General features: G+C 43.5%; 1 long non-coding RNA gene across 1 annotated transcript; it reads left to right on the forward strand.

Annotated features, from left to right (window-relative positions):
* Positions 1-12,680: 12,680 nt before the first annotated feature.
* On the forward strand, positions 12,681-40,679 carry LOC130282084 (uncharacterized). The gene is made up of 3 exons (XR_008846239.1): positions 12,681-12,702; positions 13,899-14,063; positions 40,548-40,679. It is a non-coding gene; the product is annotated as an uncharacterized LOC130282084 (long non-coding RNA).
* Positions 40,680-72,089: the final 31,410 nt, after the last annotated feature.

Genomic DNA, 72,089 nt, shown 5'->3' on the forward strand with positions numbered 1-72,089 from the left:
GTACATGCTGGGAGTTGTAGTTTTGAAACAGCTGGAGGTTTGCCCCCCCATGTGAACGTACAAGGTACATTCACACGGGCAGGCTTACAGTAAGTTTTCTGCTTCAAGTATGAGCTGCCGCAAATTTTTCACCGCAGTGCAAACTCCTAGCAGGGAACTCACTGTAAACTTCCGCCAGTGTGAATGTACTCCAAAAACACTACACTACACTACACTAACACATAATAAAGGGTAAAACACAACATATACACCCCCTTACACTGTCCCCCCGCCAATAAAAATCAAAAACGTATTGTACGGCAGTGTTTCCGAAACGGAGCCTCCAGCTGTTGCAAAACAACAACTCCCAGCATTTCTGGACAGCCACTGACTGTCCAGGCATGCTGGGAGTTTAGCAACAGCTGGAGGCACCCTGTTTGGGAATCACTGGCGTAGAATACCCCTAATTTAGTCCTCAAATGGCGCTCTCTCACTTCGGAGCCCTGTCGTATTTCAAGGAAACAGTTTAGGGCCACATATGGGGTATCTCCGTACTTGGGAGAAATTACACTACAAATTTTGGGGGGCTTTTTCTCCTATTACCCCTTATGAAAAGGAAAAGTTGGGGGTCTACACCAGCCTGTTAGTGTAAAAAAAATATATTTTTACACTAACATGCTGGTGTTGCCCTTTACGTTTTATTTTCACAAGAGGTAAAAGGAAAAAAAGACCCCTAAAATTTGTAACGCAATTTCTCCAGAGTACGGAAATACCCTATATGTGGGGCATAAAATGATCTGCGGGCGCATAACAAGGCTCAAGAGTGAGATCGCACTATGTACATTTGAAGCCTAAATTGGTGACTTGCACAGGGGTGGCTAATTTTACAGCGGTTCTGACATAAACGCAAAAAAATAAATACCGACATGTGACCCCATTTTGGAAACTACACCCCTCACGGAATGTAACAAGGGGTATAGTGAGCCTTAACACCCCACAGGTGTTTGACAAATTTTCGTTAAAGTTGGATGAGAAAATTAAAAAAATTATTTTTTTTCACTAAAATGCTGGTGTTACCCTAAATTTTTCATTTTCACAAGGGAAAATTGGAAAAAATCCCCCCAAAATTTGTAACCCCATTTCTTCTGAGTAAGAAAATACCCCAAATGTGGATGTAAAGTGCTCGGTGGGCGAACTACAATGCTCAGAAGAGAGGGAGCGCCATTGGGATTTTGAAGAGAAAATGTGTCCACGTGTGTTTACAAAGCCCCCATAGTGCCAGAACAATGGACCCCCCAACATGTGACCCCATTTTGGAAACTACACCCCTCACGTAATGTAATAAGGGATGCAGTGAGCATTTAAACCCCACAGGTGTTTGACAGATTTTTGGAACAGTGGTCCGTGAAAATGAAAAATTTAATTTTTCATTTGCTCAGCCCACTGTTCCAAAGATCTGTCAAATGCCAGTGGGGTGTAAATACTCACTGCACCCCTTATTAAATTTTGTGAGGGGTGTAGTTTCCAAAAAGGGGTCACATGTGGGGGGGGTCCACTGTTCTGGCACCACGGGGGGCTTTGTAAACGCACAGGGCCCCTGACTACCATTCCAAACAAATTCACTCTTCAAAAGCTCAATGGCGCTCCTCCTCTTCTGAGCATTGTAGTTCGCCCGTAGTGCACTTCAGGTCAACTTATGGGGTACCTCCATACTCAGAAGAGATGGGGTTACAAATTTTGGGGGGTATTTTCTGCTATTATCCCTTGCAAAAATGTGAAATTTGGGGGGAAACACACATTTTAGTGACATTTTTTATTTTTCTTTACATATGCAAAAGTCGTGAAACCTCTGTGGGGTATTAAGGGCTGATGAAATGGCAATGGGGGGGGGGGGGTCGGGTACGATTTCTAAAGGCTGAGACAAAATGTTTGCAGGAGCAGGCGGGATTGGGTACACATGTTGTGGGAGTAGGCTGTAATGGCCAGAAATCCAACAGGAGTTGGCGGAAATAAGAAAACAGTCCCATGCAAGACTCTAGTCTGAAGTTTTTTTTTTCTATCTTCACCCACCATCTCATGACTCTTCTTTTTTTCCGTTTTGTCCATTTGTTACATGTATATTATGGTTTAGTCGAATTTATTTTCTTATCACTTGTTTTTTTCTTTTTAGTCTGCTTAAGAAGGTGCACAAAATCTGGCTTAATGCCCAATACTGGTTGTACATTTTTAGGTGTCATTTTTCTCTTCAAAAATAATTGCAGCAGATGTGTTGTGTTTGTGCTTAAAAAAAAAAAAAGTGAATCACATTCGATACAATTATATGTGAAGAAAAGTGAAAAGAAAAGTGACACAGATAAAATGTACAACCTGTACAACCAGAATTGGAAACTGAGGCAGCTTTTGTGAACCTTCTTAAAGGGGTACTACGCCCCTAGACATCTTATCCCCTGTCCAAAGGATATGGCATAAGATGTCTGATTGCGGGTTCCTGCCGCTGGGGTTCTTGGCTGCGGCATCCAGACATCCGGTGCACGGAGCGAACGTTGCTCCATGCCGGATGACTGGCGATGCGGGGCAGAGGCTCGTGATGTCACGGTCGCGCCCCACTCGTGACATCACGGCCATGCCTCCTCAATGCAAGTCTATGGGAGGGGGCGTGATGGTCATATTTAGGGGGCATGGCTGTGATGTCACGAGCCTCCAGTCCTGCACCCGATGCTCTAAGCGAATGCCGGGTGCAGCAGGGAGATCAAGGGGGTCCCTAGTGGCAGGACCCCTGCAATCAGACATCTTATCCCCTATCCTTTGGATAGGAGATAAGATGTCTAGAGGCGGAGTACCCCTTTAATTATTCAAAAATAAAACAAGTTGTGAGAAAAGGTGAGGTCTGCCTTTAAAAAGTGGTCCATGAATGCCATAAAGAAAAAAAAAATCTTGTGAAACGAGGCAACCATATCCTTAGTGTGTGGTACACAGTGATGCTCCTCTGCCCAGTGGTCTCTAGTAGTGAACGCTGTGCTATTTCAAAACCAGTAAAGCACCAGCCTTTGGCAGATAGAAAACATCATAAGCATTTTTATAAGAAAACTAAATGAGACTGACGATTATAGACAAAAGTATTTATAAATTTGATACAAAAAGAAATAAAGTCCGAGTGGCACCACTAGGAATCTTAGACAGGAATGCCTAATTAACAGTCGGAACTGAAAAGGATACAATAGGCGGGTATTCAGACCTGGGGCGCTCAGAGGCGACTGCCGGCAATTTCACGCAAAATAGCGCCTCTGAGCGCCCCACGCCAAGCTTACCTGCCAGTCGGATGTCGTCCTCTTGAGATGAGCTGAACACACAGTACCTGGGCGGTGAGTGCAGGATTGTCTTTGTAATAGTATTTATAAATTCATTTCATCTATGGCAGACAAGACACTACTATATAGGGCTATTAGGGGAGAATTATCAAAACATATACAGACCAGTTGCTTATAGCAATCAATCAATCAATCAGATCACTTCTTTTATTTTTTAGAGGCCTTTTCAAAAATGAAAGATGAAATCTGATTGGTTGCTATGAGCTTCTGGCCAACTTTTCCTCTGCACAAATTTTAATAAATCTCCCCATTGTGCTCTCCCAAAACTTCTTAAAGGGGTATTCCCATCACAATGAATTGACATGAGTAGCCAGCAAATCCAAAAATAATAAACTTACTAATTTTGTTGTTTCCTTTAAATTCTCTGTTCTGCTGATATTTACCACTTGTCCTGTTCATTGATGATTGCTCGTTACTTAGGGTTACAGCCGCCACTGCGATCTTGCGGTAATGGCTGCACTTGTGCAGTACCCCATCTTTGTTCTGTTGCAGAATTCCCGGATTCTCGGTAGCGTGCATTTGCAATTCCCAACCATGGCCACCTCTCTACAGCCTGTAGGTTTGAATGTGGACAAGCCCAGGAGCTGTCAGAAGAGCTATGGAGCTTGCTATGTGTTCTGTGTAATCGGTTCAAGAAAGACGCAGGTAACAGTTCCGACCTCAGACAAGTGCACTGTTTATTTTAGCGTCTGGGGGAGGACAGATAGTGATTGCTATGATCTGCTGTCCCTCAGTAGGTAAAAAAAAAAACAATGCACTTGCTCGAAGTCTGAACTGTTATCTGCATCTTCTACACTGCCAACACAGGAGGATACATAGCAATCTCTAGAGCTCCCAACAGTTCCTGGGCTTACTAGTGCATATGCTCTGGAGCAGTAACTTTGCACTTCCACTGCTGATCTATACAAGCTGTAGATCAGCGTTGGGAACACACCTGTTCAAGCAAGCAAACATGTCAATTATCCACCAAAGTCCCGCCTTGAATTCGGCCAGGCGAGAAAAACGCAGCACCTGGAACAATATAAATGGGGCAATTGGGCAGCTGCACCATACTGTATACTCTATATTGACTTAAATATTGGGACAGTACAATACATGTAGGACATCCCCATCTAAATCCATATGGCTTAACATGGAGTTGCAGCATGCTGCTGTACAGCCATGGAAACCCGTGCCATAAAGCTCCGGCTGCACAGTTTTTGTGCTGATATTAATACCAGAATAGGTTTTTAACTTTGTAGTTGTTGAGTCAGCAGAATGCTGGTGACTTTTATGACCACTAGGCACAAAGTGGAGACCACATAAAGTTAGAGAACAGGGTCACCAAGGGATGAGTTGCTGTGGTTCCTAAACACTTCCACTTGTCAGGTATACCACTTACAGGTAATGGTAGAGGGAGGAAATTTCAGGAACTGACTTGTTGCGATGGAGGCATCCTATTACAGTACCTCGAATTCAATGACCCATTCTTTCACAGTAGATTGTAAAGGTAGACTGCCATTGCCATAGGTGTATAAAATAAAGCACCTACCTATGCAGACACTTGAATTCAATGATTAAGAGGTGTTTCTAAACACTTCTTGTTAATAGTGTGTAGTCTAAGGATCAGAGAGGATGGTGAATATGGAGACTATGCTCTTTGATCCAAGTTGAGATGGTTTGTTTATCAATAATCTGAAAGGACTTTTCCAAATAGAGTTCACACAAAGCTCATTCTTCCAAGACTCAGTAAGAAACGGCAGACTGTATGGGTCTTCAGAAGCCTACTGCAGTGCCAAAAATACGATGGGGAGGTGCCCTGGAGCCAAATAGGGCCTCTCTCGTGAGGGTTTCAAAAGTGCTGTAGCTGACCATAGACACCCCTCGCCCCCCAAGTCTGTGAATAATTTTAGATGCCCTGTTTGGATGATCTGAGTAAGTAATGGGCTGGCAGAGCTATTAAGGTCCTGCTGTTTTAGGGCTTTCAGACCTAAAGGGAAATTAATTTCCAAGAATAAGGGTCATAGGACCCAGAAGCCCCAATTTTACTTATTAATCCCCTGTTTGTAAAATAAATGGACATTCTAAACATTTTTAAACAACTTCTCCCTGTTTGATAGACCATGTGACTTTTCTTTTCTTCTTGTAGATTACTCTTTCTGTTTCATATTGGATGTGATACTTCAACCACCTTATTTCTGTTCTTCTCCTTACTGATCAGGGTATTATTTTCTACCTCTACCTTTTCTTCTTTTGCTTTTGGGTTCTCAGGTACCATTACTATGTAATTTCTTCTTTACCCAATAGGGACTGAGTAGAGAGAAAACGATTAGCAGATTTGGTTTTCGGTTTTTCTGTCCACTGTCTCTAACATCATGGCCTGTCTCCTATCATATCCCAAAACTGAGGTAAGATTTCCTATTCCAGCACATTGGGGGAGATTTATCAAAACCTGTGCAAAGGAAAAGTTGCCCAGTTGCCCATAGTAACCAATGAGATCACTTCTTAAATTTTTGCAGAGGCCTTGTTAAAAATGAAAGAAGCGATCTGATTGGTTGCTATGGGCAACTTTTCCTCTGGACAGGTTTTGATAAATCTTCCCCATTGTGTGCAAATAAACCACCTTACTTGATTTGTGCCACATTTAACAAAAATGTTATACAGTTTTAGGCTCTCTCTTCCCCACAGTGTCTGCAAAGGTAGCGTGTTCTTGGCAAGATGGGTTTTGGCTTTGCTTTCCCTATTCCGTGAATTTTGTTTTGTTCTGTTTATTTTTCTAGATGCCATTTTGTTGACGCTTACACTATTTATTGTATTATATACTTGGTATATTTAGTATTCTCATACTATTTCTCCTTTATTTTCAGCAACTGTAAAATTAAGGCCTGGGACAGGCGGAAATGTCTTTTATGTCGAAATGACAACACATTACTTGTTGACAAACCATGTTCCTTCTTTTAATGTTGAAAATAAACTGTCATTTATCCTAAATATATTGGAGAGTAGTAGCCAGGCTCATCTTTCTGTCTAAAAGATTCTTTTATGCATTCTCCCTGTGCCAGGCACTGTACTGGTTGTTCATTTTCTTTACCAATCTCCAAAATGCAGCTCCTCCCTACATCTATCTTATCTCTACCACCTTACATATGCTTTACCTTCTGCAAGTGGTCTTAGACCAACTTCCTCCATAATCCAAACCTCCCACTCATGTCTCCAAAAATGTCTTGAAATGCTTACTTCTCTGCAATATAATACAACAAACAATCCAATTAACTCCATGAAATGATTAACCCCTTAAGGACGCAGCCCATTTTCACCTCTAGGACGCAGCCCTTTTTTGCACATCTGACCACTGTCAATTTAAACATTAATAACTCTGGAATGCTTTTACTTATCATTCTGATTCCGCGTTTTTTCGTGACATATTCTACTTTAACATAGTGGTACATTTTTGGAGTAACTTGCATCCTTTCTTGGTGAAAAATCCCCAAATTTGATGAAAAAATTGAAAATTTTGCATTTTTCTAACTTTGAAGCTCCCTGCTTGTAAGGAAAATGGATATTCAAAATAATTTTTTTTTTTGGATTCACATATACAATATGTCTACTTTATGATTGCATCATAAAATTGACGTGTTTTTACGTTTGAAAGACATCAGAGGGCTTCAAAGTTCAGCAGCAATTTTACAATTTTTCACAAAATTTTCAAACTCGCTATTTTTCATGGACCAGTTCAGGTTTGAAGTGGATTTGAAGGGTTTTCATATTAGAAATACCCCATAAATGACCCCATTATAAAAACTGCACCTTCCAAAGTATTCAAAATGACATTCAGTAAGTGTTTTAACCCTTTAGGTGTTTCACAGGAAAAGCAGCAAAGTGAAGGAGAAAATTCAAAATCTAAATTTTTTACACTTGCATGTTCTTGTAGACCCAATTTTTGAATTTTTACAAGGGGTAAAATGATAAAATTATACTTGAATTTGTAGCCCAATTTCTCTCGAGTAAGCACATAACTCATATGTCTATGTAAATTGTTCGGCGGGTGCAGTAGAGGGCTCAGAAGCGAAGGAGCGACAAGGGGATTTTGGAGAGAACGTTTTTCTGAAATGGTTTTTGGGGGGCATGTTGCATTTATGGTGCCAAAACAGCAAAAAAAAACACATGGCATACCATTTTGGAAACTAGACCCCTTGAGGAACGTAACAAGGGATAAAGTGAACCTTAATACCCCACAGGTGTTTCACGACTTTTGCATATGTAAAAAAAATATTTTTTTTTACCAAAAATGCTTGGTTTAGCAAAAATTTTACATTTAAAAAAAAGGTAATAGCAGAAAAAACAAAACAAAATTTGAAGCCCAATTTCTCCCGATTCAGAAAACACCCCATATGGGGATGAAAAGTGCTCTGCTGGCGCACTACAGGTCTCAGAAGAGAAGGAATCACATTTGGCTTTTTGGAAGCAAATTTTGCTCTGGGGGCATGCCGCATTTAGGAAGCCCCTATGGTGCCAGGACAGCAAAAAAAAAAAAACAAAACACATGGCATACAATTTTGGAAACTAGACCCCTTGGGGAATGTAACAAGGGGTAAAGTGAACCTTAATACCCCACAGGTGTTTCACGACTTTTGCATATGTAAAAAAAAAAAATTTTTTACACTAAAATGCTTGTTTTCCCCCAAATTTTACATTTTTACAAGGGATAATAGCAGAAAATACCCCCCAAAATTTGTAACCCCATCTCTTCTGAGTATGGAAATACCCCATAAGTGGACGTGAAGTGCACTGGGGGGCGAACTACAATGCTCAGAAGAGAAGGAGCATCATTGAGCTTTTGGAGAGAGAATTTGGCCATGTGCATTTACAAAGCCCCCTTGGTGCCAAAACAGTGGAACCCCCCACATGTGACCCCATTTTTAAAACTACACCCCTCACAGAATGTAATAAAGGGTGCAGTGAGAATTTACACCCCACTGGCATTTGACGGATCTTTGGAACAGTGGGCTGTGCAAATTAAAAATGTTATTTTTCATTTTCACAGACCCCTGTTTCAAAGATCTGTCAGACACCTGTGGGGTGTAAATGCTCACTATACCCCTTGTTACATTCCGTGAGGGGTGTAGTTTCCAAAATGGGGTCACATGTGGGTATTTATTGTTTTGCGCTTATGTCAGAACCGCTGTAAAATCGGCCACTCCTGTGCAAATCACCAATTTAGACCTCAAATGTACATGGTGCACTCTCCCTTCTGATCCTTGTTGTGCGCCCGCAGAGCACTTTGCGCCCACATATGGGGTATCTGCGTACTCAGGAGAAATTGCGTTACAAATTTTGGGGGCTTTTTTTCTTTTACCGCTTATGAAATTTAAAAGTATGGGGCAACACCAGTATGTTAGTGTACAAAAATGTTTTTTTTTTACACTAACATGCTGGTGTAGACCCCAACTTTACCTTTTCATAAGAGGTAAAAGGAGAAAAAGCCCCCCAAAATGTGTTAGGCAATTTCTCCCGAGTACGGTGATACCCCATATGTGACCCTTAACTGTTGCCTTGAAATATGGCCTAAATTAGTGACTTGCATAGGGGTGGACATAGGGGTATTCTAAGCCAGTGATTCCCAAACAGGGTGCCTCCAGCTGTTGCAAAACTCCCAGCATGCTTGGACAGTCAATGGCTGTCCGAAAATGCTGGGAATTTTTGTTTTGCAACAGCTGGAGGCTCCGTTTGGAAACACTGCCGTAGGATACGTTTTTCATTTTTATTGGGGGGGGGAAGGAGGGGGCAGTGTAAGGGGGTGTATATGTAGTGTTCTACTCTTTATTTTGTGTTAGTGTAGTGTAGTGTAGTGTAGTGTTTTTAGGCTACATTCACACTGACGGCGGATTACACTGAGTCTCCCGCTAGGAGTTGAAGCGGGGAACTCACTGTAATCTGCCGCCAGTGTGAATATAACCTGTACATTCACATGGGAGGGGGCAAAACTACAACTCCCAGCATGCACTAACAGAACGTGCATGCTGGGCGTTGTAGTTTTGCAACAGCTGGAGGCACACTGGTTGGAAAATACTGAGTTAGGTAATAGAAGCTATTACCTAACTCGGTATTTCCCAACCAGTGTGCCTCCAGCTGTTGCAGAACTACAACTCTCAGCATGTACTGATTGCCATGACAATATTATAGTAATTGTTGGCTGTCCGGGCATGCTGGGAGTTGTAGTTTTGCAACATCTGGAGGTCCGCAGATTGAAGACCACTGCATAGGAGGTAATACTCACGTGTCCCCGCCACTCCGGACCCGTCACCGCTGTCCCTGATGTCGCTCCATCGCTGTCGCCGTGTCCCCGTCGCTCCGGAACGTCTCTGCTACCGGCCGGGTATCCTCGCTCTCCGTCGCCGTCATCACGTCGTTACGCACGCCGACGCACGTACGCGACGAAGTGATGACGAGGAAGGAGAGCGCCGGCCATACAGGGGATCCCTGAACGGAGAAGACACCGAGGAGGCAGGTAAGGTCCCTCCCGGTGTCCTGTAAGCACTAACCCGGCTATTCAGTCGGGCTGTTCGGGACCGCCGCAGTGAAATCGCGGCGGTCCCGAACAGCCCGACTGAACAGCCGGGTTAGTGTCACTTTCCCTTCAGACACGGCGGTCAGCTTCTGAAGGGTTAATACAGGGCATCCCCGCGATCGGTGATATCCTGTATTAGCCGCGGGTCCCGGCCGTTGATGGCCGCAGGGACCACCGCAATAGGGGTGTATTCGCCGTATAAGACGCACCAACTTTTTCCCCCCAGTTTTGGGGAAGAAAAAGTGCGTCTTATACGGCGAAAAATACGGTAAGTATTTCAGCCCCTCATAGGTCTATACTTTAAAAGACATCATGATGTTACACAGTGCATATAAGTATATAGTAAAGGTCCTCAACCCACCAATCTTCATTCATTTTAACCCTTTTTCAAATATACAATTTAATAGCATTCAAACCTTTTTATGGTCATATTAGATCTTTTCTACTGCATATGCAAGCAAACATCTCGACATGAATTATTCATGCACCATTTCTGTATTATTATGATTATATTTTTTTTATAAGCGAAGCCCATGGCATAAAAAGAGATGGTATCCCTTGCTTGTCTTAACTCTCAATTTGAAGGTTAACAGCGAACCAACAAGATTTCACTCTGCAGTGAACGTATTATGGAGTCACTATCAGACCTACTGTGCTGCTTGAGATTATTTCTAATAGTCTGCAACCGCAGTGCAGATTGCGAGTCTGCCATGGTTCACATCTGGGGGAGACTGAAGGCATCAACGGCAAGAGCTAAAAAGCCTGCTCATATGTCAGACATATTCTGCAGTCAGTATGTTATGGGGTGTTCCACAATGTATAGAGGTGTATTAAAGGGGTACTCTAGCGAAATACTTTTTTTTTTTTTTTTTTTAAATCGACTGGTGCCAGAAAGTTAAACAGATTTGTAAATTACTTCTATTAAAAAATCTTAATCCTTCCAGTACTTATTAGCTGCTGAATACTACAGAAGAAATAATTTTCTTTTTGGAACACAGAGCTCTCTGCTGACATCACGAGCACAGTGCTCTCTGCTGACATCTCCATTTTAAGAACTGTCCAGAGCAGGAGAAAATCCCCATAGAAAACATATGCTGCTCTGGACAGTTCCTAAAATGGACAGAGATGTCAGCAGAGAGCACTGTGCTCGTGATTCAGCAGAGAGCTCTGTGTTCCAAAAAGAAAAGAATTTCCTCTGTAGTATTCAGCAGCTGATAAGTACTAGAATGATTAAGATTTTTTAATAGATGTCATTTACAAATCTGTTTAACTTTCTGGCACCAGTTGATTTAAAAAAAAAAAAAAGTTTTCCACCGGAGTACCCCTTGAAGTGTTTGTGTGGATTGTACCTTTTTTCTTTTAGATTTGAAATGGCTTCAATTGAACATATGAACAGGCTTTGTTGAAGTAGTAACTTGTTTTATGTCAAGAGGGCAAGGTTTGGAAAGCAAAAAATGTAGTGCAAGCACATGCAAGCTATGAATCTGCAAACCTGGTTCAGATGAAGGACCCCAGGAACAGAAATCGAACAGTTCTGCCTGTAGGTCTTAATATTAAATTAATGTACTAACATGCTTAATGTTATACAACTACCCGCACTCTGATCTAACTTTCTAACATTTTCTAAGAAAGTACCGTATTTTTCGCCGTATAAGACGCACTTTTTCTTCTCCAAAACTGGGGGGGAAAAGTTGGTGCGTCTTATACGGCGAATACACACCTATCGCTGCGGTCCCTGCGGCCATCAACGGCCGGGACCCGCGGCTAATACAGGACATCACAGATCGCGGTGATGTCCTGTATTAATCCTTCAGACGCGGCGATCAAAGCTGACCGCCGCGTCTGAAGGGAAAGTGACACTAACCCGTCTGTTCAGTCGGGCTGTTCGGGACCGCCGCGATTTCACCGCGGCGGTCCCGAACAGCCCGACTGAATAGCCGGGTTAGTGCTTACAGGACACCGGGAGGGACCTTACCTGCCTCCTCGGTGTCTTCTCCGTTCAGGGATCCCCTGTATGCCGGCGCTCTCCTTCCTCGTCATCACTTCGTCGCGTACGTGCGTCGGCGTGCGTAACGACATGATGGTGGCGACGGAGAGCGAGGATACCCGGCCGGCAGCAGAGACGTTCCAGAGCGACGGGGACACGGCGACAGCGATGGAGCGACATCCAGGGCAGCGGTGACGGGTCCGGAGCGGCGGGGACACGTGAGTATTACCTCCTCCTGCAGTGGTCTTCAATCTGCGGACCTCCAGATGTTGCAAAACTACAACTCCCAGGATGCCTGGACAGCCAACGGCTGTCCGGGCATACTGGGAGTTGTAGTTTTGCAACATCTGGAGGTCCGCAGGTTGAAGACCACTATTGGGTTCAAAATCTTTATTTTTTAAGATTTTACCCCTAAAAATTGGGTGCGTCTTATACGCCAGTGCGTCCTATAGGACGAAAAATACGGTAATATTGTTTTCTGTAACTTTAATAAATAATGCATGCCTGTTTGCACTTTTACTATAAAATATATATATTTATGTTATTACTAGAAATGATACATTACAGTAATAGTAATCATTTACATATTACTGCATATTTACATACTGTATGTAGTGTATTCATATGTAAAATTCTCGCTATAGCTGGTGTGGGGAGATTTATCAAAACCTGTCCAGAGGAAAAGTTGCCCAGTTGCCCATAGCAACCAATCAGCTCGCTTCTTTCATTTTTCAGAGGCCTGAAAGAAGCAATCTGATTGGTTGCTCTGGGCAACTCTGGACAGGTTTGAATAAATCTCCTTTCACTGAGATCACCTATAGGTATAGGCTTACTGGATCTATATCCAGAACTGGGTCAGGCTGGGCTTACACACCTTTTAATTGAAAACAAAATACACCCGTAAAATAGGTATAAAAACAAACGTATTTGTTTTGTCCTATAGAAGTCTATAACCGACTCGCTCCTACATTTCGTTCCTAGAAGTCTATGTAGGAACACATGAAACAAATCCAGTCAGCTATTAACAAAGCGAATAGAGTCTGACCGGCGACCAATATCATTTAAAGGGGTTATTCAGAAATAGAAGAATTTCCTGCAAAAACAGCACCACATCTGTCCTCAGGTTGTATCTGATATTACAACCGGTCTCCATTCACTTCAATTAAGTTGCAATATCACACACAACCTTAAGACAGGTGTGGTGCTATTTTTGGAAGGAATTAGTTTTATTCTTCTATTCCTCTATTACCCCTTTAAGAAGTTTTTTGACTTGTAAACCTCATGTAGGAAATATAAATACATATTCAATTGTAATATTTATTTGCAAGCATTCCAAGAATTCTACGGATTATAGTAAGTGGGCCAGGGCTGGGTTTAGGTTACTATAGGGCCAATCCTATCCTTTTTTCATGGAGCATTGTTAGTTTTTCTGTCTTTAAGGGTGCGTTCACACGCTCTCTGTTTTTGCGGGTTTTCCGCAGCGTATTTGAAAGGGGCGGGCTCTTCTGGGCTGTCCATAGCAGATTGTCCGCAGCGGAATTTACGCTGCGGAAAATCCGCCGCAAGCCCCATTGAAGTCAGTAGGGACTGTGGCGGATTTTCCGCAGCGTAAATTTCGCCGCGGACAATCTGCTATGGACAGCCAAGAAGAGCCCGCCCCTTTCAAATACGCTGCGGAAAACCCGCAAAAACAGAGAGCGTGTGAACGCACCCTAAAGGTTTATTCCTGGAATGTTTATTTCACTCTGCTACAGAGACTGTAAAGTTAGTGCAGTTCATAATATAGTTTCTGTACTTGTGTTTTTTAAAGTGGTCTCGCAAGGATTCTGTGATTTTTGCCCCAAAGTTTATTTTGAACAGCATATACAATCATCTCAGATTTTCCCAGGTTGCAGTGCGGCCCCAGACATTACATAACTAGTCAGGTGATGACAGAGAGCCTGTCCTGCTTCAATGGGTGGAGCGACTGCTGGGTGGGAGGAAGATTATTCTGCAATGAATGGTATTTTTGCAACAGCTGGAGGCACCTCAGTTAGAAAACACAGTTTTGAAGAAGGACTCCAACAGGAAATAGCCAGTTCCCAAAATGATAGCCACAGCTTTATGGTAATCTCACAACACAGCCATTTAGCCCCAAGACAAGCACAGATTTTTCCTAAGCATGTCCACTACTGTCGTGCAGGTAAGTACTAAAATCACCTTATGGTGGGTAACCCCTTTAACAAAACAACAATACCAACAATTTTGTCCATGTCTGTAGTTTCTAAATAGAATGCTTGTTATTAAAAGTGCTTAATTGAACACTGGCATTTATTTCATATTAGCCGTCAGAGAAATGCCATGCATGCATACATCCACATAGAATAATCAATATAATATTACATCTGTGTTTAGATAAAGCTGAATTTATTTTTCACCATTACACTTACATTTATGTAAACAATTTATTCTTATGGTTTACAGCACAGTTGTATATGTATTGCAGGTCCACTTTAGGTGAGTAAAATATTTCAGTAATTCATAAGGACCCTTATGATGAATTGCAGCTAAAAACGGCTTTGGAGCCATCATCTTACTGACCACTTAATAGTAGATTTATTCCACGGCACTAACTGAGGATATTGCTCACAGCATTGTTATCAGATTACAAACAAGGCAGAACATGTGTAATGTGTAACAAGCTGAACTGGAACTATTTTTCAACCATTGTTCAATGCTCTGTAATGAATGTAAATGATGATAGCGAGTAAGTGTTGATTTAGTGTAGATAAGTCTATTGAGTACACCTACATCCCTTAGCATAAACATCATAGTACAATATTAGTGCCCAATATACACTGAACAACTACTGCATTAGGAATACAATGAAAGGTTGGTACACCTTTCTGGGCCATCATGTTTGCAAACGCCTGGGAACAATTCTGTGATTACTCCATACTCAGCTCAACCCATACCTACTGTAACACCGGCAGCTGGTGCCAGTTCATTGTCTTACCACTGCCTATCCTTGCTCCAATCTCCAACTGTTGCCTTCTGTTTTTGTGCTGTCCACCCTGCAGGCCTACTGTTACGCCAAGCGCTCCGGGTCCCCGCTCCTCCCCGGAGCGCTCGCAGCGTCCTCTCATTCGCAGCGCCCCGGTCGGACCTGCTGACCGGGCACGCTGCGATATTACTCCCAGCCGGAATGCGATTCGCGACGCGGGACGCGCCCGCTCGCGATGCGCATCCCGGCTCCCGTACCTGACCCGTTTCCCGTCTGTGTTGTCCCGGCGCGCGCGGCCCCGCTCCTTAGGGCGCGCGCGCCGGGTCTCTACGATTTAAAGGACCACTGCGCCACTGATTGGCGCAGCAGGCCTAAACAGTATCCTCACCTGTGCACTCCCTACTTATACCTCACTTCCCCTGCACTCCCTCGCCGGATCTTGTTGCCATTGTGCCAGTGAAAGCGTTTCCTTGTGTGTTCCTAGCCTGTGTTCCAGACCTCCTGCCATTGCCCCTGACTACGATCCTTGCTGCCTGCCCTGACCTTCTGCTACGTCCGACCTTGCTCTTGTCTACTCCCTTGTACCGCGCTTATCTCAGCAGTCAGAGAGGTTGAGCCGTTGCCGGTGGATACGACCTGGTTGCTACCGCCGCTGCAAGACCATCCCGCTTTGCGGCGGGCTCTGGTGAATACCAGTAGCAACTTAGAACCGGTCCACCGACACGGTCCACGCCAATCCCTGTCTGGCACAGAGGATCCACCTCCTGCCAGCCGAATCGTGACACCTACACTCTGTATCCCACCCTCCAAGCTGCTGCCATGCTTATTTTGCTGTAGTTCAAGTCCTGGCTTATAAGGGCCACACACTGCCTCTTTAACTTGTTTAACCCCTTAAGGATGCAGGGCTTACCCATACGTCCCTGTTACCGAGTCCTTAAACCCTTAAGGACAAAGCCCATTTGACCGTAAGGACCAGGCCAATTTTATTTTAGTGTTTTCGTTTTTTCCTCCTCACCTTCTAAAATCCATAACTCTTTTATATTTCCATTTACAGACGCATATAAGGGCTTGTTTTTTGTGTGACCAATTGTCATTTGTAATGAAACCTTGCATTATACCAAACAATGTATGGCGAACCCAAAGAATTATTTTTATAGGGAGGAAATTTTAAAGAAAACCAAAATTTTGCACATTTTGGAGTGTTTTGTTTTCACACTGTACACTTTATAGTAAAAATGACATGTGTACTTTATTCTGTAGGTAAAAACAATTAAAATGATACCCATGGCTAGATACTTTTCTATTTTTGTACCGCTTAAAAAAATATCAAACTTTTTGTACAAAATCAGTAATATAAAATCGCCCTATTTTGACCACCTACAATTTTAAAATTTTTCCGTATATGCGTGGTATGAGGGCATTTTGCGCCATCATCTGTACATTTTATCAATACCACATTTGCACATATAAAACTTTTAGATCACTTTTTTTTTTTTTTTTTTTTTTTATAAAATGGGACAAACAAGCAGCATTTTTGGGCTTTTTTTTTAATGTTTATGCCGTTCACCATTACAGGATCATTAACATTATATTTTGATAGTTCGGACATTTACGCATGCAGCGATACCAAATATGTTTATAAAGGTTTTTGTGGGTAAAATGGGAAAAGAGACAATATTTATTGGGGGGAGGGGATTTTTCACTTTTTTAAAAACTTTTTATGTTCCCATAGGGGACTATGAATAGCACTTATCAGGGCATAGCACTTATCAGTATTATCGGCTATCTTCTGCTCTGGTCTGATCGATCTCAGACCAGAACAGAAGACCCGAGGAGACGACCGGAGGCATCTATATCGATCACGGCATCTGAAGGATTAATGGCGGACATCCGTGCAATCACAAATGTCGGCCATTACTGGCGGGATCTGCAGTGTATGATGCAAACAACGCTCCAATGCTCGCGGTCATATGCAGGACGTAAATGTACGTCCTGGTGGTCGTTAAAGGGGTACTCCCCTGGAAAACATTTTTTTAGATCAACTGGTGCCAGAAAGTTAAACAGATTTGTAAATTACTTCTATTTAAAAATATTAATCCTTCCATCCTTCCTGATTTAATACTTATCAGCTCCACAGGAAGTTCTTTTCTTTTTGAATTTCCTTTCTATCTGACCACAGTGCTCTCTGCTGACACCTCTGTCCATTTTAGGAAATGTCCAGAGTAGGGGCAAATCCCCAAAGCAAACCTATCCTCCCCCGGACAGTTCTTAAAATGGACAGAGGTGTCAGCAGAGAGCACTGTGGTAAGACAGAAACAAAATTCAAAAAGAAAAGAACTTCCTCTGTTCATTCAGCTTGCAACCTTTGGCAATGCCTGGGTGGGTCCTGAGAACCCCCCCCCCATGTTGGCGATCGCTGCAAATCGCTGATCAATTCAGATCAGCGATTTGTTGCAATTTCCGTGCTGATTGGGTCTCTGATGACCTGACAGCAGAGAAAATAGGATAGGAGCAAGGTGGCAGGGGTACCACCTCCTCCTATCCCCTTCCATTGGTCGGTCAGGACTGACCGACCAATGGCAATTGGGGGCGGGGGGGGGGGGGTGCTTAAAGTTGAAATCCCCGCTCTGCCCACCCCTGGAAGTTGGCAGCGGGGGTCAGTGTAAAGGAAGACTGGCGATCATGGCGATCAGTGGTAAGTGATCTTCACTGCTGCGTTCTAGGATTTGCCAAACTACAACTCCCAGCATTCCCAGACAGCATCCAACTTTAATGAAAAGTCATCAAACTCCTGTGGGGTGTTAAGGCTCAGTGGACCCCTTGTTACATGCCATGAGGGGTGTAGTTTCCAAAATAGTATGCCATGTGTATTTTTTTTTTTTTGCTGTTCTGGTAACATAGGGGCTTCCTAAATGTGTCAAAAACCATTTCAGAAAAACATACTCTTCAAAATCCCATTGTTGCTCCCTCCCTTCCATCCACATATTAGGCATTTCCTTACTCGAGAGAAATTGGGTTACAAATTTTAGGGTGATTTCTCTCCTTTTACCCCTTGTAAAAAGTCAAAAACTGGGTCTACAATTGTTGTATATGTGAATCAATATATAATTTATTTCGGATGTCCATTTTCCTTATAAGCAGAGAGCTTCAAAGCAAAAAAATTGCAAAATTTTAAAATCGACAAAAATTTGCCACTAGCATAAAATAGAATATGTCACGAAAAAACTAACTCGAAATCAGAATGAAAAGCATCCCAGAGTTATTAATGTTTAAAGTGACAGTGGTGATATGTGCAATTAATGCTCGGGTCCTTAAAGGGGTACTACGGTGGTTAATTTTTTTGACTATATGGCATCTTCTTTGTAAGTTTACTTTTTTTTGCAATATACATGTGTTATATGTTTTGGCAGCATGTATGTGTTTTTCTTACCTGTTTGTTGGGCAGGAAGTTCTGTAGTTCAGAAGGTTTTCTTTTACTGTTGTCTACAGTTCTGAGTCTGTTGTGGACAAGATGTCACAGCTTTTTTTTTTTTTTCTCTGTCTGCATGAGAAAAATAAGCCACGCCCCCTCATCTCATCCAGATGAGTAGACAGCTCCCCACCTCCCCTCCCCCCTGCTCTGTATTCTAAGGATGCAGGTCTGCACAGGAGAAGGAACACAGAGAAGAGAAGTGTTATCTGAAGGGGAGGATGACAGGGTGCACAGGCTGGGGATGTATGGACTGCAGGGGAATAAATCTCATACTGGGAATGATCTCTATGGGGGAGATTTATCAAAACCTGTGCAGAGGAAAACTTGCCAAGTTGCCCATAGCAACCTATCAGATTACTTCTTTCATTTTTCACAGGCCTTCATAAAAATGAAAAAGCAAGCTGATTGGTTGCTATGGGCAACTTGGCAAGTTTTCCTCTGCACAGGTTTTGATAAATCTCCCGCTATATGTGAAGGGGGAGGGGAGGACTCCTGAATGACACATGCTGGGAGTTGTAGTCCCTGTTGTGTGTGTGTATGCTAGTGTTTACAAAACCTGACAGACTTTGGGCATGCTGGGAGTTGTAGATTTGCAACAGCTGGGGGCACACTGGTTGGGAAACACTGTTCTAGCCTATTCAGCATGCACATCATGTTACACCAGTGTTTCCCAACCAGTGTGCCTCCAGCTGTTGCAAAACTACAACTCCTAGCATGCCCAAAGGCTGTCAGGGCATGCTGGTAGTTGTAGTTTTGCAACACCTTGAGGCACCCTGGTTGGAAAACACTGGTGTATGCCCAACAGAGGTGTGGTGAACTACAACCCCCAGGAGACTACAGAGGCAGCATGCTGGTTTTATACCACAGACTAAAGACTCCTGAATGACACATGCTGGGAGTTGTAGTCCCTTTTGTGTGTGTATGCCAGTGTATCCTAACCAGGGCTGATTATATTAGTGTGCTGTGTATAAGGGGGCTGACCCGGGAAAATATTAGGGTGGGTAAAGGGCGGAACAAACAAACAAAAAAAAAAGGAGCCACCCCAAACCAGCAAGGCATGTGGCATGCTGGGATTTGTAGTTTTCAGCACAACAAGAAACAGGAAATAGAAGTCAAGACAGGAAAACAAAGTGGGGGATAAAAAGACAACAAAGAACGGAAATAGAGTAGGCTAAACAACAAGAATAGAAATGAAACAAAACAAATAGGGTAAGTCAAAAACGGAAAAACACGTTGACCACCGGAGTACCCCTTTAAGGTGAAAATGTGTCCTTAAGGGGTTAAAGGGGTACTCTGGTGGAAAACAATTGTTTTCAAGGGCTAGATTTAGATGTTTTCTTCAAACCATTCCTTAGTGATCTGAGCCTGATAACATTTCACTGTCCTGTTGAGAGATGTCACTGTGGTCAGAGAAGACCTCCTGAAGATATGAATGCAGATGGTCACCTAACAGGTCCCTATAGCGTTCACTAGAGATGAGCAAACTTTTCAAAAATTCGATTTGCCGAATTTTCCCGAAAAGTTTGTTTCGATCCGAATTTTTTTGAGGCGAATCTATATTAAAAAAGGCTATTTCTAGCCTTCATACAGCCTCTATAGGGGTATAGAACACTTTGCTGTGTTCTAAAACGCATATGGAGTGTGCTGGGTTAGTGAAATAATACTATTACTCAGAATAACATGCAGATTACCGGCATCACTTTTAGAATCATTGCCGCACAGCAGCACAATGACAGAGCCTGGTGGTGGCATCAGTGTCAGGAGACCATATAGTGACTGAATGACAGCTTGGATGAGGCTGAAGCATGAGGACACTATATAGTGGCTCAATGACACAGAATGGAGGTGTTGGCAGCATGAGGACACCATATAGTGGCTGAATGGCACAGTGTGGAGGTGTTGGCAGCATGAGGATACCATATAGTGGCTCGATGAAACAGAATGGAGGTGTTGGCAGCATGAGGACACCATATAGTGGTTCAATGGCACAGTGTGGAGGTGTTAGCAGCATGAGGACACCATATAGTGGCTGAATGACACAGCTTGGATGAAGCTGAAGCATGAGGACACCATATAGTGACAGAATGACACAGCATGGAGGTGTTGTCAGCATGAGGACACCATATAGTGGCCTAATGACACAGCATGGAGGTGTTGGCAGCATGAGGAGACCATTTAGTGTCTGAATGGCACAGCTTTGAGGTGTTGGCAGCATGAGGACACCATATAGTGGCTGAATGACACAGCTTGGATGAGGCTAAAGCATGAGGACACCATATAGTCCCTCAATGACACAGAATGGAGGTGTTGGCAGCAGGAGGACACCATATAGTGGCTGAATGGCACAGTGTGGAGGTGTTGGCAGCATGAGGACACCATATAGTGGCTGAATGACACAGCTTGGATGAAGCTGAAGCATAAGGACACCATATAGTGGCTTAATGGCACAGTGTGGAGGTGTTGGCAGCATGAGGACACCATATAGTGGCTGAATGACACAGATTGGATGAAGCTGAAGCATGAGGACACCATATAGTGTCTGAATGACACAGAATGGAGGTGTTGGCAGCATGAGGACACCATATAGTGGCTGAATGGCACAGTGTGGAGGTGTTGGCAGCATGAGGACACCATATAGTGGCTGAATGACACAGCTTGGATGAAGCTGAAGCATAAGGACACCATATAGTGGCTGAATGGCACAGAATAGAGGTGTTGGCAGCATGAGGACACCATATAGTGGCTGAATGACACAGCTTGGATGAGGCTGAAGCATGAGGACACCATAAAGTGTCTGAATGACACAGCTTGGATGAAGCTGAAGCATGAGAACACCATATAGTGGCTGAATGGCACAGTGTGGAGGTGTTGGCAGCATGAGGACACCATATAGTGGCTGAATGACACAGCTTGGATGAGGCTGAAGCATGAGGACACCATATAGTGGTTGAATGACACAGAATGGAGGTGTTGGCAGCATGATGACACCATATAGTGGCTGAATGACACAGCTTGGATGAAGCTGAAGCATGAGGACACCAAATAGTGGCTGAATGGCACAGTGTGGAGGTGTTGGCAGCATGAGGACACCATATAGTGGCTAAATGACACAGCTTGGATGAGGCTGAAGCATGAGGACACCATATAGTGGCTGAATGACACAGCTTGGATGAAGCTGAAGCATGAGGACACCATACAGTGGCTGAATGGCAAAGTGGAGGTGTTGGCAGCATGAGGACACCATATAGTGGCTCAATGGCACAGCTTGGATGAGGCTGAAGCATGAGGACAACATATAGTGGCTGAATGACACAAAATGGAGGTGTTGGCAGCATGAGGACACCATATAGTGGCTGAATGGCACAGTGTGGAGGTGTTGGCAGCATGAGGACACCATATAGTGGCTGAATGACAAAGCTTGGATGAGGCTGAAGCATGAGGACACCATATAGTGGCTGAATGGCACAGTGTGGAGGTGTTGGCAGCATGAGGACACCATATAGTGGCTGAATGACACAGCTTGGATGAGGCTGAAGCATGAGGACACCATATAGTGGCTGAATGACACAGAATGGAGATGTTGGCAGCATGAGGACACCATATAGTGGCTGAATGGCACAGTGTGGAGGTGTTGGCAGCATGAGGACACCATATAGTGGCTGAATGACACAGCTTGGATGAGGCTGAAGCATGAGGATACCATATAGTGTCTGGATGACACAGAATGGAGGTGTTGGCAGCATGAGGACACCATATAGTGGCTGAATGGCACAGTGAGGAGGTGTTGGCAGCATGAGGACACCATATAGTGGTGACTGGAACAGCGTGGAGGTGTTCGCAGCATGAGGACACCATATAGTGGCTGAATGACACAGCTTGAATGAGGCTGAAGCATGAGGACACCATATAGTGGCTGAATGGCACAGTGTGGAGGTGTTGGCAGCATGAGGACACCATATAGTGGCTGAATGACAAAGCTTGGATGAGGCTGAAGCATGAGGACACCATATAGTAGCTGAATGGCACAGTGAGGAGGTGTTGGCAGCATGAGGACACCATATAGTGGCAGAATGACACAGCGTGGAGGTGTTGGCAGCATGAGGACACCATATAGTGGCAGAATGACACAGCGTGGAGGTGTTGTCAGCATGAGAACACCATATAGTGGCTGAATGGCACAGCGTGGAGGTGTTGGCAGCATGAGGACACCATATAGTGGCTGAATGACACAGCGTGGACATATTGGCAGCAAGAGGATACCATTTAGTGGCTGAATGGCACAGCGTGGAGTTGGCTGATGCACTAGTACACTACACACCAGGGCTTCACAATCCTCCCCCCCCCAAAAAAACAACACAATATGAGATGTTTTTGACAAAGATTTCTCATAGGTAGCACCCGCTATCCAAAAATTTGAAATTCCCAGACCCAGGCCCCACCTCTGCAGCATCAGTAACCCATATATTGCCTGAATGACACAGCCTGGAGTTGGCTGATGCAAGAGTACACAAAAGGGATTCACAATCCCCCCTCCAAAAAGAACACAATGAGACATTTTTGTCCAAGATTTCTCATTGGTAGCACCCGCTATCCAAAAATTAGAAATTTCCAGAACCAGGCCCCACCCCTGCGGCATCAGTAACCCATATATTGCCTGAATGACACAGCCTGGAGTTGGCTGATGAAAGAGTACACACCAGGGATTCACAATCCCCACCAAAAAACAACACAATTAGAAATTTATGACCAAGATTTCTCATAGGTAGCACCCGCTATCCCAAAAATTTTAAATTCCCAGACCCAGGCCCCACCTCTGCGGCATCAGGAACCCATATATTGCCTTAAGGACACAGCCTGGAGTTGGCTGATGCACCAGTACACACAGGGCTTTACAATCCGCCCCAAAATCAACAAAATTGTATACATTTTGTAAAAAAATGTATACCTTTGTGTAAGAACAAGCGCATATCCAACATTTCAGAAGACTCTATAGTGCAGGACGGTGGACCACCCAAAGACATTCTTCTCAAAAATAATAAACCACACAATGTTTGAAATTATTTAAAAAAAATTATTACATATGTGTGTAAGCGCATCTGTCTCCAAAAGATCAGATCACAAAAGTATTTTTTTTTCGCCAAAAATGATTAAGCAGAGTTAATCCCCCTCCGGATTTTTTTTAAAATTTTCATTAAAAAATCACACGCAACAAGCGTTCCGTTGTGTAACGGTTAGCATTCAGCAAATTTCAATTTTATTACTGATAAAATTATCAGTAAATTTAACAATAACACTACCCAAGAGTGTTTAATTACCCCATACATTGCACCAGGAACAGTCAGGAGTAGGCCTCAGCAGTAGTGTTGCTCGCGAATATTCGCAATTCGAATTTTATTCGCGAATATCGCATATTCGCGAATATTCGCGAATATAGCGCTATATATTCGTAATTACGAATATTAGTTTTTTTTTTTCACAGTACACATCACAGTGATCATCCCTCTCTGCTTCCAGCTTATGTGGTGTAAGAAGGCTCTAATACTACTGTGTGAGACTGGTGTGTGAATTTTCGCATATGCGCATATGCTAATTTTCGCATATGCAAATTTTCGCATATGTTGATTTTTGTATATACAAATTTTCGCATATGTTAATTTTCGCATGCGCGAATATTCGTATATGCGAAAATAAAACAAGACTATTACGAATATGCGAATATTCACGAATATGACGAATATTCGTCCATATATTCGCAAATATTCGCGAATTCGAATATGGCCTATGCCGCTCAACACTACTCAGCAGTACCCAAGAGGCTTTAATAACCCCTTACCTTGCCCCATCAATTGCGAGATCGAGCAATAACAGGTGTGTTATGGCCTCAGATGTCCTGGGCCGCACTAGCGCTCCACTGAACGGATTAGCGTGTCTGTATCTTTCAAGGACTGGTGCGTGTTACATGCTGAAACCAGTTCGTGATAGAAATCTGGGATTGCAATTATTTACCCTTAAAACGAGGAATTAACAGTAAGTGAGGGTCATAAGCTCGCGTTGATTAAGTCCCTGCCCTTTGTACACACCGCCCGTTGCTACAACCGATTGGATTGGTTAGTGAGGTCCTCAGATCGGCCCAGGCGGGGTAGGAGAAGGCCCTGGCAGAGCGCCGAGAATTTAACGATCATTGTTGAAATTTTCATTAAGCATGTATTTAGCTACTGCTAAACATCCAAAAATTTAAGGCCCAAGGCCAGAGGCACCAGGGAGGCAAGTAGTTTGTGAAAGACACAGAATGAGTCTGGAGCAGTCATTCGCAGTACCCAATAGGGTTTCATAATCCCTTACATTTAAAGATCAATGTTTACATTTGCATTAAGCATGTATTTAGCTAATGCTAAACTTCAAAAAATTATAGGCCCAAGGCCTAAGGCACCAGTGAGGCAAGTAGTTTGTGAAAGACACAGAATGAGTCTGTAGCAGTCATTCGCAGTACCCAAGAGGGTTTCATAACCCCTTACATTTAAAGAACAATGTTTACATTTGCATTAAGCATGTATTTAGCTACTGCTAAACTTCAAAAAATTACAGGCCCAAGGCCAGAAGCATCAGTTTCCCCCAGATTAGGAGCATAGTTGTCCCCCAGATTAGGCAGCATAGTTGTCCCCCAGTCAGCGTGGGCTGGTCAGAGCCGTATGTGTACAATCAAAGGGCCGTATGTGTACAATGCTCAGGTCTGCCCCAGAGGGTTTCATAACCAACCATAATAGAGAAAATTTTGTTGTAGGAGCATGGTCACTCTACTCAGACCCATCTGTCATTGGTGGCTGGAAATCCTGGCTGATCCATCCCTGATTCATCTTGACAAACGTCAGTCCCTCCACATTTTTAGTGGACAGACGAGTTCGCCTTGGGGTGACTATGGCCCCGGCCGCACTAAACACCCGCTCTGATGGCACACTACTGGACGAGCAGGACAGCTTTTCCAGGGCAAACTCTGCTAGTTGTGGCCATAAATCAAGTTTGGCTGCCCAGAAGTCCAGCGGATCTTCAATGGTTGTTGGCATGGCCATGTCAAGGTATGCCACCACCTGCTGGTTCAGGTCCTGCTCCATGTCTACCTGCTGCTGATGAGTTGCTTCACTATGCGGGTGAAGAAAGCTACTCATCAGCGACTGTAGACTCAGGCTGCTGCTAATTGAGCTGGTACTGCTCCTCCCACCCCTCCCCTCCCCAGCAGCCATGGCAGTGGAAGGTGAGCGCAGAGGGCCCCCCCCGAGTCAGACCTGCAAGTGGATGGACCATCAGCCAACTGACTACGTAGAATCTCTCTGTAGTAGGTCAGTTTGTCCTCCCTCTCAGTGGGTGTAAAAAAGGCCCCCATTTTGGGACGGTAGCGAGGGTCTAATAAGGTGGAGATCCAGAAGTCATCCCGCTGCCGAATTTTGACAATTCGGGGGTCACTACGCATGCAACTGAGCATGCATCGTGCCATTTGCGCCAGTGACTCGGAGGGACTACCTGCCTCCATCTACACTGCTTACTGCCACGGTGTGTCTGGGTCCTCTGTCTCCTCTGGCTGCTCCTGCTCTTCTTCTCCTGTCAGAAGACTAGAAACACCGGCCCATCCAACCTAAACTATGCTCCGCTCTGCCCCTCATCATCCTCCTCCTCCAGTTCAGCCCCCACAGGGCTCATGTAGCCTTGAGATGTAGGCGCAACGTCTCCATTGCCGGGACCAGCCATGGTTTCAATCATTTGTTGTAGGAAATGTAAGAGTGGAATTACGTAATTCATGGCGTAATCCAGGTGACTCACAAATAATGTGGCTTCCTCAAAGGGCCTCAGCAAACGGCAGGTGTCACGTATGAGCTGCCACTGGTTCACATTGAAGTTACACAGGGGAGTACTCCTATCTGCTTGGATCATCAAGAAATTGGTGATGGCTTTTCTTTGTTCATATAGTCTGTCCAACATATGGAGGGTGGAATTCCAACGTGTGGCAACATCACAAATAAGACTATGTTGTGGGATACCGTTCTGACGCTGCAGCTTAAGGAAGGTGTGCTTGGCGGTGTACGAGTGGCTGAAGTGCATGCACAGTTTCCTTGCCATTTTCAGGATGTTTTGCAAATGGGGGGAAGACTTGAGGAAGTGCTTGACAACCAGATTCAACACGTGTGCCATGCAGGGCGCATGTTTCACACTTCCTTGTCACAGCGCGGACACGATGTTCTTCCCATTATCTGTCACCATGGTTCCCATTTCCAGATTTCGTGGAGTAAGCCATACTCGGATTTCTTTACCAATGAACTTTAGCAGTTCCTCCCCTGTGTGACTCTGTTCGCCAAGGCAAACCATGTGAAGAACAGCTTGACACCGCCGTGCCCTACACACATGGTACGATGAATGGCCACCGAGATTTGGACGTGCAGTGGAGGCCGAGGACATGGTGGAGCATGAGGAGGCGGCGTCCCACAATGTAACAGGACCAACTGCCTGGGAGCGAGAGCGTGGAGGAGGAAGCGGTGTGAACTGTCCAAGTTTCTGTTGTGGCTGTGCAGGAACCACATTTACCCAGTGAGCCGTAAAAGACAAGTATTGTCCCTGCCCGTAGTTACAGCTCCACATGTCGGCGCTGCCGTGCACTTTTGAACACACCGACAGGCTCAAGGACTGGCCCACCTTCTCTTGTACAAACTTATGCAGGGCTAGTACGGCCTTCTTCACAAAGAAATGTCAGCTTGGGACTCTCCACCTCGGCTCGGCACAAGCCATCAATTCTCTGAAAGGTGCAGAGTCCACCACTTGAAAAGGGAGGGACTGCAACACCAGCAACTTGGACAGGAGCACATTCAACTTCTGCGCCGTTGGATGAGTGGGCGCATACTGTTGTCTCTTGGACATGGCTTCGCCGATGGATTGTTGGCGGAATGGCTGACTAAAAGTGGGAGAAGCAGGAGCGACAGAAGGAGGGTTTGACACACAGCTCCCTTCGGCTGAGGTGGTGAAGCCTTGGCTGGATAAAGGAGGGAGCGGATGGCCACTGGGTGATGCAGCAGGCTGGACCACTACATCGGAGCCACGGTTCTCCCAGGCCACTTTATGGTGGCGAAGCATGTGTTGACGCAGGGCCGTGGTGCCGACATTGGGACCCTGGCCACGCTTCACCTTCTGCCGACAGATCTTGCATGTGGCTACGTAAACCTCCTCCGGATGCCTTATGAAAAACTTCCACACCGCCGAGTAGCTGATTTTCCCACCCGCAGTCCGCACTAATTGACTGCTACTGGCGCCGTCTCCAGGAACCCCTGTTCCACTACCTCCCGGAAAGGTAGGCTGCCGCGAAGCAGACGGTCTCCTCCGGGCACGTTTGGCTCCTGAATTTCCACTACTGCCACCACGCTGACTGCCAACCGTGCTACCGCCTTGCTGCCTCAAGGGCAACCTGCAACTCTCTTCTCCTGATGAAGCCCCTTCTGCACCCGGCTCCCAATTGCGATCGGCTTCATCATCCTCAACAGTTGTGTGCACGTCACTGATGTCCTCCTCAGGTTCCCCAACAGTGTCTGCTTCAGGACCCTGAACACTTGCAACACCGCCTCCCACGTCACTCTCCGCATCACTACTTGGCTGCCTAGCGGAGCAAGCGGCGCATGTCTCCTCCCCTTCTTGGCTGTCCAGTAGTTGCTGACTGTCCTCTATTGGATCGTCCTCAGTAAATAGTGGAGCTGTACCCACAGCATAAGATATTTCTTTAGGAGAGGGAACAGCATAGGACAAAGGCAATGGGAGGACACGGACTGCTCCCGGGCTATGCCAACTGAGGTTGTGTCTGAGGAACCCACCGACTGTTGACTGGGGGTGTCAGATGTCACTTGTGATGATGTGGATGAGCGTGTTAACCAATCGACGATGGCAGATGGGTTGCTGGTGGAGACACGACCGCTGGCTGATAACGGGAGCTCAGGCCTCTCGCTGCGACTCCTGCTGCCACTCGCCCCAAGTCTGCTGCCAACTCTGCCTGAAGTATTTAGGCCTCTGACACTCCTCTGTGCACCTCCTGGCACTTCTCTGCCTGACATACTTAGTGCGTTTATGAGGGTATTACAATACGCTACACTACTCTTTAAACAGTATTTGTCTAGAAAAGCAGCAGGTGATTACTTACGGCTGTCCTTGAACAGTATGTAGGCCCTTGACAGATTAACAGCTACTAGATGGTACAATACTTGGATGTACATATGCGGTATGCAGTGATGAGGGCAGTAATATGCCGAACTATTAGCAGAAAAAACTCTGTATTTTTGTAAAACACCAGCCGGTGGATACTATTGTTTGGACTTTGACGGTTTGGAGCACCTTGACAGATTAACAGGTACTAAATGGTACAATACTTGGATGCACCTATGCGGTATGCACTGATGAGGGCAGTAATATGCCTATTAGCAGAAAAAACTCTGTAATTTTGTAAAACACCAGCCGGTGGATACTATTGTTTGGACTTTGACGGTTTGGAGCACCTTGACAGATTAACAGGTACTAAATGGTACAATACTTGGATGTACGTATGCGGTATGCACTGATGAGGGCAGTAATATGCCTAACTATTAGCAGAAAAAAATCTGTATTTTTGTAAAACACCAGCCGGTGGATACTATTGTTTGGACTTTGACGGTATGGAGCACCTTGACAGCTTAACAGGTACTAAATGGTACAATACTTGGATGTACCTATGCGGTATGCACTGATGAGGGCCTATTAGCAGAAAAAACTCTGTATTTTTGTAATACACCAGCCGGTGGATACTATTGTTTGGACTTTGACGGTATGGAGCACCTTGACAGCTTAACAGGTACTAAATGGTACAATACTTGGATATACCTATGCGGTATGCACTGATAAGGGCAGTAATATGCCTAACTATTAGCAGAAAAAAAAATCTGTATTTTTGTAAAACACCAGCCGGTGGATACTATTGTTTGGACTTTGACGGTATGGAGCACCTTGACAGCTTAACAGGTACTAAATGGTACAATACTTGGATATACCTATGCGGTATGCACTGATGAGGGCAGTTATATGCCTATTAGCAGGAAAAACTCTGTATTTTTGTAAAACACCAGCCGGTGGATACTATTGTTTGGACTTTGACGGTATGGAGCACCTTGACAGCTTAACAGATACTAAATGGTACAATACTTGGATGTACCTATGCGGTATGCACTGATGAATGCAGTTATCTATGCGTAACTATACGCAGAAAAAACTGTTTAAAAAAAAAAACAGCCGGTGAATAGTATTTTTGGGACTTGCACAGTATGTAGCCAGCCCCTTGACAGATTAACAAGTACAAAATGGTGCAAATGCACTACAGTCCACTGAACAATCACGTATTTCTGAACAGCAGCAGGACCCAACAGTGCAGCACCACAAAAAAAAATCCAGGGATTAAACCCTAAATTGCACTCTGTCACACAATTCTAAGCAGCAGAAGTTTTGTGGAGCAAATAAAAATAAACACAATTGGGCTGAACAATGAGGAGATAAGATGCTTCAGAAAGTTCAGGCAGCTTGGAGATCTGTATGAGGCAGCTGACAGCTATCTGCCCCTCTCTGCTGCAATGCTCAATAACGTGAATAGGAGTTTTAGCAACCAATGATCCTTCTCAGTGTAACAGCACAGCACTCTGCACTCCTGCCTTTCCCTAATGCTGATGTGAGTAGCAGTTGCAGTGTAACGCTGTGGTATGAGTTATTCACACACACACAGTCCCGTCCTCTCCATCTGAGTGCATAGATGAAATGAAGAGAGGCAAGATGGCCACCGATTATATAGGGGCTGTGACATCACAGGGGTCAGTGAACACTGATAGGCTGCATCTCACATGTGATTCAGGGTCAGCCCACCTACCTTCATTCCCGCCGCTGTTTCCCGCCCTCCCACAATGCCCTGCCTCATGTACTCACATGTGGATCCGCCATCTTAGGTCCCCAATAGCCTGGAACGCTGTAAAATGGAGTTTAATGAAGCGATTTGAATCGTGGTGATATTCATATTCGTTGCGAATCTAATTTTTCATGAAATTCGTAACAAATTCTGGTTCGTCAACTTCAATTCGCTCATCTCTAGCGTTCACCAATCAAGGATTAGGGTATGATGACCAACAGTGCTAAAGCATGCTTGGAAAATGCATCCCAGACTATGACAGTGCCACCACCAGCCTGTTGAACCCTTATGATGCACCCACAGGATATGGTTTCATGCTGTGCACTTCATCAGAAAATGGGACTCGTCACTCCAGATGGCCTTCCATGGCAAGGTCCATGGATTTCTTTCCTTGGCCTATGTGAGGCATCAGTGTCACCCTTGTTTGGCTTTAGCTATTGAACCCCAGTTGACACAAGATATACTGTGTGGTTGTTGTGGAAGTTTGTTTTACTTACCTACTGTTGTATTACTGGATCAGTTGGTCTATGTTTGCATGTCGTTGCTGAAATACCAGATGTGCCACCCGAGTGATCCTGAGAAATCCCATTGAGCCTTTTGTAAACATCACATCCACCATTTTAGTAAAGATGGTCCATTGGAAAAATAATATACAAGCTAAGGTCTTAATTTTTTAGGGCTTAGTTCTGAAAATAGGCATTTCTAGGAGCTAGACAATTACACTACCCATAGTACTTTGTGGCCAATTGCCATATAGCTTTAAACTAGACTATGGAGCAAGGAGGTATGGTCTTTCCTGGATGAAATCTGGTAGCTAAGTACAAAATTGACTGTCATGTAGCATGGACAGACAAAGCTATGGTCCAGACAGGCAGAGTTTGTTCAGTAAGCTGACAACAACCTTCCCTCAGTGAGGATAAGGAGTCTATGAAGATAGTGAACCAGCACTCCAGGAAAAATGTTAGAATTAAACTTTACATTTATTGGATTAAATTGAAAATATCTGGAGACCAACTACACATGATAAAAAAAAAACCTGTGTTAACACTGACACTTTTTGAGCACCTTGAGGACCTTCTACCCCTTATCTGTGACCAGACTTTGTTACCTGACAGAGGAGACAGCCTGGATCATTCCGCTACCATTCCATCCCGCTGCGCCCAGGTACAGCTGTGCTAGGGCTGGGGACGGTGCGCCACATGTGAGGGAGCCGGAGTGAGGAGCGCCATCTTCCCTGCTCCAAGAGGCGCTGCTTTGCTGTGCTCCCGGTCTGCGGGAGCTGATATAAGGATGCCGCTCCTGCCGGCATTCAGTGGAGGGGAACATGCTGCCTTCTGAGACCCGACGCTTTGTAGAAGCAGAGGCCCAGTGCATAGTGGAGTCAAGAGGGACCGTGCAGCCCGCCAGTGCCCCGCAGGTACATGAAATACGGCAACCCTGAGCAAGTCCCCTGAATTGTTCCTCCATTAAACCCTCATTCTGCTTCTGCCCAGTAACAACACCTTGCTGATCCTGGGTGGTCTTTTCTGCCCGGGGGACTGCTGCAGTGGCCAGGTCTCTCGCAGCGGGGATCAGCTGACCCCATCTTAGCTCTTCCCTGGCGGCCATTACAGCCTTCTCCACATGGTGTTCAAACAGCACTATAGCTATACAGGCATACACTGCCACCAACAATTTTCTGGGACCCCACAACCCCAAAGGAAAAGAGAATTCACACAGTACAGGAACTCTGTCTTCATTACTGTAACTCCCTTGTTGCCCTTGACTAAAGACCTAGCTTGTGGATTGAACACAGGTTTACATTACTGAACTCCTGCTCTCCTCTCCAATTACTCCATTGAGGAACTGACCTGCTTTTGTTAACCTCTGCTGCCACCCAGTGGTCTACCCTACTATTATCTGGTGCTCCTTCCACCTAACCTGTCTTTCCCCCCTGGCATACCAGCAGCCTATAGCTGGTGAGTTTACTTGCCATACCTACCATTCTAACGCTTGAAGATGAAGCTCTAATGTAACAGAACTCCCCAAAGGGACAGCTGAATGTCTGCCTTCACTATGCCAGTTTCCTTTTCCCCGCCAAGTCCTGAGTGATGTTCTTCGTACTAATTGAAGCTTCATAATGGTCATAATTGGTCCTGCCAAATCAAAAACCAACTCACCATACCATAAGAAAGGCAGTATTGACACTTTTATGAAACACTCTGGTTCATCTGACTCCAGAAAATCTTTGGAGATGGCTACCTCACAAGAAAAGACGTCAACTCCTAAACTCCGCAGAGATATGACAACTGATCGTGAGAGCGACACTGAAAAATTTGTCCTTAACAACGCATTGCCGCTGTCCTGCACTTTTATGGACAGACTGCTAAGAAATGCTCTGGAACCGGTCTCTAGGGATCTACAAGAACTTAAATCAGACGTCAGACATATTGGCAATAGAGTTGAACAACTGGAATCTACACAATCACATGTGATAGCCTATACTGCGGCTTCTTCTACAGCCCTAGTCTCCTGCCAAACCCACCTCAATTAGGTTATAAACTGGTTAGAAGACCAAGACAATCGTGGCCGGAGGAACGATTTAGGGATCAAAGGTCTACCAGAAAGTGTCTTGCCGGAATCCCTTAATTCCATGTTGAAACTTCTCTTCATCCACATATTGGGGGATACCCTCGAGTTTCAGATTGAACGTGCTCACAAATCTCTTTAGGTGAAACCTAAAGCACAAGATCCTCCACGTGACGTCATCTGCCGACTCCTGAATTCTTCGGTGCAGGATGAGATACTACAGAGGGCAAGAACCATGCCAGATTTGAAATTCGAAGACGCCCGGTTAGCTGTCTTCCAAGACCTTGCCAGGATCACTTTGTCGAAAAGAGGAATGTTACGACCGTTGACAATGCACCTACGTACGAGGAACATCGCCTACTGTTGGCTCTTCCCTTTTGGTATCTCCTTTGTGATGGAGGGCAAGAGATTCACCATCAAAGTACGACAGGACTTGATGCCGGCGCTGGAAGCCCTTCGACAGAGTGACATGGAGGTTCCTGATTGGTAGGCGGTCACATATCTGACAGATCTCCCTACAATCACCCAGCCCACTCCATGGAAAGGTGTAGGTGCGCAAAAGAAAATGAAAGCTCCTTAGATGACTCCCAAGCGCATTGACATGGACTCGGTGTGAGTCATGGACTTTCCCTTGGGCCCCTTGTCTGTTCTGTGTTTCTATCTGCTTACTCCCTCGGGTGACCTGAGCGGTGTGGGCTGGTTGCCTGCCCTTGGATGCTCTCGAACGCCGGCAGTGAAGAGTGGGGAATTGAATGATCACGTGCTACCTGCTTACTGGGGCACGACCCGCAGCCTTCAGACACACCGCTATGATGTATTTTCTGTTAAAAATGACACTTCCTTCCATTTCCTAGTAGTAATTAGTGATGAGCGGCATTGCCCATATTCGAATTTGTGATATATAGCGAATATATAGACGAATATTTGTCCTATATTCGGGAATTTGCGTATTCCTTATATTCGCATATGTGCATATTCGCGTATTTGAGTTAGAAAACAGAGGGGGTTGCTATTGGTTGCTAGTGATGTTGTTGATAACCTCTGACAAGTGTATTTGCATCATTTTAGTTCACCCACAAGTGAAAAGAAGGAATATGCAAATATGCGCATATGCGGAAAAAAGTGAATATTTGTAATTTTGAATATATAGCAAATATATTCGCAATATTCTCAAATTTGCGATATTCGCGATAAAAATTCGAAATGTGAATATTTGTGCCCAACACTACCTCTGGTGGGACCGAACTCATATTAGATGTACCTATGTTTATTCTAACTGCTAGTTAGCATTAGTTTTAGGTACCTTTTTTTAGGTCTCCATCACATAGTCCACATCCCTCACAGGTTTCAGCTCTCTGCCTCCTACTGCTGTCTTTCCTTTTACATCCTCCCTCCCTTACCTGCTTACATGTGTGGTTCCTTGCCTCCAATTCCTTCTCAAACCCCCCCTTCCCCCAACCTGCTTACCCCCTCTGCCACAGACATTTGTAATGCGCTACTACAAGGTGAGTGCTTTCTTAAGCAATCCCTAGAGGCGCGCATTACGGTTATCCCCAAAGAGGGCAAAGACCCGACCCTGTGCGCCAGATACAGACCAATATCTCTCCTAAATGTAGATGTGAAGGTCTGGGCAAAGCTTATAGCAACTAGACTTAGTAAGATTTTGCCAACATTGCTAAAGCCGGACCAGACTGGCTTTGTGAAGGGGAGAGAGGGGAGACATAATACCCTTAGAGTCCTACATGCCATCCAACATGCTCACGATTCTCATACACCAATGATCCTTCTTGGCACTGATGCTGAGAAGGCATTTGATAGCATGGCATGGGGTTTCATGGAACATACCCTTCTTAAATTTAATTTTCCTCCGCAATTTATAAATGCAATTTTCTCCCTATATACCACACCCTACGCTTGCATCAAAATTAATGGCACACTCTCACCCCCTTTTTTAATAAAGAACGGGACGAGACAGGGCTGCCCACTTTCACCGTCTCTGTTCATCCTTACTGTAGAGACACTTCTTCAGGGCTTCAGGCAGGACCCAGGGATCTTGGGTCCAAAAATTGTCTCACATGTACATTTAGTGTTGGCTTTTGCAGATGATGTTCTGTTATTACTTACGGATCCTCGCAAGCCGGGTTCTCCGGCTCTTGTCAGCCTTTGGGGAGGCATCCAACTTTAAGGTGAACTATTCTAAGTCTGAAATCTTTAACATCTCCTTACCTGCTCATGCAGTTCAAGAAATTAAGTCCCTTGCCCCGTTCCTGTCGCCTTCTGTTTCTATATCTCAGCATCAGATTGCCAAGTACATTGTCCATGTCGCACCTCTTCTGCGAAAGTTAAGTGATACACTGCGCTCCTATGACTTGCTATTCTTATTATGGATGGGACATAAAAATCTTTTACAAACTTATGTCCTGCACATGTTTCTCTACACACTGTCCACACTCCCTATCCACCTTCCTAAACCCTATCTCCAGAAGATTAAGCGTCTCTTCTCTGATTTTCTATGGAGGAAAAGGAAGCCACGTCTGGCCTATCCTGTCCTGACCCATAGGAAGCAACATGGTGGCCTAGGTCTACCTGATGTGGAAGCTTATTAAAGAGCAACTCACTTGAAGCGCTGGGTGGAATTGGCCACTGGCAGGGACCTGCTTCAAGACCCAGACCTGGAAATTAGACAATTAGGTGCCCATAATTCCGCTTACTATGGCTCCCTCGGAAGAGGGAAATCTCCGCACTCCGAAACCCACTACTCAAAGGTACCTTATTGGGCAAATGTGGTATTGCTAACCCCAACTCTGACCTGAAGGAAGCTCCCTATAGCTCCAGCCTAACTAATTCCTCAAGCATTATACACTTTAAGGGACCACACTAACCCGTTCTGGTCCTCGGTGTCCTCTGGCACCCTGGCTGAGTTTCTACTGGACAACCCCACACCCAGTGCTGAGGTACTCCAGTTTCTGATGCGATCTCACCCCTCTTCTCCCCTCCATGCCCATGCGGCTAGACAGACGTGCATATCATTTTTGAAAAAGTTTATTGCCGAGTCCCTTTCGTGGCTAGATGAGCTCTACGTCCATGGTACCCAGGGCAAGTTGAAACTATCGCTATTTTATAATCACCTTGTTCAGAGTGGCAATGCTTTGCACCCCATACACCTTCACTCCTGGGAACGGGAATTGGGCATTGGCCTGACAGATGACCTGCGCTGTTCTGTGCTCTGGTGCTCCCATAGCTTCTCTTGTTGTATTAAACTACAAGAAAATCACTTCAAATTGCTTACTAGGTGGTATAAAACTCCAGAAGCCTTATTTAGGTTTGAGCTATCCCACAACAAGATGTGTTGGAGATGTAATGATGCCGTGGGTGCATTTGAGGGCATATAGTGGCCATGTCCTCTTATTCAAACCTTCTGGAAGGAAGTTGAAGACACAATAAATTCAATATGTAAGTGCTCTATTTTCCTCAACATGGCCTCTGTCCCCCTGGCCCTCCCTACCCCCTTGTTCAGACCGTCCGTCAACTCCTTACCTACACATATGCTGGCGGCTGCTAAGCTATTAGTACCACTGATGTGGCGACAGACTACCCCACCCTCTAAGACCCAGTGGATTGAAAAGATTAATCAGATATGCCGTGTTGAAGAAATAACTAGTTGCCATTCTCACACACATGACACATTTGAAGCTGTATGGAAGCCCTGGCTTTCTTATAAACTACAGACCTCCGTTCAATCCGGTAGTATCCCCTGACTCTTACCTGTAACTTCCTATCCTAGAGACGGCAACAATAGCCTTTGCACTTCCCCTCCTCCTCTTTCCTCCCCCCTCCCCCGTTACAAGATATAGTTAGAATCCAGCCCGCTGGGCTCTACATACAAAAAAAAAAAAAAAACATGATCCTCACACATACCCTGGTTTTCTTTTTTATTAGTTATGCTCTATGTACACCTTGTCTTATCACTTCATAAGAGATAGGCCCAGATTCATTATTTAGATTTGTTGTGCGATTAGTTATGATCTATATGATCTTCATTCGATGCTACTTACACATATTATCTGCATTGGTGTGCCTCTATACAATCTATGTGTTACACTGACTCTATATTATGTTAGAGACATTGTCATTGAACTGTTATTGTTAATGACCGTTTTTCACTTATTTCAATTAAAAGAGATTTGCGAAAAAAAATAAGGGTGGGGGTCGGAACAATATTAGGTTGGGGGGTGAAACTGCATCAAATGGACACTTCTCAAGATGTAAAATTCAATAAACCTCACGTGAGAGAGAAGTTTTATTTGGTTTAAAAACTCTCTCAATGGGAAATACAAAATCGAAACACTACCCTGATGATACCGAAGGGAATACCCTCAATATTGGACCTGATACATTACTTGTTGTTAGAGTTTGATACTTTCAATACTGATCCAGCTAAGTACTTTGCATCCTATTAATACAGGGCGTTGCGCATATATTTACAGTCTCCCTCCAGGCTGTAAATAGGGGTGCTGTTACTTCTATGAACTGAAAAGTAAACTGCTGTATTACATTGCTTATATGGGCAATAACTTTGTTTTATTGTTTCGTTATATTACACAATTATTTTTCCCACAGTGACAGTAGTGGTTATCATATAATTTTATTTTTTCTTAAACTGCGATAAATTCAAAATTTTATGTTTACATAGTAAACTGTGTATATTGGCTTTTTATGACTTCTGTATATTTTTTTCAACTCTTTAAATGGTTAGTCAGGTTTCTATAACAAGAAGATGGTGTCTTATGTTGCTATTAAGTGTAGGCCTCGCATTCTGTAATCTGTCTGCTCCAGTCCTTATGAGGTCAGCTTAATTATTGTAGTATAAAAAAAATGTGTTATTTGTGTTCCACTCCATCTCTAACATCTCTGTTTGCAGTCAGTGGATACAAATATTCTTGTATGCACTTAAAGGCTGAATTTCTGTATAATATAGTACTACGATGAAGATACAGCTGTACAATATATGCAATTTTAAAAGGGTACTCCGGTGTTTTATTTTATTTTTTTAAATCAACTGGTGTCAGAAAGTTAAACAGATTTGTAAATGACTTCTATTAAGAAATCTTAATCCTTCCAGTACTTAGTAACTGCTGTATACTACAGAGGAAGTCCTTTTCTTTTTGGATTTCCTTTCTGTCTGAACACAGTGCTCCCTGCTGAAACCTCTATCCATGTCAGGAACTGACCAGAGCAGGCGCAAATCCCTATAGCAAACCTCCCCTGCTCTGGATAGTTCCTGACATGGACAGAAGTGTCAGCAGAGAGCACTGTGGTCAGACTGACTGTGGTCAGACTATTAAAAAATCTTAATCCTTCCAGTACTTAGTAACTGCTGTATACTACAGAGGAAGTCCTTTTCTTTTTGGATTTCCTTTCTGTCTGAACACAGTGCTCCCTGCTGAAACCTCTGTCCATGTCAGGAACTGTCCAGAGCAGGCGCAAATCCCTATAGCAAACCTCCCCTGCTCTGGATAGTTCCTGACATGGACAGATGTGTCAGCAGAGAGCACTGTGCTCAGACTGAAAAAAAATTCAAAAGAAAAGAACTTCCTGTGGCACATACAGCAGCTGATAAGTACTGGAAGGATTAAGATTTTTAAATAGAAGTAATTTACAATCTGTTTAACCTTCTGTTAGCAGTTGATTAAAAAAAAAATAGTTTTCCACTGGAGTACCCCTTTAAGTACTAAGGACATTATCAACATCATTATGGGTGTAACTACAACTGTAGCAGTAAGATCAGCTGCTTCACTTGCATAGGCTGATGGGACGCACTGGCTTCACCCCATAGGGTTATAAGGCCCACTGAAGCAGGGAGTGTGGTTTCCTTTTGTGGGTTTATAAAGCACTGTGGTGGCTTAATGCTGTGCAGCCATGTGGTTCTGCATTGTACAGAAGAGCTGTCTATCATATTACTACATATTGCCATCTATATATCGTCTCCAGGGGTAGCTAGGCCACAACTAATTTCTGGAATTTCTGAGCACTTACAGTTGCATGCATAAAACTGCATTGAAATGGCAGTGGTTCCTCACAGCAAAGTTTTATTTCCCAAGTCCATAAGCGGGGAAGTACCCCAGATCACATCACTTAATGTGGAATAATGACTCAAGAACCAACAGTTACTTTTCTATTCACCCTCATTTGCCCTGATCTGGGTGCCACTTACATTGTTCTCTCCTTGCATGAGTAGGTTAATTCTGGTTCTTTTGTAGTATCCCACTCATATGGCCACTTGTACAGGGTGGGCCATTTATATGGATAGACCTTAATAAAATGGGAATGGTTAGTGATATTAACTTCCTGTTTGTGGTACATTAGTATATGTGAGGGGGGAACTTTTCAAGATGAGTGGTGACCATGGCGGCCATTTTGAAGTTGGCCATTTTGAATCCAACTTTTGTTTTTTCAATAGGAAGAGGGTCATGTGACACATCAAACTTATTGGGAATTTCACAAGAAAAACAATGATGTGCTTGGTTTTAAAATAACTTTATTCTTTCATGAGTTATTTACAAGTTTCTGACCACTTATAAAATGTGTTCAATGTGCTGCCCATTGTGTTGGATTGTCAATGCAACCCTCTTCTCCCACTCTTCACACACTGATAGCAACACCGCAGGAGAAATGCTAGCACAGGCTTCCAGTATCCGTAGTTTCAGGTGCTGCACATCTCGTATCTTCACAGCATAGACAATTGCCTACAGATGACTCCAAAGATAAAAGTCTAAGGGGGTCAGATCAGGAGACCTGATTGGGACACTGATTTACATCCCCCCTTGTCTCCCACCCGCACGTGCCTCACATCTCCCGCCAGCTACCTGCTACAAGACTACAACTCCCAGCATGCCCTCACTGTAAGGGCATGCTGGGAGTTGTAGTCTTGCAACAGGTAGCAGACAGATGGGAAATTTGCAGCGTAGGCGGGGATGTAAATCAGTGCCCCCATCATTAAGTTAGGGTAGCGGGGATAGAATCAGACAGAGCCCAGGCGGCTGCAGAGTGATGCCTGCCCGGGCTCCTGTGTACAGTAGTTATATCATATTTCATATTGAGCCAGTGGAAAATATAAAAATTTCAGGTTTACAGTGGATTACCTAGACTGGATACAATCTTATCTACCTCTCAGCTAAGAGGAGAGTTAGGTTTTTACTGGTTCACTGGATGTTAAATGTATAGATCTTGAAAATAGGATGATATTAAAACACAAAGATTAGAAAATGATATTTAAATAAAATGTATATGACTTTAATTAATAATTTATAAATTAACAGTCTCTAACATGTAATAGCTTTAGGGAGCAGAGTTTTAAAAGTTATAAGACAGAATCAAACAATAAAAAGTGTACCAGACTTTTTTTTTTTTACTTGTCATATTGATATGTTTAAAAGGTTTATCCTCAGAGGTCTGGATGCTAAGATCCACACTCATCAAAATTAATGGAATTTGATTGGCTGAGAGGGGCAAGTCATGCTCAGACGCATAGTCAAGCAGGGAGCAGCAGAGGAACGGAAGTTGCTTGACCGGAGCAGCAGGGATCCAGGACATAAAAAAAATAAAAAATAATTATAATATAAATTTACCTGCCCTGATTTCCTGACATGTCCATCGCAACAGTGCTCAGTCTCACTAAGCAATGCATTCTGCTTTCTAGGTGACAATGACTGGCCTTGGTGGTGACCCAACCCGATTGGCTAAGCATGAATTTCCTGCATCTCAAGATAAAAGCATGAAATACTGCTCAGCATGGACAGGGCACTGTCAGGACAGAAATGCTAAGGGATAAGGGCAGATGAGTATAGCTATTTGTTTACTTTATGCCTGCCAACATTTTTGTGCATGACAACCACTAAAAAGGGATTATCCAGTTAATAAAAACATACCCCCTATCAACAGAATAGGGGATTAGTCTGATCATGGGTGGTCCAACTGCTTGAACAACCCACAATTCTAGAATAAGGTCTGACTTACTTTGCTGATCGCTCTGGCCTCCACCTTGAGAGACATACTAGTCTCTGCAGTGATTAACCAGCTATAAGCCACAGCAACATGCCACCTCAGATGGTAATTGGCTGAATTGCAGGAATCCATCTGATGGTCTGAAAATACCAAGGAGACTGTAGTCTAGCAGAATGCTACATTGTTACATTGCTTATAAAAAATTACCCACTTCACCATTTTCTTTACCTGTCTTGAATGTTGTTTTTTTTAACAGCAATGTCCAACTATAGATATGCTAGCTGAGTACCGGGCGTTGCCCGGTTTTTCCTTCCTAATCCTTGTTGGGGAGGAAAATAAACAAAGGAGGAAGCGTTTGACTTCATATCTTGTCCTCATATATTGTTGTCATATCCCAACCCCACATACCGACCTCCTATCCCGTCCTCCTATCTCGACCTCCTGTCCCGTCCTCCTATCCCGTCCTCCTATCTCGACCTCCTATGCCATCCTCCTATCTAGTCCTCCTATCTCGACCTCCTCTCTCGACCTCCTATACCGTCCTCCTATCCCGATTTCCTTTCCCGTCCTCCTTTCCCGTCCTCCTATCCCGACATCCTATCCCGTCCTCCTTTCCCGACCTCCTTTCCCGTCCTCATATCTTGACCTCCTATCCCGTCCTCCTATCCCAACATCCTATCCAGACCTCCTATCCCGTCCTCTTATCCCGACCTCCTACCCGACTTCCTATCCCGTCCTCATATCCCAACCTCCTATCTCGACCTCCTATCCCGATCTCCTATACCGACCTCCCATCCCGTCCTCATATCCCGACCCGTAACAGGTATTGAAATATCGGAAATTATGTGGGAACATACATTTCCATTGATTTGTATGGGACTTTAAGCAAAAACCCTGACCCTCACAAATGGGGGTAGTTAAGGGTTAAATTAACTATCCTATATTTTAAGTGGACATATAAGTAACATGTGACCAAGTATTATGGAAATATCTCCAGCCGTTTGGAAGTCATGCAGTAACATATCTTTCCCATTGACTTGTATGGGACTTTAAACATAAACCCCGCCCCTGGCAAATGGGGGTGGGTAAGGGTTAAATCACCTATTCTATGTTTGTTGTTGACATATAAGTAACATGTGTGCCAAGTTTCATGTTAATATCTTTAGCCGTTTGAAAGTTTTTGTGGAACATACACACATACATACATACATACATTCATACATACATATACACACACACACACACACACACACACACGTTGAGTTTTATATATATATAGATTAGAGAAACAATGGAAGGTGTCCAGCTTCATAGTAAACTGTTAAAAAGTTCAAGCTTTATTATAATCCATTAAAAAACATGGCGGTGCATGGTAAAAACAACCGCGCCTTGGCGCGGTTATTTTTACCATGCACCACCATGTTTTTTTTATGGATTATAATAAAGCTTGAACTTTTTAATAGTTTGCTGTGAAGCTGGACACCTTCCATTGTTTCTCCAGTATAACATACGGACAGGCGGCCCGCTTCTCCGAGCTCCAGCGCTTCTGAAACCCGGCATCTCCCTCCCTGTGGTAAGTGAGCTGAGTGGCTCTTTTCTCTTGTCTCATTTATATACATATTACTAAAATCATTTTTTATATATATTGTACATAAAGCATGATATGGTTCATAGAGGACAGCAGCCATGGGGAAGTCAAGTTCCTCGCCCGTGCTGTTCCTGAGGCTAACATACTCAGAGGTTAGTTGGTTTCCTTTGATATTGGCCTATTGGGTATCTGAGAAAAGGAATTGGGATCCCTACTTGAGACTTGTAGAAATCTCTCTACAGTGCTGTGAAATATGCTGGCACTATATAAGTAACGTGAAATAAATAAATCGCTTTGGTTTTGCAGTGCCCCATGTGCAGTGTGCAACCATGTAACATTTTCTACCTGATACCTAGTGCTTCCACTAGATGGCACTGTGTAACCATGTGAATAACTATCAACCTGTATATTCTAAGTGCATGTTCTTCAGTGGCTTATGATACAATGTTACCAATATCCTCTTACTACGATACATATCCCTCTTAATAACTTTTCATACCTTCAAATACATTATCATAAATACATTTTCATTCAGGCTGATATGTTTTAATTTGTCCCTTCGGTTTTGTGATCAGGGTGAATGATGTTATAGGATATGGATGTCTATCTGCACAAATCTGACTCCTGCCAACTCTAAAATTCAATCAAATCAGGACTGAATTTCTCACCAATATGTCAGACAGATAATCAAAATGGGAAATTAGGAAGCTAAATATATTCCGGGTTAGTCTAGATTTCTTGTGTTTTAAAGCCATATGAATACCTAAGGAAATGAATATGCCCATATATTATTCATTTGCAAAAGATAAAAAAGAATTTCAATGTGCACATTCACAGGATTTTTTAGGCCACCTATGCAGTAGAAATGTTTTAACATAAATGCACTAAAGAGTGATATTAAGCCGTCCATAGCCATAACGTAGTTGAATAACTGGTTAAATATATATATATATATATATATATATATATATATATATATATATACATACAGTGGGGATGAAAAGGTAAAAATGTGTATTAATGTGCATAAAGAAGCCAAGGAAAGATGGAAAAATCTCCAAAAGGCATCAAATTACAGATTAGAAATTCTTATATGTCAACAAAAGTTAGATTTTATTTCCATCATTTACACTTTCAAAAGAACAAAGAAAAAATGGAGTCTTCAAAAGTTTGGGCACCCAGCAGAGTTAATATCTTGTACTGCTCCCTTTGGTAAGTATCACAGCTTGTAAACGCTTTTTGTAGCCAGCCAAGAGTCTTTCAATTCTTGTTTGAGGTTTCTTTGCTCATTCTTCCTTACAAAAGACTTCCAGTTCTTTGAGATTTCTGGGCTGTCTGTCATACACTGCTCTTTTAAGGTCTATCCATCGATTTTCAATTATGTTGAGGTTAGGATATTGTGAAGGCCATGGCAAAACCTTCAGTTTACACCTCTTGATGTAATCCCCCATGGATTTCGAGGTGTGTTTAGGATCATTATCCATTTGTAGAAGCCATCCTCTCTCTAACTTCAGCTTTTTCACAGATGGCATCAAGTTAGCATCCACAATTTGCAGAAATGCTATTTAATCCATTTTTCCTTCTACTCATGAGATGTTCCCTGTGCCACTGGCTGCAATACAACCCCAAAGCATGTGGTGAGGACGTAGAAGAGGTTTTCTTCTGATGACTCTTCCATGAAGACCATATTTGTACAAGTATCTCTTTATAGTGGAATAGTGTACCACAACTCCAGTGTCTGCCAGATCTTTCTGGAGGGATTGTGCAGTCAAACGTGGGTTTTGAATTGTTTTTCTCACAATCCTGCGAGCTGTTCTGTCTGATATTTTTCTTGGTCTTTCAGATCTTGCTATAACTTCCACTGTTCCTGATGACTGCCATTTCTTAATTACATTCCTAACAGAGGATATTGACATCTGAAAATGTTTTGCTATCTTCTTATAGCCTTCTCCAGCTCTGTGAGCATCAACTATTTTCAGTTTCAGATTTCTAGACAACTGCTTAGAAGAACCCATGGTGCTGATTGTTGGGGCAAGGTCAGATGAGTCTGGGCATTTAAAACCTTTGACATTGACATGACTTGGTCTTCCCAGATGATGATTGAGAACAAACCATGACACTGGCAGGTCTCAGCTTTGCAAAGGGGGCAGTGCGTGCTATAAATTCTTAGCAGATGTAATTTTTTTATTTTCTGTTATTTTGAAAGTGTAAATGATGGAAATAAAATCTAACTTTTGTTGACATATTATAAGAATGTCTAATCTGTAATTTGATGCCTTTTGAAGATTTTTCCATCTTTCCTTGGCTTCTTTATGCACATTAATACACATTTTTACCTGGGGTGCCCAAACTTTTGATCCCCACTGTATGTGTATATATATATAGATATGAAAATGAGTGGAGGCTGTATTCTTCAGTATTTCCTTTGGGTAAAACTATAACATTTGATGGTCTAAAATTCAACTGATTTCTCCTACTGGCAACTGTCACGAACCGGCAGGACTGGTAGTGGATCCTCTAGACCAGAGAGGCGATGGCACGGGCGGTACCAGGGGAACGGAGTCTAAGGGACTACTGGTCTTCACCAGGGCCCGCCGCAAAGCGGGATGGACTTGCTGCGGCAGGTAGCCTGCAGGTCGTTCCCCCAATAGCGGCTCGACCTCTCTGGCAGCTGATATGGCACGCAAGGAATGCTTTATCAGAGGCACAAGGCACAAAGATCCGGCAAGGGCAGGAAGGGGCAGGCAACTTTTATATGGAAGGAGCAGGGGTCATTAGCCAGCGCACCAATCAATGATGAGCTGGCCCTTTAAATTTACTAAAGAGAGAGAGCGGGGCCGCGCACGCCGGGAAGCAGAGAGTGTCGGCGCAGGGAACGAGGCGCCAGGTAAGGTAGACTGGGACGCGGCGCGTGAGCGGGGACCAGCCGCCACAGCAGCCGCGTCCCCGACACAGGGGATCCCGTGCTCCCGGTCAGTGTGTCTGAGCAGGAGGCACCGGGATCCCGAGGAGAGGGGACGAGGAAGCGGGCGCTCCGGTCCGGAGGCGGGGACCGGAGCGCTCGCTGTGACAGCAACATTGGTATGGCTGCCCACATGGCCATCAAATTGTCAATAAAACCAGCTGAAATCTTTGGGATATCCTGACAAAAGACAAAAATCTCATAGCTTGGTTAAAAATGTCCTTCTTTTTCTTTGCAGATGGGGGAATTATGCCTATCTCTTCTCTGTTGAAGGGTTATACCCATTTCATTCCCATCTCTCTTCCTATTCACAGGTGAATAACAAGCTGATTAGTAGGGGTCAGAACGCTGCCCTCCTGTGTACTCTCCTGTGTACTGCTATATACTGTAAACCCCCTTCTAAGCAGTTAACTAGCACTGTTCAGCAGCGCTAGTTAACTCTTTCCTTGCTGGGCCAGGGCATAGCACTCAGGCCAACAATGGGTTCCAGTAAATTAGGGATCTATAAACATTTCTGGTATTCTGTATTGCTAGGTTCACTTGAGCTGAACCTGGCAATGTTCAGAAATTCGGCAAACCACAGTCACCCAAAAGTTCGATGAAGCTAGAAGAAACTGTCTCAGTAAAAAAAAAAAAAAAAAAAAAAAAAAATATATATATATATATATATATATATATATATATATATATATATATAGTCTGAACTATCAAAATGTAATGTTAATTATCCTGTACCTTGATCAGTGTAAATGTAAATAAACAATAAAAAAAAATTCAAAATTGCTGCTTCTTTGTCACATTTTATTAAAAAAAATTTAAAATTAATAAGCGATTAAAAAGTGACATATTAGCATAAGTGTTACCCATACAAACATACATATCACAGCACAAAAGATGAGCCCTCATGCAGCCCCGTATATGGAAAAAATGATAAAGTTAAAGGTGGTCAAAATAGAGTGATTTTAAAGATACTTATTTTGTAAAAAAAAAAGTTTGAGATTTTTTAAAAGCCACACAATAATAGAAGAGTACTATATCTCAGCAAGATTAGTAGGTCTCAGCACCACTATCAAAGGCAGCTGTCTGCTACTCCTTCTAAGTGCAGTCCCAATTGCCACCAGGTACAAAGTGCTTCAACATAAGTAGGTAATAAATCACAAGGCACATAAAGAGGATGAAGAACAGAGCACTAACCGGTAAGTCCTAAAAGGGCACTGTCAGATATAAAAACTTTTTATATGTTGTACATCATGGCAAAACAATAGTTTTTCTAATATACTTCTTTAATAAATGTTTTCACATTTTATTAAAGAAAACTGCCTCCAAAAATCTCACTACTAGGGACACTGTAGTAGAACACTGATGATTCCCACAGCAGCATGAGTGTGTCCAATCGTCATGGACATGAGATGGCTGATTGACAGGGCTGCAGGAGGAACACAGCCTGCAACAACACTGCTGTAACACAGAGTTTTACCAAACGTGTCTCCAGCTGTTGCAAAACTGTAGGCAAACAGCTTAATGCAACACTGCTGCAAAAAAGAGTTATCCAAACACAAGTCCCAGAATTACAGGGCTGCCAAACAGGTCCAGACTGGGGATAAAAAAACAGCCCTGGAAAAAGTTGCATACCAGCCCGACATTGAATCATTTTGCAAGCCCATGGCATATCCTAATTATTTACTTGTTTATAAAAGGGGAAAGCATTTATTTTAAAACACATACGTAAACAGGAATATGAACTTTGCTCTACAATAGCTCTTTTGTAGAACCCACATTGTTCACATAATATCACAGTAAACCAGCTTTTTCCAACCAGGGTGCCTCCAGCTGTTGCAAAACTACAACTCTCAGTATGTCCAGACAGCCTTTGGCTGCCCGGGCATGCTGGGAAATGTTGTTTTGCAACAGCTGGAGGCATCCTGGTTGGGAAACACTACAGTAGACCATTATCCCATGCAATTGGGTCAGAATTAGGAATAATCCAAAAATGGTTACTTAAAACCTAAGGAATGGAAGACACGGTTTTAATCTCTTACTTTATATAAGTTATTCAACACCAAACCAGTAGTTAATAAATAGTGCAACAAAAGAGCAAATAAACCTTTTGAGGAAAAAAGTGCAAAATGTTATACTAAACAATAATTATGGCCGACATTTATCATTGTAGGTGTAAGTGAAGCATTTATCATTGTAGGTGTAAGTGAAGCATTTATCATTGTAGGTGTAAGTGAAGCATTTATCATTGTAGGTGTAAGTGAAGCATTTATCATTGTAGGTGTAAGTGAAGCATTTTTCTACACTTTTTTTGTGTGCTTGTAATGTGTAGAAGCACCAAATGTATTAAATGGTCACAGAGCGTTTGATACATTTTGTGCAGGTCCCATTTTCAGAAATTTCTCTCTTCACATACACCAAAAAGCTAAGCTAAGTCCGGGCTGGTGTAGTTTTAGAGACTTTTCAGTGTCTCTGCGCCATTTGCACCTTTTCACAAAAAGGCGCAGTTGATAAAACCCTTCCATATCATGTGTACTGCCAAAATCAGTGGATTGCAACTCAAAATCAGCAGAAATGTGTAAACCAAAAGGCGCAAAAAAAGCTCAAATAAACCCTGCTTGCGCCTTTTTTGCGCCTTTTGTAGACACAAAAAAAACAGTCTAAAGACAATGAGAAATGTCAGCCAAAATGTTTCAAAAGTTCCAGTAACATTTTTTGACAAAAAAGTGCAAATATGGTGCTGTTTATTCTTTAACAGCTCAAAAAGTGCAAAAAAACTTCCTATGGAATATCAAGTTTTTTAAACTGTATCATGGCAAGCACCTCAACACTTTTCAAAAGAAACACATACTGTAAACATTTCTCAAAAAAAACAAAGAAGTCTCCTTTTATCGGTAAGATCACATTACAAAAATATTGCCATGTACCCAAAAAAGAGAATGGAGTATGGACTCCAGAGCAGCATAGGTTTGCTATGGGGATTTTCTCCTGTTCTGGACAGTTCCTGATACGGACAGAGGTGTCAGTCAAGAACACTGTGGACAGAAAAAAAAAAAAAAAAAGAAATCCAAAAACAAAAGAACTTTCTCTGCAGTATATTGCAGCTAATAAGTAATGGAAGGATAAAGATTTTATTAATAGAAGTAATTTACAAATCTGTTTAACTTTCTGGCACCAGTTGATAAAAAAAAATGTTTTCCAACTGAGTACCCCTTTAAGTGCTGCATCTCTGGACCACCATCTTGTTTCTCCTATCAGAAAGTGATTGAAATCATTCTTCATGACACTTTTCCCGCCATTCATTCATAGGGTTGCCACCCTGCCGGTATTTTTCCGGCACAGCCGGTATTTTCATTCAGATTCCGGGCTGTGCCGGTAAGTTTGGATGAAAAATACCGGCCATGCAATGGCCGGTATTTTTCATTCACTCTCATCACACTAACCTAAAAAAAAACTCCTGTTCTGTTCGGTGCCGGCACCGCTGAGCAGGAGTGCGGGCCGCACGGCCGCACCATGCCTGTCTGACTCTGAGGCTGTCCCTGTCTCCCAGTCACAGTCTAAAACTTTTCCTGTGCAATGCTGTGCGGCCGGATCTGCGGAGGGACGTTGCGGAAGTGACGTCACTCCGCAGACCCGCGCAGCGCAGGACGTCACGTCACTCGCCGAGACTGAGAGGAGACTGGAGAAGTGCTGCGGTAGTAGGTAAGTGTGTCTGTTACTATGTGTGTGTTAGTGTTTGTGTGTCTGTCTGTCAGTGTTTGTGTGTCTGTCGGCCAGTGTGTGTGTGTCAGTGTTTGTGTGTCTGACACTGTCAGCCAGTGTGTGTGTGTCTCTGAATTTTACCCCACCAACCCCAATTCCCCTGTGGCAATTCCCCCCCCCCACCCCAATTCCATGGGGAAGAGGGGGGTAACTTACCATACCTATGGGGAAGAGAGAGGGGGGGGGGTAACTGCCTATACCTATTGGGAAGAGGGGGGGGGGGTAACTGCCTATATTTATAGGGAAGAGGGGGGGAACTGCCTATACCTATGGGGAAGAGGGGGGGGGGAGGTAACTGCCTATACCTATGGGGAAGAGGGGGGGGGGAGGTAACTGCCTATACCTGTGGGGAAGAGAGGGGGGGGGGGTAACTGCCTATACCTATGGGGAAGAGAGGGAGGGGTAACTGCCTATACCTATAGGGAAGAGAGGGGGGGGTAACTGCCTATACCTATGGGGAAGAGAGGGGGGGGGGGGTAACTGCCTATACCTATGGGGAAGAGAGAGGGGGTGGGTAACTGCCTTTACCTATGGGGGGGGGGGGGTAACTGCCTATACCTATGGGGAAGAGGGGGGGGTAACTGCCTATACCTATGGGGAAGATGGGGGGGGGGGTAACTACCTATACCTATGGGGAAGAGGGGGGGGGTAACTGCCCATACCTATGGGGAAGAGGGGGGGGGGGTAACTGCCTATACCTATGGGGAAGAGAGGGGGGGGTAACTGCCTATACCAATGGGGAAGAGGGGGGGGGTAACTGCCTATACCTATGGGGAAGAGAGGGGGGGTAACTGCCTATACCTATGGGGAAGAGAGGGGGGTAACTGCCTATACCTATGGGGAAGAGAGGGGGGGGTAACTGCCTATACCTATGGGGAAGAGAGGGGGGGGTAACTGCCTATACCTATGGGGAAGAGAGGGGGGGTAACTGCCTATACCTATGGGGAAGAGAGGGGGGTTACTGCCTATACCTATGGGGAAGAGAGGGGGGGGTAACTGCCTATACCTATGGGGAAGAGAGGGGGGGGGTAACTGCCTATACCTATGGGGAAGAGAGGGGGGGGGGGTAACTGCCTATACCTATGGGGAAGAGGGGGGGGGTAACTGCCTATACCTATGGGGAAGAGAGGGGGGGGGGGTAACTGCCTATACCTATGGGGAAGAGAGGGGGGGTAACTGCCTATACCTATGGGGAAGAGAGGGGGTGACTCTGCCTATAGGGAACGGGGGGGGGGGGGGGTGTAACTACCTATACTTATTGGGGGGGGGGCTACCTAACTTTATACCTGGATGCCTAACTACTTACCTACATACCAGGCTATCTAACTATGTCCCTGGCCTTCATACATGGCTGCCTAACTACCTAGCTAGCCCCCTACCTACCTGGCTTGTCACCTACCTACATATCTGGCTTCCTGATCTACCTACCTAGTTACCTATTTACCTGGCTACCTACCCTTTTACTGTGCAGGACACCAAGGAGGGCATTATTACAGTTTGTGGGCCTATAGATGGCGGTAGTAGGTAAGTGTGTCTGTTACTATGTGTGTGTTAGTGTTTGTGTGTCTGTCTGTCAGTGTTTGTGTGTCTGTCGGCCAGTGTGTGTGTGTCAGTGTTTGTGTGTCTGACACTGTCAGCCAGTGTGTGTGTGTCTCTGAATTCTACCCCACCAACCCCAATTCCCCTGTGGCAATTCCCCCCCCCACCCCAATTCCATGGGGAAGAGGGGGGTAACTTACCATACCTATGGGGAAGAGAGAGGGGGGGGGGTAACTGCCTATACCTATTGGGAAGAGGGGGGGGGGGTAACTGCCTATATTTATAGGGAAGAGGGGGGGAACTGCCTATACCTATGGGGAAGAGGGGGGGGGGGAGGTAACTGCCTATACCTATGGGGAAGAGGGGGGGGGGGAGGTAACTGCCTATACCTGTGGGGAAGAGAGGGGGGGGGGGTAACTGCCTATACCTATGGGGAAGAGAGGGAGGGGTAACTGCCTATACCTATAGGGAAGAGAGGGGGGGGGTAACTGCCTATACCTATGGGGAAGAGAGGGGGGGGGTAACTGCCTATACCTATGGGGAAGAGAGAGGGGGTGGGTAACTGCCTTTACCTATGGGGGGGGGTAACTGCCTATACCTATGGGGAAGAGGGGGGGGTAACTGCCTATACCTATGGGGAAGATGGGGGGGGGAGTAACTACCTATACCTATGGGGAAGAGGGGGGGGGGGTAACTGCCCATACCTATGGGGAAGAGGGGGGGGGTAACTGCCTATACCTATGGGGAAGAGAGGGGGGGGTAACTGCCTATACCAATGGGGAAGAGGGGGGGGGGTAACTGCCTATACCTATGGGGAAGAGAGGGGGGGGTAACTGCCTATACCTATGGGGAAGAGAGGGGGGTAACTGCCTATACCTATGGGGAAGAGAGGGGGGGGTAACTGCCTATACCTATGGGGAAGAGAGGGGGGGGTAACTGCCTATACCTATGGGGAAGAGAGGGGGGGTAACTGCCTATACCTATGGGGAAGAGAGGGGGGTTACTGCCTATACCTATGGGGAAGAGAGGGGGGGGTAACTGCCTATACCTATGGGGAAGAGAGGGGGGGGGGGTAACTGCCTATACCTATGGGGAAGAGAGGGGGGGGGTAACTGCCTATACCTATGGGGAAGAGGGGGGGGGGTAACTGCCTATACCTATGGGGAAGAGAGGGGGGGGGGGGTAACTGCCTATACCTATGGGGAAGAGAGGGGGGGTAACTGCCTATACCTATGGGGAAGAGAGGGGGTGACTCTGCCTATAGGGAACGGGGGGGGGGGTGTAACTACCTATACTTATTGGGGGGGGGGCTACCTAACTTTATACCTGGATGCCTAACTACTTACCTACATACCAGGCTATCTAACTATGTCCCTGGCCTTCATACATGGCTGCCTAACTACCTAGCTAGCCCCCTACCTACCTGGCTTGTCACCTACCTACATATCTGGCTTCCTGATCTACCTACCTAGTTACCTATTTACCTGGCTACCTACCCTTTTACTGTGCAGGACACCAAGGAGGGCATTATTACGGTTTGTGGGCCTATAGATGGGCAGATTGTGTAGAGGAGGGGAGGGCACTGAGTATATGCAGAGTCTGACATGTTTTTCCTGCAGATGTTAAGAGATCCACATGGCGGTCTTATCCGGACGGAGGGGAAAAGGAAAGAGGACGCCGCTGATCAGAAAAGATGTAATTGTGAGTCCCAAAATGTAACTGTAATCACTTATATGGTATACGCATCCTGTGTACAGCTGATATCTACCGCCATATGGTCCTGTATATAATCACTTATATGGTATACACATCCTGTGTACAGCTGTTATCTACCGCCATATGGTCCTGTATATAATCACTTATATGGTATATACATCCTGTGTACAGCTGATATCTACCGCCATATGGTCCTGTATATAATCACTTATAAGGAATATACATCCTGTGTACAGCTGATATCTACCGCCATATGGTCCTGTATATAATCACTTATACAGATCCTTTATAGTATACTGGTCTGTGTATAGTGGTTTTGTTCAGTACAACATTTTCAGTTTTCCACCTACAGAGCTATATGAGGGCTTTATCGGTATCAATTTGGTTTTGATGATTTTTCATCCTATTTTTTGTTGTTGGTAGTGTGTATACAGAGGAGCTGTTAAAATGTTTGCATTTGCACTATTTGGTGAGGTTGTCAAATGTATTTATATTATATTTATATTTGCTGGGTATCCCCTTAAATTTATTGCCTGTTGTTAAATAAATGTTATTTACAATTGTAAGTTTTATTCTCTAAATGTAATTTTTTTGTGCAATATAGGAAAGTTCCCCCCACATATATATTGTATCCATCCCATCCCCTGTGCAATTTCTTTACCCCCCCCATCCCCCATGCCATTTCTTTACCCCCCCCCATCCCCCATGACATTTCTTAAACCCCTGATCCCTCGTCCTCTGTGCAATCGGCCCCTCCCCTTTTTTTTAGCTCCACCCCCACATAGCCACACCCACGGCCGGTATTTTTCTGAGGGAAAGGTGACAACCCTATTCATTCATCCTGAGGTAGGATTCACGAAAAAAGACAGCACATGAATCTAGCAAGCCAAACAAAGATATTGGCCCAGATTTATCAAACTGCGTGAGAGAAAAAGTGGAGGATTTTCCCACAGTAACCAATCACAGCTCAGCTTTCACTTTACCAGAGCTCATTAGCTGAGCTGTGATTGGTTGTTATGGAAAAAACCCTCCACTTTTTCTCTCACGCAGTTTGATAAATCTAGGCCATTGCCTGCACAGACCTTTGTGACATCCATCATCACCAGATTTAATACATGTGCATAGCACCACACATGGATCTGGCCAGGTGCTTTATTGCTCAGCCATGTGCTGAACCCATTGTACTAGCCCTGCATATTAGAAGCTCCATCCCTGTAGTGGATGTGCAATTAACAACAGTGACCAAACATTCATGGTCCACATTTTTGACATATCGAATTACTATTGAACACTGGTCTGAGACATTTAGGTCCTGTGTTGTATCCAGCTGTATGCAAAACATGCCAGCATCTCGGATTTGTTGGGCAATACTGAAATTACACTGATGATATTGTTCACCGTAGTTTTTGAAATGAGACAAATCCGCTACGGCCTTTGCTACTTGTTGCAATTTCATGATGTTTTTTTTTACTTTTTTTGATGACTTCATCAACAGGATTTTTTTTAGCAATGGATCAAACTTGCTTAGAAGTAGCAAAATCTCTAAAAAATTTCCATGGTTCAACTTTTCATCATCTTAAAGGGGTACTCCGGTGAAAACCTTTTTTTCTTTTAAATCCACTGGTGGCAGAAAGTTAAACATATTTGTAAATTACTTCTATTAAAAAATCTTAATCCCTCCTGTACTTATTAGCTGCTGAATACAACAGAGGAAATTCTTTTCTCTTTGGAATGCTCTCTGATGACATCACGAGCACAGTTCTCTCTGCTGATTTTATAATAATAATAATAATAACGCTTTATTTATTGCTGTCCTTAGTGGGATTTGAACTCAAGTTCCCAGCACTGCAAGGCAGCAGTGCTAACCACTCAGCCACCACGCTGCCCTTAGCTTACATCTGCTATGCATCTGCTATGCATGGTTGCTAAAATGGACAGAGATGTCAGCAGAGAGCACTGTGCTCGTGATGTCATCAGTGTTCCAAAAAGAAAGGAATTTCCTCTGTAGCATTCAGCAGCTAAAAGGTACTGGAAGCATAAAGATTTTTTAATAGAAGTAATTTACTGGTGTGGTGCAGGGCGGCGTCCGTTGCTGCCGTGGCGCTGTGTCTGCGGGCGGGTGCGGCCCATTGACTGGTTTGAGTGGCATTGGGGCCGTTCTGCCAGTGGGTCGCTCCCCCCCCCCCCCCCCCCCCCGTGGGCACCTGTGTCGCGGCGGTGGTGGTCGCCGCCCGGTGCTACGCCATTTTATGCTAGGAACATTAGGGACCCACTCTAAATAGGTGGCCTTGACGTGGCGAGTGGGCTTGTACTTTTTGATCAAAAATGTATACTAACAACCTGTTAGTTTTTGATATTATGCTGAGAAGAAATCAGATCATTATACAACATTGTAGATGTGCGCTATGTCTCTATTCTACCCGAAATTGATACTGTGATTTCTATCCTTTCCTTTTTTTTTTTTTTTTTTTTTTTTTTTGAACATGTGCTGCACTCTTCCCCACCCCCTCAGCCCAACCCTATATAGGTGGTAATTAGCCACACAGGGGCCATTTCACTCCTAGCTGCCTCCCAGTCTGACTGGGAGAGCAAGGTAAGTGAGCCTTTACACCTTGTTCACACTGGTGTGGTGCGGGGCGGCGTCCGTTGCTGCCGTGGCGCTGTGTCTGCGGGCGGGTACGGCCCATTGACTGGTTTGAGTGGCATTGGGGCCGCTCTGCCAGTGGGTCGCTCCCCCCCCCCCCCCCGTGGGCACCTGTGTCGCGGCGGTGGTGGTCGCCGCCCGGTGCTACGCCATTTTATGCTAGGGACATTAGGGACCCACTCTGAATAGGTGGCCTTGACGTGGCGAGTGGGCTTGTACTTTTTGATCAAAAATGTATACTAACAACCTGTTAGTTTTTGATATTATGCTGAGAAGCAATCAGATCATTATACAAGATTGTAGATGTGCGCTATGTCTGTATTCTACCCGAAATTAATTTACAAATATGTTTAACTTTCTGCCACTAGTTGATTTAAAAGAAAAAAGGTTTTCACCGGAGTACCCCTTTAAAGCAGGCATAGGCAACCTTCGGCACTGCAGATGTTTTAGACTACATCTCCCATGATGCTCATACAGCCATAATGCTGCAAAAGCACCATGGGAAATGTAGTCCAAAACATCAGCAGTGCCAAAGGTTGCCTACAGTATGCCTGATCTAAAGTATATGCGGCTTCAGTTGTTGCTCGATAGCTTAGGCTTCTTTTCCCAGTCAGCTTTACTGTTTCAATCACTCTTTCAAGGATGCCACATTTTTGCTTTACTTCCTCTTTTCTGGTTGTTTGTTTCTCAAAGAATCGACTGGATATGTCCATATTCTTTGATCTCATCAATAAAGTTTTACACTATTATTGTGGAGATTGCTTCTTTCGCGCTCTTCAGTTCTCTGACACGTGCTTTTCGTCAGTGCAACCATCAATAAAAGCACTGTTGTTTGTCTTTCTACTGAAAACAAGACACACCATGCAAAAAACAGCACTATTTGGGGTATTTATCAATTTTGCCTGTTGACCGTTTCTTTTTACCTTTTTTTTTTCACTTTGGTTTTCGTGGACATGCACCAAATTTATCATTTGGTACAAGTAGTTCGTAATTTTGGCTCAAATGTTGAAATCAGCTGTTCGCAGCGCCTTTTACACAGAACTTACCACCACAGAGGACGCGTATTTTACCCTGTAGAGCAGCCATTTCGGAGTCCCTCCTGCAGTATATCAGCAAGCGACATGAGTTATTTTCTTTTGTGGGGTGTATAGCCACCATGTGAAATGGATTTTTTTTTTTTGTTACTTTAGTGCAGCGGTCTTCAACCTGCGGACCTCCAGATGTTGCAAAACTACAATTCCCAGCATGCCCGGACAGCCGTTGGCTGTCCGGGCATGCTGGGAGTTGTAGTTTTGCAACATCTGGAGGTCCGCAGGTTGGAGACCACTGCTTTAGTGCTTACCTTTCCTGAACCTGTGTGGCCATGTCCAATGCTGGCTCAACGGAGGGTGAAGGTCCCTCAGAGACAACTATGTCGCAGGATAGTATTGGGCAGCCCTGGAGGCGTCGCTGCTTTCACAAAAAATGTTTTAATGTATTTTGATGCCTTTACATTTTCTGACATTGCTAAGTGTGTTTTCCATGTGCAACATTTCTTGGCGGGGATTTGTGCCAAAAAACGGGATTTGCGCCAAAGATCGATTGGTGCAAATGAGGAATTACTGACTAAAGTTACACAGGACCGTGTGATTTTGAGAAAGTTCTAAAAATGACAGTGGAGAAGATGCGCCAAACTTTGGCGCAAAAAGACACTGCGCCAAAGTATTGTGCCAAAGTTACGTAAAAAAAAAACACATAAATCCTTTGATAAATACCCCCCAAATCCATGTGAATATGTCAACCAGTGATGCCTCTGTCCATCCCGCCTCTCATATAGCTTTTTTTGAGGTAAAAGGAGGTACATCTGGTTGACATGGATGAAACGATAAGAAAGTAGCCACATTTTCTGATTTTGGTCGAATAAACCACATTTTATCATCAACTGTGTCAGGCGTACCCTCATTACTGACCACTACTTCTGGGATTTCTTCCCCTCCTGATGATTTTTCAGCAATTGCTTCTTCAAATTCTTCATCAGTTTCCAGTGCAATAGCAGCTTGGATATATTGGTGAATATCTTTACCTTTATCGATATTTATTTCTGGACTTCCACTGCTTTGCATAGTGCCATGCATCGCTGTCTTCATGTGGAGATGCAGGTGGTAGATCCTGCTTTCTTGCCACTATCTTAACCCTTTAATGACCAAGCCCATTTTCACCTCAAGGACCAGGCCAATTTTATTTTAGCGTTTTCGTTTTTTCCTCCTCTCCTTCTAAAATCCGTAACTCCTTTATATTTCCATCTACAGACCCATATAAGGGCTTGTTTTTTGCGTGACTAATTTTACTTTGTAATGAAACCTCTCATTTTACCATAAAATGTAAGGCGAACCTCAAAAATTTTTTTTTTTAGGGAGGAAATTTTAATGAAAACCAACATTTTGCACATTTTGGAGGGTTTTGTTTTCACACTGTACACTTTACGGTAAAAATGATAGGTGTTCTTTATTCTGTGGGTCAATACGATTAAAATGATACCCATGGCTAGATACTTTTATATTTTTGTACCGCTTAAAAAAAATCAAAAAACTTTGTGTACAAAATCAGTAATCTAAAATCGCCCTATTTTGACCACCTAAAACTTTTTCATTTTTCCATATATAGGGCGGTATGAGGGCTAATTTTATGCGCCGTCATCTGTACTTATTTTAGATAACACATTTGCGTATATAAAACTTTTAGATAATTTTTTATTAATTTTTTTGAATAAAATGTGACAAAAAAGCAGGATTTGTTGACTTTTTAAATTTTTTACGTTTACGCCATTCCGCTTTTTGGGGGTAAAATGGGAAAAACGGACAATTTTCATTTTTATTGGGGGAGGGGATTTTTCACTTTTTTTTTACTTTTTATTTTTACATTTTTCAACTTTTTTTTTAACACTTTTTATGTCCCCATAGGGGACTATCTATAGCAATCGTTTGATTGCTAATACTGTGCAGTGCTATGCATAGGACACAGCACTGCTCAGTATTATCGGTGATCTTCTGCTCTGGTCTGCTCGATCGCAGACCAGAGCAGAAGACCCCGGGAGATGGCTGGAGCTAGGTAAGGGGACCTACGGCTGTCATGCTGGATGATCGGATCCCCGCGGCAGCGCTGCGGGCGATCCGATCATCCAAAGTGCCACAATGCCACAGATCAGGGGCGGACACAGACAACAGAGGGCCCCTGTGCAAAGAATATGCCTGGGCCCCCCACCCCCACCCAGGTAATATGTTTTCTAGGTAAGCAGGTAGTACGCCTGCAAGTAGTAAATTAGGTAAGTAGAACATTCTGTAAGTAGGTAGGCAAGTAGTAAGTTTGCAAGTTATTTAGGAAGGTAGTAAGTTCAGTTGGTAGGAAGGCAAGTAAAAGGTTTGCCGCTAGGTAGGTAGGTTATACGTTTGTTAGGTAGGCAGGAAAAGCATTTGCTAGGCAGGTATATGTTTGGTTGGTAGGTGGGCAGGTATATGTTTGGTTGGTAGGTGGGTGGTGACGTTACATTTGGTAGGTAGGCCCTTAGTCCAGTGTTTTCCAAACAGGCTTTGGCTGTTTGGGCATGCTGGGAGTTGTAGTTTTGCAACAGCTGGAGGCATTAAGGTTGGGAAACACTGGACTAAGGGCCCAACTACCCACCAAAATGCCACCTTCTGCTGCAAAACTCTAACTTCCAGCTTAAGACTGTCCGAGAATGCTGGGAGTTGTAGTTTTGCAACAGTTGGAGAGACAATGTTTCGAAAACACTGCCGTAGTCAGTGTTTCCCAACCCGGGTGCCTCCAGCTGTTGCAAAACTACAACTCCCAGCATGCCCGGACAGTCTTAAGCTGGGAGTTAGAGTTTTTCAACAGCTGGAGGCAACCAGGATGGGAAACACTGGACTAAAGACCTACCTACCAAACCTGAGTGCCTCCAGCTGTTGTAAAACTATAACTCCAAGCATGCCTGGACAGCTAAAGACTGTCCAGGATTCTGCTGGGAGTTGTAGTTTTGTAACAGCTGGAGTCACCCAGGTTGGAAAACAATGGACTAAGGACCTACCTACCAAACCTGAGTGTCTCCAGCTGTTGCAGAACTATAACTCCCAGCAATGCCTGGACAGCTAAAGACTGTCAGGGGAATGCTGGGAGTTGTAGTTTTGCAACAGCTGGAAGTTCCCAGATTGGAAAATACCGACTAAGGCAGTGTTTTCAAAACAGTGTCTCTCCAGGTGGTCCAAAACTACAACTCCCAGCATTCCCGGACAGTCTCTAGCTGTCCAGGCATGCTGGAAGTTATAGTTTTGCAACAGCTGGAGGCACACTGATTTGTAAACACTGGTGTAACCGCCCCCGGACGAAAAATAACAAAAGAAGAGATACACACCATGTCCAACGGGTGACGTCCTATCTTCTCCACAGGCCAGGCATCCGTGAGTGATGTCGTCAAGGCAGGGGTCACGGCCTGCTCTGTATACTGTGTACAGCTCGGAGCGGCGCCGGGGCGGGAGGAAGCCGGGCAGGAACAGTGCCGTCAGTAAAGTTTTTCTTTCTTTTGTTTCTGACGAGGGGGGCTGGCATAAGATGGGGAAGGGGGCCCTGCAGATGCTCGCCATGGAGGTATGTGCGGGGCACGCTACTGTAGTCTGACTGATTGGCTGACTGTATGTAGTCAGTCAATGAGCAGTGCACAGTGTTGGCCCCCAGCGGTCAGTGAGTGACAGACACAGTCACTCACTGGCAAGAAAGAAAAAAGAAAAAAAAAAAAAGCACAGGGCCGGCGGGCCCCCCTAAAGCTCCGGGCCCCTTACAGGAGTAGGGGTTGTACCCCCCTGATGGCGGCCCTGGCCCTGACTGTGAGCAGCAGCGGTGCAGCGCTGCTGCTCAGTGTGTGTTGTGTGAGGGGGCCCTCTGCCCTTTCAAAGGGCAGCGGGCCCCCTCACACGCTAGGGCCCCTGTGCAGCTCAAGCGGCTGCACATATGGTATGGCCGCCCCTGCCGCAGATGCCGTGATCTGTATTGATCACGGCATCGGAGGGGTTAATGGCGGACATCCGCACGATCGTGGATGTCGGCCATTACCGGCGGGTCCCCGGCTGCTGCTAGCAGCCGGAACCTGCCGTTTATGACGCGAACACCCTTCCGATGCTCGCGGTCATCACAGGACGTAAATGTACGTCCTGGTGCGGGAAGTCCCACCAAACCAGGACGTACATTTACGTCCGTGGTCGTTAAGGGGTTAAACAAGCTACTAATATTTTGACAATGGCTTTCATCTTGTTCAAAAAGTTTTTTTTTCTCATTCTTTTTCTGCTCGTCCTTTCTGTTTCCTTTTTCCTTCACCTTTCTTATCCATAGCAATATGGAAATCACTAAAAAAGAGATACTTGCTAAATCAAACGTGTGTTTGAACTCCGCATCATGCTAGTGGACAGGGCAGCCTACCATTTGATTTACCAGGCATCTGTAGTGTTACAAACTTGATATTGTGCCGTCAAGTCTGCAACCTCAAGGAAGTCTGGCAAATCAACTGTCAGGTTCCCATGTAGGCTGTAGTGCTAAGAGCTTGTGTAATGGAAGCATGGTACTTGATTTACCAGGCTTCTGTCTTTTATGGTACAGCTGTGCCCTTTGACATCAGGGCACAACCTGTGCATATTTATTTTACAGAAGACTTACAAATCAAATGCCAGGCTTCTACTCATACCGACCCTCCTGCAGGTATGGTGACCCGGCCCACAATAATTTTACAGGCTTGCAGCCTGGCCCAGGAGTGTTTGGCATTGAGTGGTCAAACAGGGCTGATCCTAGGGTCATAAACACCTGGGTGCAGAATTATTTCTTGGTGCCCCTAGGTTGTGGCTATCTTTATTAACTTTACCCCTTTACAAATGTATTTTCTAAACATGACAATAGATCACAAAACTACAACTCCCATCACGTCCTGAAAGAGATTTGTAGTTTTGAAAAAGCCAGAGAGTATTACCAAGGCTATGAAAAGTCATGAGTTTTTCTTCAGTATCTGAATATCCCCCTCCAAAGAACTTAAAGTGTTAATGTATATTATAACACATTTCTACACATGATAATACTGCATACCTCTAATCAACACAAATATTATCACCATGCATGTTACCATCATACTGTTACTGACCAAATCCTGTATACTGAGACTAATATAACCAATAATGCCAATATACAGGGAGAAATATTATCACCATACATATTGCTATCATACTGTTAACTGACAAATCCTATATACTGAGACCAATATTACCAATAATACCAGTATGCCGTGGTCCCTCAAGTTACAATATTAACTGCTTCCAGGATGACCAATGTATGTTGAAACCATTGAATGTAGAGACCATAACTCTATGGAAACCTGGTAATTGGTTCTGAAGCCACCAAAATGCCATCCAAAAATAGGAAAAATTGAGGATTAAAGAAAAATAAGTTTATATATATATATATATATATATATATATATATATATATATATATATATATTTATGAATGAAAGATCTGCTGTGAGCTGTAAATCACTGTCTATGTAGAGGACAGGAGCTTCTTCAGCGTTCTGGACAGTACACGCAATATCCTAAAATAATTTAAAGAGCCCGAGCCGCCCTTACTTTGTGTCAAAAGGAGCAGCTAACTGTGGCATAGATTAAGAGTGAACATGTAATATCTCTCTGTACTGTAGGGGGTGCTACCAGACAGGAATTCAGTGCATATGTTTCAGTAATACAGGTGTTTTAGTAATAAAATGCCCATTGTGATTGGTCAGTTCTTCCAGCCATTGACACGTTTCACAGATCTGGACTGTCCGTAGCATTGGATTTTGAGTTTGGTTTCAAGTTACTATGGTCCAGAAAAGACCATTGTATGTTGAAACCATTGTATGTTGAGGCCATTGTAAGTTGAGGGATCATGGAGAAAATACTATCACCATACATATTACTATTATACTGTTACTGACAAATCCTGTATACTGAGACCAATATTATCAATAATACCAGTATACAAGGAGGAATATTATCACATACATATTACCATCATACTGTTACTGACAAATCCTGTATACTGAAACCAATATTACCAATAATACCAGTATACAAGGAGGAATATTATCACCATACAAATTACCATCATACTGTTAATGACAAATCCTGTATACTGAGACCAATATTACCAATAATACAAGTATATAAGGAGAATATTATCAGCATACATATTACCATTAGTGTTGCTCGCGAATATTCGCAATTCGAATATTATTCGCGAATATCGCATATTCGCGAATTCGCGAATTTCGCGAATATAGCGCTATATATTCGTAATTACGAATATTCGTTTTTTTTTTTTTCTTCACAGTACACATCACAGTGATCACCCCTCTCTGCTTCCAGCTTGTGTGATGTAAAGAAGGCTGTAATACTACTGTGTGAGACTGGCGTGCGAAAATTCGAATATGCGAACATTAGCATATGCTAATTTTCGCATACGCGAATTTTAGCGCGCGCTAATTTTGTATATGCGAATTTTAATATATGTTAATTTTCGCATACGCGAATCTTCGCGTATGCGAAAATAAAACGAGAATATAACGAATATGCGAATATTCGCGAATATATGACGAATATTCGTCCATATATTCGCGAATATTCGCGAATTCGAATATGGCCTATGCCGCTCAACACTAATTACCATCATACTGTTACTGACAAATCCTGTATACTGAGACCAATGTTACCAATAATACCAGTATACAAGGAGGAATAATATCACCATACATATTACCATTATATCGTTACTGACAAATCATGTATACTGAGACCAATGTTACCAATAATACAAGTATACAAGGAGAATATTATCAGCATACATATTACCATCATACTGTTACTGACAAATCCTGTATACTGAGACCAATATTACCAATAATACCAGTATACAAGGAGGAATATTATCACATACATATTACTATTATACTGTTACTGACAAATCCTGTATACTGAGACCAATATTATCAATAATACCAGTATACAAGGAGGAATATTATCACATACATATTACCATCATACTGTTACTGACAAATCCTGTATACTGAAACCAATATTACCAATAATACCAGTATACAAGGAGGAATATTATCACCATACAAATTACCATCATACTGTTAATGACAAATCCTGTATACTGAGACCAATATTACCAATAATACAAGTATATAAGGAGAATATTATCAGCATACATATTACCATCATACTGTTACTGACAAATCCTGTATACTGAGACCAATGTTACCAATAATACCAGTATACAAGGAGGAATAATATCACCATACATATTACCATTATATCGTTACTGACAAATCATGTATACTGAGACCAATGTTACCAATAATACAAGTATACAAGGAGAATATTATCAGCATACATATTACCATCATACTGTTACTGACAAATCCTGTATACTGAGACCAATATTACCAATAATACCAGTATACAAGGAGGAATAATATCACCATACATATTACCATTATACTGTTACTGACAAATCATGTATACTGAGACCAATGTTACCAATAATACCAGTATACAAGGTATATTGGTGCACCAGTACTACTACAGTTACCCTCTCATAGTGACACCACACTGTAACTTAATAAAATCCACTAAACAAAGACCAATATGACTATAAAGTGGAAGATACTAGTACAGCACAGATTATGCAATCCATAAGTGATTATATAGCATATCTTTTGACTCACAAGGCGACTTCTCAGAGTGAATTAAAGGTGATGTCTTTTTTCATTGGAATCAGTCACTTTTCTGGCCACCACTCGTCATCGCTGAATCTGCAAAACAAATATTTTAAGTTTCTCGCTCCAGCACCAGCCCCACCTCTTTACAAACTCCTAGTGTGAATTTCCCCACATAGTAATAGAGCCCTATATTTGTCCATAAATAGCAGCACAGAGAGGGGGAGTCTGTACTTTATGGTAGCACAAAGGAGGCTTGTACTAAATCTCAGCACAGACGGGGTAGCCTGTACTACATGATACTAAATACACCAAACCCCATTCCCAAGTCACCTAGGTGATGTGGTAAAAACCCCTAAACTAGAAAATACCCCCCTCTATGAGTATGATATTAAAACTTAAACTTTTATTTAGATTTCATTATAAAAGGTCCTAAATGAAGTGCATAAAACAATTGCAGCACAGTCCCAAAACAATAATAACTCTCCTATACGGAGTGATTTTTATGCCGCCAGCGTCTGCAGCATGCTGTACACTGAGGGAACTAGGCTGCTTATTTAATATTACACACACATTGTCTCCCCTACATGTTTTGTGGTAACAACCACATCCTCAGGGGTTAAAGGGATACTCTGCCTCTAGACATCTTATCCCCTATCCAAAGAATGTGGGATAAGATGTCTGATCACGGGGTCCCGCCGCTGGGGACCCCCGTGATCTTGGCTGCGGCACCACAGACATCCGGTGCATGGAGGGAACTTCTCTCCGTGCCGGATGACTGGTGATGCAGGGCGGAGGCTCGTGATGTCACGGCCATGCCCCCTCAATGCAAGTCTATGGGAGGGGCATGACGGTCCTCACGCCTAATGGCTGCACTCTAAATGAACATCGGGTGCAGCAGGGAGATCGCGGGTTCCACAGCGGCGGGATCCCCAAGATCAGAAATCTTATCCCCTATCCTTTGGATAGGGGATAAGATGTCTAGGGGTGGAGTACCCCTTTAAGAAACAAATTTGTTATGATACCAATTATTTTTAATAATTATAATTTGTTGGGCTTTTTTGAGTAAAATGGGGAAAAGGGGTGATTAAAATTTTTACTTTTCACATTTTGAGGCCGGGCCCCAGTCTGGAGATTGTGCACTGCCACGATCAGATTCACAGAACTCTGGTTCCTGCTTTCTGCTTCTGGATTTGATGTAGTCACACGGCTTCTTGTCTGCTGCTGTAATGCCCTTTGGATGAGCAGCCAGGTAACGTCACCAAAACCCAGAAGCGGACAGTGGGAACAAGAGTTCTGCGATTCTGGCGGCGGTGCCTAAGAGTGGGAGGTAAGGAAGTTTATTTTATTTTTTTACTAACCCCACCCCAGAGGACTGTAAATATAAAAGAAACACCAGTTTTTCAATTTTTGCACTTTCCTTTTTCCTCCTCGCCTTCTAAATATCATAACGCTTTCAGTTTTACACCAACAGACCCATTTACCCATATGTTTTATGCGCTACCATGACATCAGTCACTTCACCACAAAATCTACGGCAAAAACAAAAACTTATTATTTGTGGTACAAAATTGAAAAAATCCCTCCATTTTGTAATTTTTTGCGACTTACGTTTCTGCACAGTGCACATTCAGTAAAAATGACACCTTATTTTTATTCTGTAAGGTGTCATTTTGTGCACGAAAATTAGTACATTTAAAATTGGAGATTTTCCTATCCTAGGTGACGGAAAATATAGATTTTATGAAAGACAGGAGGCGAGCATTATAGTGCATTTCTTTCTTTACTGCAAAACATATAGCAGCAACATTAAACGTTTTTTCAATAGTTAACAAGAAAAAAACTTTGAGGTACACAGGTATACAGGTGTACAATCATAGGTAATCACAACCTAACATGCTGTCTCTAGTAACAACCAATGAGCATCCAGCCCAGGTAATATAAGCTCTAGACTGACAGAACTATCCCTCTTTCTTTGATGAACCAAAAAATAAATAAAAATACATAAATATGATAAAGTCCAAAAAGAGAACTGGGAAAAACTTGAAGGTTGAAATTCCTCTGTAGAGAAACATCCGGCCAAAGGAGAAGGTTCATTCATCTATGAATCTGAAGAAAAACTTGAGTAAGGAACGACAAGATGATCCAAAAGGAACAGAAGTAGCCCAGGAAAGTCCATAGATCCTGACGATTAGTAGGCTGAAATACAATAAAAATTGTTAATGGGTGGGATAAGGGAGGTATAATGCTCGCCTCCTGTCTTTCATAAAATCTATATTTTCCGTCACCTAGGATAGGAAAATCTCCAATTTTATGACAAGACAGGAGGGCTTCGCATTATAGTGCATGTTCAAAGCTAAAATATATATATACTAAAATGTCTATACATAAATAATAAGATAACCGTAAATACAGAGCAATCTACAGAAGAGACATAGAAACATGATGTTCAGGTCTGAAGTAGAAAGATTTAAAAGTGGATTCAGAAGCCCAGTTGGCTGCCTTAAGGAGATCCGATAGTGATCCTCCAGATTGGATGAGTTTAGTGGAAACTGCACTCCTGGTGGAGTGAGCTCCAAATCTTGATATATCGATATTAGCCATGACCATGACTGTTCTAATCCATCTGGCTAAGGTTGTAGAAGACACAGGTAAATGGGGTCTACAGTAAGAAATAAGAAGTTGAGAATGAGAAGGATGACGAATAGATTTTGTTTTGTCCTCATAAGCGAGTAAGCAACGGACAACGCAGAGTTTGTCATTATGAGGGAAGGATGGATAAAATACTTGATGGATGTTGGTTTTGGTCCGTCTATGAACCAAAAAGGATACCCCTTGTGGAGAGAATTGTCTATGGGAGATATCTAGAGCTTTGACATCTGAAACTCTTTTAATTGAGATAAGACAAAGTAAGGTGGTAAGTTTAAAAGACAAGAGTTTTAAGGATAATGAATCATTATCCTCCCAACTCTGAAAAAGGTTAAGAAGAAGGCTAACGTCCCAAGTAGATTGATACTTAGGAACTGGAGGTCGTCTAAAACGAATCCCTTTGAGTAATTTACAAATCAAAGGATGTTTACCAATAGCAATGGAGTTAATAGGGGTATGATAAAAGGAAATTGCCGAACGATAAAGATTTATGGTACGGTATGCTTTACCCGAATCAAAAGCATCCGACAGATAATTCAGGATGTGTGGAATAGGTGCAGATAAGGGATCCAATTCCCGTTGTATGCACCAATCAGCCCAAAGTTTCCAGGCTGATCTGTAAGCGATCCTGGTACCTGGTGCCCAGGCGTCAGAAAGAATTTCCCTAGTTGTTCGAGAAAATTCTGTCTCCGTGGGAATTGACCCGAAATTAGCCATGCCACCAAAGGAAGTTGATGGGATAATACTAGAGGATGAGGGTTCCCTAGAGGATCTAGTAGGAGATTCCGGAATGTGGGAAGAACCCTCGGGAAATCGATCAGCATACCCAAGATCTGTGGGAACCATGGTTGAGAAGGCCACCATGGAGTGATCAGGACTACAGTTGCTTTTTGCATAAGCACCTGGATCAGAAACCTGGGGATCAGATTGAAAGGGGGGAAAGCATATAGCATTTCCTGTGGCCAAGATTGGATGAAGGCGTCCGTCCCAGTTGATTCCGGGTCTGGACGCCAACTGAAGAAGCGTGGGAGTTGACGGTTGAGTCTGGATGCGAATAGATCCAGATACAGAGGACCCCAAATCTGTTGTATTTGTTGGAATACGCAATGATCCAACATCCAGTCGCTGGAATCTTTTAGGTAACGTGAATTCCAGTCTGCAATGGTGTTGGAGAGACCCGGAAGATATTCGGCTTTGAAGGTAATGTCCCTGTCCAAACAGAAGTGCCATAGATCCTTGGCAATATTGGACAACATAGAGGATTGTGTCCCTCCTAGGCGATTGATATATTGGACCGCCGAAATATTGTCCATACGAAGTAATACACATTGGTGCAAACTGTCCTTCGCAAAACTCTTCAAAGCGAAGAAACCCGCTAAGAGTTCTAAGCAGTTGATATGGTAACTGGTTTCTAAGGGTGACCATTTGCCCCCTGTGGAAAGAGGCCCACAGCGAGCTCCCCAACCGAGGAGACTCGCGTCTGACTCCAAAACCAAATCTGGGAGGGAATTGAAAATTGCCTTCCCGTTCCATTCTTGTATGTGTTGGAGCCACCATATAAGTTCCTCTCTGGCTTCTGGAGAAAGGGGAACCTCGTCCGAATATCCAAGACCTTCTCTGAGATGTCGGATCTTCAGACGTTGAAGAGCCCGATAATGTAAAGGGGCTGGGAATATAGCCTGAATGGATGCGGAGAGGAGTCCTACGATACGTGCTACAGACCGGAGAGAAATGATATCTTTGTTGATAAGAGATCGAATCTCTTTGCGTATAGTCTTCAATTTCTTCATGGGAAGACTCAATAAGGCTGATCGGGTATTGATCAGGAAACCCAAAAATTCTAGTTCTTGAGATGGAACGAGAATTGACTTGTCGAAATTGATTAAGAAGCCTAATTCGGTCAAAAGTGATAGCGTCCATTCCATGTGGGAATAAGCTTGGTTGATGGAATTGGCCATAATAAGGATATCGTCCAAATATATTATGAGACGAATCCCCCTTGATCGTAAGAGAGCCACCACCGGTTTCATTAACTTGGTGAAACACCAAGGGGCTGAAGAGAGTCCGAAGGGAAGGCAAGTGAATTGCCATTTTGTGTTGTTCCAAATAAATTGGAGTAAAGGTTGACAAGATGGGTGAATAGGGACCGTAAGATATGCGTCCTTTAGGTCGATTTTTATCAACCAGTCGTATTGAAGAAGGATATCTCTGAGAAGATGAATGCCCTCCATCTTGAAATGGCGATAGCATACGTAATTGTTTAATATTTTTAAATTTATAACTGGGCGATAACCTGAATCTTTCTTTTTTACTAAGAACAGGTTGCTGACAAAACCTGGAGAGTTTGATGGGACCGGGATAATGGCTTGTTTGGAATAGAGGTCTTTTATTTCTGATTGTATCAGAATTTGATCCTCTTTTGAGAATTGAATAGGATGAGGAATTTCTGTTTGGATAGGATTGGATAACAGTTCTATCTGATAACCTTTTACAGTATTGAGGATCCATTGGTCGGAAGAGATCGTAGCCCAAAGGTGGGAAAAAAGAAGGAGTCTTCCGCCCACTGGAGGATGGGAAGAAAGCATGGGAGGGAATCTTACCTTGGGGTCTGGAACGTGTGTATCCTCGTTGTCCTCTCGGTCTCCATGGACGTGCCCGGTAAGGAAAGAAGGGTTGTGGCTGTGGTTGAGGGGGAGGGATGTGGAAGGAAGCTCTGTCTGTTTGATAGGAGGGGCCTCGATATTGTGCTCTATATTGGGGGTACCGGCCGGGAAAACGGCCCCTACTTCTCCCGGCCCTCCCAAAAATTATTATTTTATTTTTTTTTTTTGAGGGAAAAACTTTTTTGAGGGATGACTGGGCCTTGTCTAGGGATGAGAAAAGGCCCACTTATTTCGAAATTTCTTTAATAAATTGTTCTCCGAAGAGAAAACCTTCTGTGGGTGAAGGTGGTTGAGTAGCCGCCAGGTGGGTCAATTGAGGATCTAGCATTAGTAAGATTGAACGCCTTCTCTCAGTACAGAAAGCTTCGTTAATATTTCCAAAAAGGCATATAGCCCTCTGTATCCAACCCCTAAGGGTGTTAGCATCCACCATAGTGCCAGAATTATAGGCATTTTCAGTGATTTCCATTATCTTTGTCAGAGGACCTAATAAATCTAAAAATTTATCCTGACAAATTTAAAAATTTCGGTCCATGCCTTTTTTGGGATTTTTTCCCGATTTTTGGATATATCTCACTAGAATTGGGTCTAGTTCGGGAGTCTGGGCTGCGTTCAAGGATAGTGTAGGTCTTGGACACTCTGCCCTAAGTTTGTTCCTATCTTTACTGTCCAAGCTTTTTCTTATCCAATAGGATATGAATTTTTCTATTTCGGGATTAGGTGTCCACTCCCCCGATCTGGGATGTACTATTTGGGAGGGATCGAAAAAGGGGAGTCCTTGACCATCAAGGATGGTGGACTCAGACAAATTATTGGAGCTATCAAAATAAATGTCTACACCCTCATTATTTTCGGGTATGTATGAGGGGTCTTCAACATCCGACAATTCGGAGTAATCATCTGCCATATCATTTTCATCATCATATATAACTGTATTATCACCCTCATTATTCTCATAGTAATTTGAGGGGTTAACAATATCAGAAACTTGAGTTACCCGTGTATTAGAATCCTCCTCCCGGGTAGAGGGTATGGGATGGGATTGATCCGCATCAAAATTATGGTTACTGGTGGAAGGCAAATCAGTATTAGATGGTACACCTCTGACATTAGTAATAATTTTTCTTTGTTTATTAGCAAGGAGGTTATCATGGGATACATGTCTCCTTTTTGCAGAGCATTTTTTAGCCTGCTGCACCTGATGTGATTTATGTGCAGACGTCTGCGATATTGCCATAGCAACAGATTTTACTAAGGACTCCTGCATAGCTGTCATGGCATTGCTAACAGCAGAATGAACGGACCTAGAAACAGAATGGTCCACTAATAATTGAATTTGGTCATTAGACATAGTCTCAGGGTTAGATGGTTCCATTTTAATAAGAATTAATTAATTTGGTTAGTGACCAAAGGAAATATATTAATATAGGTAGTATAGTAGTATACACTAAGTATGAGGTGAATTATAAAGTGGTAGATAGATATGTGAAACTATCACCGTCTATGAATATATAATAATTAATAAATAATTAATAAATGGGTATAATTGAACTATCTATAGACTGTCCTGAAAAGGACAGCACAATAGGAATGAATATATATATATATCTACTGCAGGACCGCTGACTGGAAGTACAGTGACTGTGGCTTATCAGATGTGGACAGCTGTGAGGCGAAGACGCGTCTGACAGGAACGAGCGGGAGTGGCTTGAAGTGATCACCACTTCAAACCAAATCTCGCGAGACTACGCTGTGTCTGCGAGATTTCGCGCGCCTGAAGGAGAGGGGCCGCGCGAATGGAAGGAAAACAACTGCGAATATGACAGAGAGATAGGCAGCGCTGAAGGAGGCTGTAGGTAAGAGTTTGGAAAAACAGCGAGTTCAGGAGGAAACAGAGACTAGAATAATGAAGGGAAACAGCTAAACAGAGTTTGAAACTAAGTATATATGAAAGAAGTATGTGTGGTAATGAAAATTAGGATACAAGGTTAGGATACATTAGTATATGAGTATAGGGAAAGATTGGAAAATCTGAAACTATATAATAATCTTTATACACTGCAATAAGTAGGAAATATAATGAATACTTATCTGGAGTGTAGCAGCAAAGAAAGAGGGATAGTTCTGTCAGTCTAGAGCTTATATTACCTGGGCTGGATGCTCATTGGTTGTTACTAGAGACAGCATGTTAGGTTGTGATTACCTATGATTGTACACCTGTATACCTGTGTACCTCAAAGTTTTTTTCTTGTTAACTATTGAAAAAACGTTTAATGTTGCTGCTATATGTTTTGCAGTAAAGAAAGAAATGCACTATAATGCGAAGCCCTCCTGTCTTGTCATAAAATTGTACTTTTCTGACCTCTATAACTTTTTAATTTTTCCATATACAGGGATGTATGGGGCTATTTTTTTGTGCCATGATCTGTAGTTTTTATTGGTACCATTTTTGTTTTGATGGGATATTTTGATTGCTTTTTATAAATTTTTTAGTGTATACGAAGTGACCAAAAATATGCAATTTTTGATTTTTTTTTCCATATACGACATTGACTGTGCAGTTTAATTAACATTATACTTTTTATATATAGACCTACAACCAGCACTCAATAAGAATCCAAAAATGTAAATTCAAAAAATGACAAAACTTTATTAAGGAACAATATCAAAAACACAGTATGGGACCCACCCAATTAAAACAACCCACCCTTAAAAATTAACCCCACAAAAAGACAGGGGACAGCTCATCTCTAGACCCTAGCATACATGAAAAAATCACAAGAATAACAAAATCATGGAAAATAATGTGGTCATATGTTATTACCTAAGGTCATGCTGAGTCCTAAAAGATCACTGTACCCCCGCCGCCGCCTCAACACGTGTTTCGTATTCTTCCTCAGGAATTTGTAGGTTTGTAATTATATTTTTATAGTTCAGACATTTTCCGCACGTG

The sequence above is a fragment of the Hyla sarda genome, chromosome 7 (assembly GCF_029499605.1).
Source record: "Hyla sarda isolate aHylSar1 chromosome 7, aHylSar1.hap1, whole genome shotgun sequence".
NCBI classification, from domain to species: Eukaryota; Metazoa; Chordata; class Amphibia; order Anura; family Hylidae; genus Hyla; species Hyla sarda.